The following is a 69,586-nucleotide window of genomic DNA, read 5'->3' as shown; positions in this document are numbered from 1 at the left end:
GTAATTGAAGATGTAATCTCATCTAAAAAGCCATCAAAACCTGTAGGAGTTGTCGTCTGAAACAGATCATCAAAATAATCCACTGCCACCTTTTCTATCCCATGTTCCTCAATTATCCAGTTTCCATCAGAATCATGTAGACCCACAATTCGATTACGGGCACGACGTTGTTTTGTTAGAGCATGATAAAATTTTGTATTTAGATCCCCTGAAGTGTGCCACATATTACGACTCTTCTGTTGCCAGAAATCTTCTTCATCCTTATAAGCTTCTTGTAACTTCCTTGAAACCTCCAGAATATCCTCCTGGGTTCTATTATTATCTGTTTGGACCTCCTCAAGTGCTTTCTGGAGTTCTCCGATCTTCTCTTTTCCATAAGGTGGATTATTCTTCCGCCATGTAGAGATCTCATGACGGCAGTTTGTGATTTTCGAAACAAAATCCCCCGGATTCGCCTCTGAAAATTCACCCCACCCTCTCTCAATTGAATCCAATAAACCTTCTTGTCCAATCCATCTCTTGTCAAAACGAAATTGTCCCCTCCGTCTTGTTACTTTATTATCAAGATAAGCTACCACTGGTCGATGATCGGACCCCACCATTCTCAAATATTCGGTGTAAGAGCAGGGAAAAAGCGTATGCCAATCTTCGTTTGCTAACGCTCGGTCCAACCGACACCTGACCATTACTTTTTTATTTTTTCCTTGTTTCCTTCTTCCTTGCCATGACATCTGATTTCCTCGGGCCGGAAACTCCAAAAGTCCAGTATCCCTAATCATGTTATTAAACGGTACAAAAGATCCTGCACTCCGTATGGCCCCCCATCTTTTTCATGATTCCCAGTTATCTCATTCAAATCTCCAATAATAAACCACGGCTCTGATCTTGCTAGACCAAATCTTGTTAAACGTTCCCAAACTTGATCCCTTAAACTCTGGACCGGCTCTCCATATACAAAGGTCATGTAAACTTTTTTCCCGAGGGCCAATGTTTCAACATCAATCATACGATTGCTAGTATATTGAATATTAACTTGGTATTCATTATTATAAAATAATGCCAATCCTCCACTCGCACCAACCGGGTCCACTGTAACTAAATTGTCATAACCAAAATGGGACTGCAACCCCTGAATAAACGTCAAATCCTGTTTTGTCTCTGAGAGAAACAAAAAATCCGGTTTATGTTTATGCCATATTTCCCGGAGATAACTAATTGTCCAATGACTTCCCGCACCTCTACAATTCCAGCTCAGCACTATCATAAATTTTTTTCAAAAAGCTCATTCGAGCTAGACAATCGGGTGTGAGGAAACCCTGAGTAACCAGAATGCACTCGGCATAATTTGTGTGAATCGTATTATCATAAACCTGATCTTTCACTGTACCAAAATATATAATTAGCAACATGGACCAAAACCGTACACCCCATTGAAGCCGTACTGCCTCAATTAGCATGTGTGTATTGAATATAACCTCCCATCTCCCATGTATCCAGATTCTCTCCAAACCACTCCAAATAAACTCTTGATCATCAACAAATTTTAAACCACGTGCCACTTTTAAAGTCCATCCCCGATGATTACTTATAATTGAAATCCTATTTTTATTAAACATTAGAAAGTACCAGACCTTATGTGTATCTTGTAAGACGTAGAAAACCTTCACAGGAATATAATATTGGACCACCAAAACTCTTCGAAAAAATAAAACCTCAGCCTTGCTTTTTCGTAACCCACCATTGATATCCCCCCTCCATAATTGTTGGACTTCTTGAGCCAAACTCCCTAACTCCCTTGTTTGAAAAAATACCACAGAGACACAAAACCACCATTTCATCCGAATAAGAAAACAAATAGAAGACCAACCCATACGCAAATATAAAACCATTCTACTATCCTTTTGACCGATCTCCACCAACTCAAACACCTCCGTACACACATGTGATATCTGTGGATGGTTTAATGAGACCAAACACAGTAGCACCTCTATAGTAAAACCATCTTGCAGACATGGCCTCTGGTGTTTTGAAACCGTAAGAGAAAGACCACGAAAACCACCGCCACATCCAAGCCAAAACCAAAAACCAAAGAGTCTCGTCTTGTTCCAATTCAAACCCACATAGGGCAAGACAATGAAACACAGGGAACAAGTAGAACCAACAAAATAACCAAAACAAATCTCAATAAGATGCTCATAGAGCTTATTAAACTGAAAAACAAAATTAAAATTAAAAATAGAACACGCCAACTGCTCGCATAAACCCTCCACTTCTTGTGTCGTCATGATACTTCTAAGATTTGGTGGCATAAGGTTTGGGGTTTGCGAGACCCTTCTCCTCCTGCTGTTTTGCTCCTTCTCCATGACGAGTTGCCGTTTTACTGACCGTACGCTTGCAGGTGGCGACGAGGGCCTAGTCCCCATCCAAACCTTCCAAACTCGGAGGAAAACAGATCCGTAAATCTTTTCCTTACACTCCAAAGCAGCTACTTCCCCTTTCTGGTTCAGAATCATACCTTGGAGATTCCGAGACCAAACTCCCAAGAAACACCAAAATCCCTCAATTCCCAATTCTCCTTTTTGTATGAGATCGCCGGTAATCTCAATAAGATCTGTACTTTCCAATCCTTTGAATCCTTTGTGTGTCGCCTCTAACTCCCCATATTGATGAACCGAGATTCCTGTAACCCCTCGAGTCCCCGGATCCCATTCGCGAAAATTCATCATTAATTTTAATTTTTAATTATTTAATTCTTTATTTATTAATTAAAAAAAACAACCGACAACTCATACCTTTTCATACACGTATGAATAGTACCGGTCACATTTTTGTTTGGTAAATAAGTAAGTTAGTTTCAAGGTTTAGTGTGTTAATATAATTGGTTTGAGGGTTTGAAGTGTGAGTTTTTGAATACCAAGGTTTAAAGTGCTACCTTTTTACACCTTCATGGTTTAAAATGTGATTGTCCTTTTATGTACATTCTATTTATTTGTCTATCCTTTCTTAAACATCTTGAAATAATTGATGTTAATTAATAATAAACTTTTGGCTGGCTAGAAAAAAACCAAATTTGTCTAATTATCGCTTAAATATTTTATTAATATTGTCTAAGAAGTTTTCAAGTGATATCATAGTTTAATTTTTATTATTATTTTTTGTTAATTTTTAGAGTTTTTTGTATTTAAGATTTTTTTCCATATTAAGCTTCTATTTCTTTCACAGAACTGATAAATATATATCATAAAAATTACCATCAAATCAGTTTACTTATTTATTATTTTGTTTTTAATAAAAATACACTTTTTAAATAATTTAATTTAAAATAAAATTATATATTAATTTGATGTATTCTAACAATTTGATTGATTTAATTAATTTGCTTTAGTGGATAACTTAAAAAAATTTCATATGAATCGGGGAAAGCAAGCTTATGTTGTTATATTATATTTATTTGTGTATATATAATTTATATATAATGCTAGTGTAATAAAGAAATAACATTATTTTTTTGTAACTTCAAAAAGATACATTATTACAATTTGAAATTAATCAAAATTGAATAAAAAGGTAATTAAATATTTGTAAATCTAATTGTTTTTTTATCTTGTTTAGTTGGATTCTTATGAAAAGAAATCGATAGGTTAAACACATGTTTCAAAATTTGTTGTGTTATTGTTTTGTCTATAAACTACAAAATTTATTGAATTGATATATTTAATTATTGCATCCTTAAATAATATTTTATTAAGATATTAGAGAACTATGTTTTGAGTTGTTTTGTCAAAATTGTACAAAAATCTATGCTTTTTCATATTTGTCACAAAAATTTATATGTTAAACTTACTTTTACAAAATTCTTAACTTTGTCACGAAAACAAAAATCTATGTTTTTTCATATTTGTCAATGTTCTCACACTTTCAAAGAATATATTAGCTTAGTCACTTACTTCTTTTTTTACAAAACAAAGTATCGGAGTATTGAAAGTTGAATTCATATTATTGTAACTGTACATAAGAGTTTGTCAAAGAAGTAGCTGAGGAGGTTGAGGCTGAGGAGGCAGAGGATACTTGTCAAAGAAGGATCGAGGAGAGTATAGAGGGAAAAACTAAAGAAGGTAGGCGAGGGAAAGCAAGACAAACTCTCCCTCGACAATCTAAGACAAACCATCGGGTGGTTCAGGGGAAGGGTACCAATAAAAAACTCTAATGGCGGGTTTTTTTTGGAACATGAGAGGGTTCAATAAAACAACTAAGCATGAAGTGGTTAGAAGCTGGGTGAGGAATCAAAATTTTTTATTTGGATGTCTGATTGAAACAAGAGTAAAGGAGACGAAGGCTAATGGAATTGTAACAAGTGTGTTTAAAGATTGGGACTTCATATCAAACTACGAGCATAATAGGCTGGGCAGATTATGGGTGGTTTGGCATTCTTCAGTAAGGATCACTCCGGTGTATAAAAGTAATCAGCTGATTACTTGTTCAATCCTACTACCGGGGGAGGATGAAGAATTTCTGTGTTCTTTTGTTTATGCATTAAACACGGTGGAGGAGAGGAGAAGTTTATGGGAAGATATTACGAGTCACTATAAGGCTCCCATGTTTACAAGGAGAAAGTGGATGATTATGGGGGATTTCAATGAGATTCTAGCGGGAAGAGAGCATTCGGAGTTTGAAAGTGCAGCGAGAGTTCCTGTGGGTATGAGAGAGTTTCAAGAAGTAACAAGTTTCTGTAGACTGACGGACATGGGATATCATGGACCTCTTTTTACATGGTGTAATAAAAGAGAGGAGGGTTTGATATGCAAGAAACTAGACAGAGTGTTAATCAACGAGGTATGGCTACACAACTTGAAGGCGTACTGTGTCTTTGAACCGGGGGGGGGGGGGGGTGTTCAGATCATTTACGCTGTAGAATACAATTTGGGAGGGAAGAAGAGAAGAAAAGGAAACCTTTCAAGTTCACTAATGCCATCGCTAAGATGCCGGAGTTCATGACTTTAATGGAAGATTACTGGGCAGAGCAGGAGGATTTGTTTCACTCAACGTCAGCAATGTTTCGGCTTACAAAGCGTCTTAAAGCTCTAAAGCAACCTTTGAGATCGCTAAGTAAGCTAAAACTTGGAGATCTACCGAGAAGAACGAGAGAAGCTTATCAGTTTCTATGTATGAAGCAGCAGGAGACGATGGAGAATCCGAATACTGACAAGATAAAGGAGGAAGTGAAGGCGTATGATCATTGGCAGAGATTGGCAGATCTAGAGGAGGAGTATTTGAAACAGAAGTCGAAGTTGCATTGGTTGGATGTAGGAGATGGAAATAATAAAGCTTTTCACAATGCAGCAAGAGTAAGAGAGATTCGTAATACAATCTATGAGATCCAGTGTGCTGATGGGAGTATAGTTAAAACGGAGGAAGAGATTAAAAAAGAAGCTGAGCGTTTCTTTGAGGACTTCATGACTGCTCAACCACAAGATTTTGAGGGAGTGACAGAGGAGAGGCTTCGAGAATTATTGGATTTTGAGTGTAATGATGCAGATAAGAATAACTTGGTGAAGGAAGTAACTCAGGAAGAGATCAAGAGGGTATTATTTAAAATGCCAGGGAGTAAGGCTCCGGGCCCTGATGGATTCACCACAGAATTCTTCAAAGAGTCTTGGGCAGTGATAGGCAAGGATATTACAGTGGCAGTTCAATCCTTTTTCATTATGGGATTCTTACCGAAAGGGCTCAACTCTACAATCTTAACACTGGTTCCAAAGAAGACAGAAGCAAAAGGGATGAAGGATTACAGGCCTATATCCTGTTGCAACGTCTTATACAAGCTGATTTCGAAGATTTTGGCAAATAGGTTAAAGAGTATACTACCCAAGTGTATCTCGTGGAACCAATCAGCTTTTATAAAGGAGAGGTTGTTAATGGAAAATGTGCTTCTCGCAACAGAAATAGTGAAGGATTATCACAAAGAAGAGATATCACCAAGATGCGCGATGATGATAGACATCTCCAAAGCTTTCGACTCGGTGCAGTGGCCCTTTCTCCTTACTACTCTGAGAGCTCTTGGTCTTCCTGATAGGTTTATTCACTGGATATCTCTATGCATAACTACGGCCTCATTTTCAGTTCAGATTAACGGGGAACTGGCTGGATATTTCCAAAGCAAAAGGGGACTAAGGCAGGGCTGTTCGCTATCGCCATATTTGTTTGTGGTCTGTATGAATGTTCTGTCTAAAATGTTGGATGAAGCAGTGAAGAAAGGGAGGATAGGATACCATCCAAAATGCAAAAACATAGACTTAACACATCTATGTTTTGCAGATGACTTGATGGTATTTACGGATGGAAGCAAAAGGTCAGTGGAAGAGATTTTAAAAGTCTTTGATACATTTGACAGGATGACTGGATTGAAAATTAGCTTGGAGAAATCTACACTGTTCCTAGCAGGAGTGTCAGCTCAGAAACAGGAGGAAATTCTCAGTCACTTCCCGTTTGCAACAGGAAAGCTCCCGGTTCGTTACCTCGGCCTTCCCCTGCTGACAAAAAATATGACAGTGCTGGATTATTTGCCACTGATAGAGAAGATAAGGAAAAGAATTGGCTCCTGGACAGGGAGGTTCTTGTCTTATGCTGGACGCCTACAACTGATACAGTCAGTCATCACAAGTTTGGCAAATTTCTGGATGGCTGCGTTCAAGCTTCCTAGCAGTTGTTTGAAGGAAATAGAAAGACTATGCTCTGCTTTTCTTTGGTCTGGTCCAGGCTTGCATAATAAAAAGGCGAAGGTCTCTTGGTCTGAGGTCAGTAGAACGAAACAAGAGGGAGGATTGGGGTTAAGGAAGCTGAAGGATGTCAACTTGGTAAGTTGTTTGAAGCTACTTTGGAGGATTCTGTCTGCAGAGTCGCTGTGGGTAAATTGGGTGAAAATATATCTCATCCGTAAAGGCTCGTTGTGGACGGTTAAAGAGAACACTCAATCTGGTTCATGGATGTGGAAAAAATTATTGAAGTATAGAGATGTGGCGAAAAGGATGTATAAAGTGGATGTGAAGAATGGGAAGAGGACGTCTTTCTGGTTTGAGAGCTGGTCATCGTTGGGATGTCTGAAGGATATACTAGGAGAAGGAAGTAATATTGATATGGGTATCTCAATAAACGCAACAGTAGAAGAAAGTTGGATGCATCGCCAAAGAGAACATAGAGTGGTGATTCTTAATAAAGTTGAGTTGGAAATTGAAGTGAGCAGAGCTGGCAGAGTGCATGAGGAAGACGTCTCGTTGTGGGTAAATGGAAAGGGGAGCTATAAGAGATCCTTTTCATCGAGGGAAACATGGGAGGTTATCAGGGAAAAACACAAACTGTGTCACTGGCATGAAGCAGTTTGGTTTAAATATGCAACTCCAAAATACTCTTTTATTTTGTGGACTGCATTAAAAGGAAGACTCCCAACTGGAGAAAGAATGAGGCAGTGGGGTGGAAACGTCAATATATCATGTGTGCTGTGTAACGAGCCTCTGGAAACCTTGGAGCATCTATTTTTTGAGTGTGCTTACTCTGCTCAAGTTTGGGGAATGTTGATGAAAGGTATTTTGCGAGGTGCATACACAGAGAGATGGGAAGGCTTATTGAGGATAACGAGAGATTTGACAAGGGGGAAGATGCAGTTGTTCCTGATAAAATATATGTTTCAAGCAGCAGTGTATATGATATGGAGAGAGAGGAATAGGAGACGTCATGGAGAGGCTGTAACTCCATCGATACTCTTAGCAAAGTTGCTGGATAAAAACATGAGGAACAAGCTTACCATTATACAAAGAAGAGGTGATATCAAGATGGGAGAAGGGATGCAGTATTGGTTTGCTACAAGATAGAAGTTTTATAATTTTTGAAAAATCTGTGAAGTTGATATAGGAAAGGGATAGAAGTTAACACAAAAGTTTAGGAAAGGTCACATGATGTAAAAAGGTCTTTTTCTTTTGAATTCAATTTAATATTCAATTCAAAAAAAAAAAAAGAGTTTGTGATTACATACTTAGTGATTCTTGTATATGTGTCCAAGAAAGTTTCAATGGCTTAATGGTAATTGTCATATATTTATGTCATACTAACCAATCATTTCCTTCGCATTGTTTTTTTACTTTTTACGAAAAAATAAATGAGACGACGTGACAATTTTAAACTTTTTGATTGGTTAATTTTCCTATCCTACGTAGACAGTCTATATGAGGTTTATATTCCCCTTTTACTCCGCGCTTGCTCGTGGACGGGTTTTTCTTATCTTTTCTCATTAGTTGTGCGTTCTATTTCTATATTATGGGCATATTGTTTTAGTTGTGCTATTTTCTATTTGTGTAGTTATTTTGATCTCCGGCCACAGTAGCGCATTTCCTTATATCTAGACCTTTGATCTTATTATTTTCACTCATGGACTTTGGTCTTTAATCTTCTAAGGGTTTTTTTTGTTTAGCATCGTGCATTGTCATATCTCCCAGTATTATTTTTTCGCAGTAGAGGCCACTCTCCCATAGAAACTACAGTCGATGTTAATTGTACGTTTGTGGTTCTTTACTCTGTGACATTGACCAAATCTCCTGACCACTTTTGTTATTTCTTCATTTTGTCTTCACAGCATATTCCATGTTTCGAACTCATGTTTCTGTTAAGTTTTGTTTTGACTGTACAGGTGGAGTAGTCATATCAAATGGTCTTATTGAATTTCTTCTCGTATATATCATTTCCGGGTATTTGATGTTTTGAAATGTTCGTCCGACGGTCGCCCAAGTCGTTTCTCTAAACTGGTTTGTGTTCATGCGTAGCTGTTTGTTTTTAAATATTTTTTTCCAGATTCCTATACGTTTGCAATGGTTTAATTGTTGTTACACTGCCTGCGTAATTAAATATTGTGAAAAAAACATCATTCTTTTAATTCTCTTCTTATGTGAACCTCCATTTTCCAATTCATTTCATCTTTTTTCTTCCTCAACCCATGCATTTAATATTTTATTTTCAATTAGAATATAAGCTGTTCAGTGTCCATTTTTCTTGGTTTCTCACATACAGACAGCAGTACCTATGTATTCTCACAAACATATAATTTGTGTGTGTGTTTCCAGTTTCTTATGTATTGTAATAGTAGTACTAATCACTTTTTGTGATGGCAGATCTTTGAAATATAAGTCTTGCATCCATTCTTTCTCTACCTGTCAATGATATCTAGACCACTTGGTGAAGTTGCACGTGACATATAGCATGGGGTTCTTGCATTTTTCTCTTATTTTGGAAGCGTAATCTTAAACTTAATACATGGATACTGAAACAACATGTTACGCCTGCAAATTCATAGCTATCATACTCTACGTCTGTGTTTATCTTTGCTGGGCCTGAGTTCTTGGGATCGTCCTTCTTCTCGGGGTTAAAGTTTCTCTTTCTCAACCTTTATAGCTATCAATGGTTTCATCCCAGCCTCTCGAACCACTATTGGCATCTGTTAGAAGAGGGACACAACATTGGTGGGTTCAAAGTCATGCGACCACTTCGTTAACATTGTCAGGTACCGTAAACAAAACCCAGAAACACCTTAACTTACTATCTGTAAGAATCACTCAAGACCACATATTACATGTACCTTGTGGAGCTAGCCTTCAATGATGATAGCGCTAATAAAACATTATGATAATCTATATTTAGCTACAGAATAGACTTAACCAAAATAATATGATACAAAATTAGACTTAACCAAAATAATAAGATACAAAATAGGTAAAACAAAAGTTAAAATTTGATGATGGCCTGAAGACACAATGGATAGGAAAAACAGAGCAAATGTATGGTGGCATCCTTACGACGTCGGAAACGTATCCGCCACCGGCTATTGGGGCCAATATTAGTGACAATCCATCAAGTTTGATAGAAGAGATAGCCATAAGATCTCGAGCTTGGAATGGCGACAAAATAAATAGTAGAATGACAGAAATAGGAAATTAATATTTGTATTGAGCATGTTGCTTTGACGATATGTTGCTTTGGCGTTTTGTGGTTAGGGCTGCAGATGAGATTTTCCATATCTTTATAATAGTTGGGAGATGAACCTTAAAACGTCCAAAGAGAGAATCTGAAGTGAATTAGTGAAATTGGAAGAGTCAAACTTAATAGCGAGCATTAATGGATTCGTATCGATCGAGAGGATGTAAGAGGGGAGATGGATGGTTGAACTTCCAAGGTTGAAGAAGATGACCGATGAAGTCTTCATTTATCACTCTCGGTGGGCCGTATGATTTTAGAACCTGCAGACGTGGACACTTTAAGAAGAAACTCTCCTATTATTAGATAGATAGATAGTCAAAACCGATGGTGATGTGGAGGAATGAAGCACTATCATTGGCTGGAATTAATAATCTTTGGTGGACACCTTAGATTTTGAGATTATTGTGCTTTTAGTATTGTTAGAAGTCCATATCAAAATATATTTTGAGATTTCCGATTTTATTTATACATGCCTAAACTTTTTTTATGACCAAGTTGGATCAATGGATTGGTTTTTCAACTATTAATTAATTTTAAAATTAATATGTGAGATTGAAGGTTGTAATTTTATTTTATTTTATTTTAATTTAGGAAAATCCTTTATATATTAAAAGAGAAGCATTGTAATAAATGCATTCACATTATAATATACACGTGTCAGCCTCACAATGATTTGATAATAAATATACTAACGCGTTCACACTATACTCATAAATATGTTCACACTATATATTTTTTATTTTTTATTAATATAAAACTCACATATATGATTCCAATAAAACTCTGGAGTTTTTGGTTCAAATAAAAAATAGATAATGAATCAAAAACCAAACTATATATATTATTTTTTATTGTTTACAGATAAAGTTGAGCAAAATATTCATAAATTTTAATTCGATTCGTTATCCTTTTTGATTTGAACAAAAAAATCTGGATATCTGTAACTCTACGAAACAATCAAATACTAAAATACAATATCCAAAAAAGAAGCAAATCACAAATACCAATATTTTTAGGAACAAATATCTAATTTGAACTATTATATGCATATATATATATACATATATGTAAATAATTATATATATATGTTATATATATATATTATACTTGATATCAGTTTTACAATATTTTTATGAATTAAATTTATTATATTAGGTACTAGAATTTAAAAAGTTAAATAATGTTTTATTTTTGTAATAAAATGTTATCGTTAAATGTTTCAACTATTTAATTTTTTTTATTTTATTTACGGATCAAATCGGATATTCTTCAAAATTCTAAAATATTTCGGATATCCGAGTCACCGAATATCTAGGTGGCTAAAGATCAAATCGATACAAATGCTTCTAAATACCCAGATATTCGATATGTGTCCACCCCTATTTACAAATACAATTTTATTTTCTTTATATGAAAAAATTACTAATGTCAAGGTCTTTTTATTTTAAATTAATTTTAATTTTTTTTTTCATGTATTATTTTGAAAAAAATGTCATTTAATATTAATTAACAATATCTTTATATATTTCTCAACTATTTTTATATATTTTTTACATACACATACATATGCACCTTGATGTGAACACTCTGTATCTAAGTATTTACCACAACTGAAGAATCTAATTTTTTGAAAGTTGAAATATTTTTCTTAATGCTTCTTTCACAACAGACCAAATTGTAGTGAAATGATTTGTCTTAATAATTTTCTTTTATTTTTCTTAAACTATTATCTGTTTTGAAACTATTGGTTCGATATGACGAATATTTAAAATTCATAACATGAAAATAAACAAATAATATTAATTTCTGGTTTTTTATCAATAGATTAAAAACCAAAAAAAAACTTAAAACCGAACTAATATCCAGATTAAACAGATTTAATGTATTTTTATTAAAAATAACGAAACTAATAATCACATTCCGCGCAAGGCGCGGATTATTACCTAGTTAGGGTGTATAACGCTAAAAAAATCACTAATTAGCTAGATGTCTAGTTTTCCTAATACATCTATACATACACAATGTGTCTTTTCTATTTTGCTCTTTCAGCAACCGGTGAAATTTACGGACAAAAAATAAAAGTTAATAACTATTACCTGTCAAAAGTAATTCATGGCAACTCGATATTCACATCTTCCTTTTTGTAATTTTTCTTGGAAACTTTTCATGATTGGCATGGTCTCACTCATGGAGTAGATCAATATTGTCACCACCGCCTGAATTCTGGAGTATTTTGTGATCGAGAAAACTTTTCTAAAAATCCTAACCTTCTCCGTTTCCGAAACCGCCAAAGCGACGCCGCAATTACAACCGAGGCAGCGAGGAGCTTCACCCGGGTTGATTCGCCTCCCCATCACCGATTCGACGAAGATCCTTCTCAAATTCTGTAAGTTCTGGTGCTCTGCTTGATTTGTAGTTTTGTGGTAATGATAAATACATTGGTATTAGAATACTATAATATGGAAATGATAATTAGTTGATAGACAAATAGTATAGAACATTAAATATTTGAAAACCGGGTTTAGAACTAATTCTCCCTAATAAAGTAGGTGATTCAGCTGATGGTGACAAATTAAAAATATGAATGACACGCGTGCACCAAATCTGATGCCTTGCAGATCCATGAAGAGGAAAAAACAAATCGCTGAATAAAATTATCAATTCTTAGTATGTTCGATATATAGTGTGCCATTTGTAACTAATTTAGATGAATCTCTATTTGATCTACCGATTTTATTTATCTATATGACAACTTTTTATACAAAATAAAATCATTTAATTAATCTTCGTATTTGATTTGATTAAATTGTTTTCTATTAAATGTTAAATGATGTCTATAATTTTGCCTCACGATAATTAAATTAAAAAATGGTAAACAACAGAGTAAATAAATCTTAGCATAATATAGATTGTATTCCATAGGAATGAAAACACTCGAGGCGACGAAACAATTCTCTAGTAATAAATTCCATAATGAATTAGTAGAAAGAAAGCTCAAACGCAAAATGCTCTTGTGAACAAGCGGAAGAACACTAAAAGGAAACTGCAGGATTGTGACCAAAGCAATTCATAGTTTCGCAATGTACTTCCGCTTCGTACAAAAGTGGGAGACTCGATCAGTTCGAAGTCTTAGGTTTCTTGGCCTTATTCCGTTTACGTCGTGGCTTTGCATTAGTCGCTGGGGGCGGCGACGTCGTACCATCTTGTGAGCTCACGCTACACGGAGAAATATTGTCCTTGGAGACCTCACCAGCATCGAGACCATCAGATATCTTGCAACCCTCAGGGTCCGTCACGTCTTTCTCAGTTAAATTTTCCTCCTCGGCTTCCTCCTTACGTTCCTACAAAAGAGAGAGAGAAACTAGGTTTAGATCTATCTCATGGTTAAAAGCCGATATTAGGTTAAGTAAAATAAGGGCATACCTTTTTCTTAGCAGGGAGGTTGATCTCTTCTGAACCGGCCGTGGAAGGAGGAGGAGAAGGGGGAAGACGGAGCTTCTCGAGCTCTTCAATAAGGGCGGTAACGATTGGCTTCGAGCGGATGGCTTCTTGTTGCTCCTTGTTTAGGGTTTTGCCCTGAGAGACCGCCTCTTCCATCTCAGTAATACGGTTGTACCTCTTGCGGTGAGCACGGAGACGCTTGCTGATGAGAGCCATGACTTGTTGTCCTTCTGTGACGGCCATCTTGTCAATAAGAGGAAGTTTACGGCGGCGGAGCAAGAGAAAGATATAGGGAGATTAGGGATATGAAATAAGATGTATTTTGATTGAAACTACGAATACATATATATAATAAAGACCTCAGGTCTCGATGCTATATTTCGGAACATTCTAGATCTTTGTATTGATAGATACAAATCTCCATATTTTTAATTGTTAACAAATATTTTGTATATTTTGGATTACTCTAGATCTTTTTTACGTATTTCCATATATCACAATTGCATCTTATTAGGATTAGGATAGCTTTGGGACCAAGCTTCTTGAACAGCTTTGGAACCAAGCTTCTTTCATTCACTCAAAGCAAATGTTGATATCAGCACATCTTCTTTTTGCATAATTATAGTCGGTTACCATGAAAATAGGAAAAAAAACAAACTAATTGAATGATTTCTTTTCGTTAAGTTCCGGGCACTAAATCTTTTATAAATGTTAATCCTATTATACCTTTCATTGTATAAAGTATTAAATAAAATAAATAAATAAACACGCGTGAATAATAAACATTTTTCCACTTTTTGGTTAAAATAGTACAGAATTATAAAGATCTTTTGTATATGTTTTTGTCCACCTGTGTTTGCTCAATGATTTATGGTTGAAAAATACAATGGAGGAAAATTGCGACTTCATTCCCTTTATCGGAAAAAAAACTAAGAAAAGTAGCTAGTTCTGATACTATATATGTGATTATTTATCGAATAGAGTTAATCAATAGAGAACAAATACAAACGTATCGGAGTGGTGACAAATATGAGCGCAAAAGTGAGAAGATAGATGATTCTTTTTTCTTTCTTTTTTTGTAGAAAGATAGATGATTCTTAAAATGGAAGATATAGTGTTGTGCCACATTCGTTGTGCTTTATTTGGACGGCTAAATCATGGACTGCAATATAATATAAAGTTTGTTTGAAAAGTTATAACGTCTTGAATTTTAATTAGATTGATGGGATTAGAATATAGCAATTTTGTGCTTTTGAGTTGATTTCGTCATGTTAAGTTGTTAACTCATAGTAATTGCTGTAGGTCTGGGCATTTTACCCGGACCCGAAGACCCGACCCGAAACCAACCCGAAAAAACCCAGTTCGGAACCGAACCGATCCGATCAAATTATCCTATCAGGTTTTGTTGCAGACGACCCGCGTGTCTTGGACCGATCCAACCCAAACCCGAAACCCGATGCGTATCCGAATTAATAATGTAAATTAAATAAAATGCATCAAGGGGAATCGAAGACGGGTTATTTATCTAGAGAACATGGGGGTGAACCACTAGGAAACAACAAATTGTTGTTGTATCTCGCATAGTTTAGTATATATACACATTTTAATATAATAAAAATACACATTTTGAATAAAATTTTAAATATTTTCGGATATATAAATTTTTTCAGATATTTTTTTGTATTTTTAGTTCTTTTTTAGATCGAACCCGAACCGAAACTGAGCCGAAACCAAACCGATTCTGAACCGATAAATTCTAATTACCCGAATGGGTATAACTATTTAAGACCCGACCCGATCCAGACCCAGCACGATCCGAACCGACCCGGAACCGAAAATTTAAAATTACCCTATCAGATCTTAAACTTTTAGACCCGGAAGATCCGGATCCGAAAATACCCGATCCGAACCCACCCGGCGACCCGAATGCCCAGGCCTAAATTGCTGGACTGAGAAACGTAAAACATGATTGGCATCAGGGTTTCACTAAAACGAATATCTTCCCAGTAGAGAAGACAAAAGTGTGCTTAAGGTCTAAAAGGACTTACCAAATTACACAACCATAGATAAATAAAAACCAAATATAGATTGCATTAATATATATATATATATATATATAAAATAAAAGAGGAGACCAAGTTATACAAAAATGCCAATCCAGAATAAGACTACATATAGAATCAAAATGACAAAAGCTAGTAGTAAAAGCTAAATTGAAGCAACGATAATGATCGTACAACATGCCAAAGAAGTAACTGATGGAGAAACAATATTGATCTTATTTAAAAAGTTGAGATAACAAGATCTACCTTCATCATATTCATATCCAAAAGAAAAAATACCAACAACTCCGAATAGATACCGTACTTATTTAATGATAGAGCTAATTAATATTATCCTAACGAGAAATGATTGCAACCAGCGCCATTACAGTAGTAACAATATTGGCAGCATGCCTGATGAAGTAAAGAACATTCATCCAAAACATTTTTCTCCTCTTGAAGCTACGTTATAGAAATTTTCAGAGATATATAAAAAAAAATGAAGTATCGATGCTTATTTATAGAAGGAATTCAAAATTAACATTTGATGGGCTGTTGAGATATCCAGTTTCCCGTGAATCTGAAAATTCATTTAACGCTCACATCGTAACTTGTAGAACAGTTAATTACTTATACTCTTATAGTATCGTATCTTGTTTAGTTTTGACTTTTGAATATGGAATGTTCCCAATGTAAAAGCAAAACGAATTGTTCATAGTGTTTTTTTAGTTTGGGCCTTTAATTCATAGAGCTTAAACTATTCTTCACTATATGTTAAGACTTAGACCAAGCTGATCCAATAGTTATAGAATGAGCTTTATTAGATTTATAAAAATTTGACAAAAGCGATGAACCAAACTTAATCAACAAAATCCACAACTATTTAGAAAGTGTGCCGGTTTTGTGTAATTTTGTATACAATTATTTTTGTTTCAGTTTGCCAAATTTGTATGAAATTTTTATCCGTGCATGCACGTGCACAGGTTATCACCTAATCAACTATTATAAGAACACAAGTACCTCATACACTTCAGTTTTTTCAAATGTTCAAAAACTTGTAAGTGCGGATGAATTAGAAATATAGAGAAGAAAGTAAACGACAGACTGAATTTGTTAACGAGGTTCGTTTCCTACATCTCCGGGACCTCGTCCAAATTTCATTGATCACTGGAACAAGAATGCAAATATATCATTATTTGCTAACGTATACATCAGACACAAACCTCCTGACACACTCTTTTCTAGATAGATATCTATGAAGATTAGGAATCAAGCACGCAAGTATAGATCCCATCCGGCCGTACCAGAGCTCATTGTCTTCACACATCAACAATATTTCCAGCCCTCTTCAATGAAACTATCTTTGCTAAACTCTCCCTGAGTCAAGGCTTCAACCTCCAAGTTTCTGAAGGTACATCACCATGTACTTCACCAAGTACGTCACCGAGCACGTCATCAAGTACGTCACCGAGTACTTCACCAAGTACGTCACCGAGTACTTCACCAAGTACATCACCGAGTATGTCAACACCATACGCACACCACATATACCAACGAGCACGTCACACCAACGCATGGTCACCACACCTCAACGGACACACCAAAACGCTTGATCACCCAAGCACACACAAAGCTCACAAGAGCTACACACGATGGCTAACTCCACCACACAGAGCGCCAACTCCAACGCCACCAAACTAAGTCCACATCAGACTCCATCGGACACTACGTCAGACCATAGGTCAACACTTAACACTTAATGAAACTCTCTCTCACTTTAATCTCTGGGTGCTCTTCTTCTGATAAGGGCACATCCCTCCTTATATATAAACCGTAGACTTGCTCACCAAGTTTATTAAATGCACCTTAATGAACTTTCATTCCCATATAAGAAAATTTCTTATTCCTCTCCAAGTAACACTTCTTCTCCAAGCAAAGCCTCTTTGCTTAATGGAAAATGTCATTTGTCTTCAACAAGATATTGGGGATGATTGGTTGGGCTGTAATTGTAAAAAAATTACTTTAGAATTTAGTCTGTAGAATTTTTTGATTTAGCTTTAAGGGATGTAGCTTTAATTTTCTACAACTAAAAAGATGGGGCTTTAGAAAATAATATTTTTACAACCATTTTTTGTATGTTTTTGCTGTAGTTTTAGTTTTTTGGTTGTAGCTTTAAAAACTAAGATAAAGCATGATTGGTAGTATTTAAGGTTGTAGATGAAAATTAAAGCTAAAGTCTCTTTCTACAGCCCAACCAATCACCTCCATTCTCTTTCCTTTTCCGATCTCCACTTACACACGCAATCACTTTAGACAATCTCCTTGTAAAATTTTTTTTCCACTCGATGTTCTGCCATACGTCTTGACACAGCTTAGCTTCTGATGTACATCACAAACTACATCAGAACCTCTCTGGAAATATCATTTATAAAACTGACACCTCATCAAACACTAATCTGAATCGTAATATTTGAACAGTAAACAACATTTTTATATAATTGTAGCGACGACATGTTAAACAAAATGTTTTCTTCATCTTCAATAACAATTCTTGTCATCTCTTTGTTTCTATCTCTGTACAAAAATATAGAAACAATAAAAGTAAATGATACGTGACGTTACTTGCTAAATTCATGAGACTTGTTAGTGTTTTACCTAGATGAATAATGACTGGGCTGAGAGAGTAAACTGTCCCTTTTTCTCTCTTTGTTCATCATTCAATTTTATGTTTGCTTGTTTTGCACTAACCTATTTATTTCAAATGGTTTCTCTGACCATTTGTATTGCATAATCTATATTATTAAAAGTAAAGTATATTTTAATATTATTTGGAAATATAAATAACAGTATAAGTGATAATTGTTTGAAAACATGGATATCAATAAAAAAAAAACATAGTGTCATTTTAGTAATTTCACTTATAGAAAACCTTATTTTCAACATATATATTACATCATTTATTTCCTTATTTTCATTCATCTTAATGATTTAATTAATTATTTTATTTTAACAATATATCACATTATTAATTATATTACCATAATAATATTATGAATACAATTAAATATACGAAAACACATCTAAAATATAACACTAATCATGAAAAATAAATACTAGTTATAATTTATAACGCATTAACTAATGCGTTAGAGGGTTTAAAAAGAAAACTCATTTTGTAATTTCAGATGGCATCCTGACCATTTCAAATGGACAACATTTTCCCCTCGTGCTAATTTAAAAAATCTGTCAAAGAGTTTCAGAAATATTGAAACAATAAAAAAGATTTCACCGATTGTTAGATAACATCAGAGGAAACAACGTTAGGTCCTTCTTTCCATCCGTTTTGCCGAGCTCGAAGCTCCCACATGTAAGACAGTCTCCTCTGCTCGTCTAGTGTCGCCTCTGATTTCTCTCTTGCTTGCTCACAAGTCTCCATCCCCATGCTGCACTTATCAGCCTCTTTCTGATACTGAGACGCCGCTTTCTTAGCATCTAGCAGCAACCTGTCCGCGCGCCACTCGTCTTCTTGAGCTTGCGCTTCTCTCAGCTTCAGCTCTTCAGCCACCATTTCTGTGAAACTACTCTCGTTCTCTTCACTCCCTTCCTCCCGTCTCATACAATCTTAACAATGAAATAAGAAACCAACATTAGTTTCTGGCCCTCTTACTAGCTCTATATGAAAAGGCATTGCCAGAAAACACTCACCCAAGAAGCTATGATTGCTCAATCCTGTAGAAGAAACAATGAATCAAACACATTAATAATCGATTTTCGCAAAAAGAAAAAAAAGAGAAGGATAATGATGATTACCATCTGGGATGTAGAGGAGAGGCTGAGAAGAACAGTCACAGACACAAGGAGGACAAGAGGAGTGGAGAGACTCTGAAATGGTCTCGTTAAGATGCCAATACAGAGACGGTCCTGCGATGTACGCAACCATGCACAGTGCCATCACCCCTGTAACCACCTTAGCCGTCTTCTTCTGCCTTCTGGGCATCTCTCTGTTTCTATCTCTATGCAAACCTTAACTTTGGTTTGAATCTGAGAAAGAGTCTCCAGTAACAGATCTTCAAATCTCCCCCAAGTATTGGATCCTTCCTAACTTACTTGATCCTATTTTTAGCAACTATAAAGGATATGTACGTAATTACAGTTGCATTATTTGATTTGTTTCATTTCCTTGCTAAGAAGCTTCAACACAGACGCAGTCTCATCTGAATGCGAACTATGACTCATGAAGAACGTTGTGGTTCTCCCATTCATCTCGATTTTGCTCCATCCGGGGAGCTTTTTCAAGCCGAGAGACTTCATCTGCTTCCACGACTCACTCACATCCTCCCATCTCCTCATCGCGGCAAAAGAATGTGCAAGCCTGACGTAATGCCCAGCGTCTACCGGCTTCAAATCAATCATATCCCGACAAACTACATCTTCCACCTCTGTTTCTCCATTTGCACGACAAGCATCAAGTATTATACCCAAGACATCGATCGATGGCTTTGTAAAATTCTCTTTGTAGAACTTGAAAGCCTCTTCTACCCTTTTGGCTCGGCATAGCAGATCAACCACGCAAGCGAGGTGTTCGTGACTCGGTTCAACACCAAAGTCTCTAACCATTGAATAGAATGTCTCCAAGCCATGCTGAACCATTCCGTTATGGCTGCAAGATGAGAGAACCGCTAGAAATATCAAATGGTTAGGCTCCATTCCAGATCGGAGAAACTCTGAGTAGACTTCCATAGCAGTCTCCCCTTTGCCATGAAAACCATAGCCTGCAATGAGTGTGCCCCAAGCAACACAATCTTTCCGCGAGATCAAATAAAAACACCTCCTCGCAGCTTCTAAGTAGCCACATTTCAAATACATATCAACTAGAGCGGTATCAACCAAGGTACAGGTCCTGATAAAGCTTCGGATTACAACACAATGGATCAGTCTCCCTACCCGGAGAGCACCAGAGGCTGAACAAGCTTGTAAAAGGGAAACAGCCGTCAATGAATCAACTCCATGCGCGGTTTTGAACTTCATTTCTTTAAACAAAAATAAGGCATTGCCCAAATCTCCGTTCTGGGCATGTCCAGAGATGATTGCATTCCAAGAAACTAAGTCTCTTTCATTCATCTGTTCAAAAAGAGCTAAGCTTTTGTCCAAACGGCCGCACTTCGCGTACATTGTGATAAGCGAGTTTAACGCAAGAGTGTCTAGTTTATATCCTTGCCTCAATGCATAACCATGGACTGAAGCGCCGAGATCAAGATAACCTAACTGAGCACAAGCTGCTACAGCACTAGCTATTGCTTCACTCGATAGCTCTGTTCCTGAATGTAACATTTCACCAAAAACATTCATAGCCTTTTCAGCGTTACCCAACCGCACAAGCCCTGATATCATAACCGTCCAGCAAACAACATCCTTTTCAGGAATCGTTTCGAGAACTCCAAACGAAGCTTCCTCCTCTCCGCATTTTAGGTACATTGTCATCAACGCCGTCCTGAGATGCGTGTCTACATCGAAACCAGTTTTCACAACTTGGCAGTGTAACGTTCTCCCCAAGTCAATATCACTCATTGCTCCACTCACGGAAAGTGAGGCTCCAAACGTCTGGTGATCAGGTCTTAAACCAACATCCCTCATTCTACACAGAAGCTTCAAGATTTCAGACATATCACCAACAGAAGCAAATCCTGAGACCATTGTGTTCCATGAAACCATGTCTCGCTTCTCCATCTGGTCAAACAAAACCTTAGCATCTACGACACAATCGCACTTACAGTACAGATTCAACACAGAGTTCGTCACAGTTACATCACAACCAAACCCATGAACCAAAGCAAACGCGTGTAAACACTTTAACTCCGTAATCTCCTTTACACCACTCAGCATCTCCAGCAACGTAACCGGACCCGGTTTAATCCCTTCAAATCTCATCTCGTTAACCAAAGAGAAGGCTTCTCCAACGAACCCGGCGCGTGAGTAACACCCGATAATCGCAGTCCAGTGCACCACATCTCTCTCGCGCATTTCGTCGAACACTTTCCGAGCATGATCCAAAGCTCCAAACTTTGCGTAGAGATTGACGAGTGAAGACGATGTGTAGGAATCTGAAGAGAACCCATTGACGAGAACCTGCTGGTGAAGCGAGAGACCGAAGGAGAGGAGGCGAAGGGAAGCGCAGGCTCTGAGGAGACTAGGGAAAGTGAAAGCGTCGGGGAGGAAGCGGTTGGCGAGCATGGAGGAGAATGTGGAGAGGACTTGGTGGTGGGCTCCATGAGATGAGAGATGGTTGATGAGAGAGTTGAAGCTCTTGGTGGAGTTGAGCAAAGAAGATGGTTTGATCATGGCTTCAATCTTACCGTTGCAAAATGGTGTTTTATTATTGGGTTTCTGGTGATCGTTAGTATTTTAATGGGCTTTTTCTTAGAAGTGGGCCTTCTTGCTACCTTTAATATTTTTATATCACCTTTTAATTTTATATAATAAAATTGCAAAACTTTAGAGATTTTTTCTTTGAATGAAATCATTTTTGCAATCATTCGAATTATTATGCTATTAGTGAGAAAAAAATATAAAATACGTAAATAGTTTTACAACAAACAAGTATGTGTATATCTGTTCTTTTTGTTTATTGTGTACATTGGAAACATTGACAAACAGTCTTTTTGTGGTATACTTTTTTATAAACTTTTTTTTGTCAACTCACTTTTGTATAAACTTATTTATAAAAATTAAAAGATTATTTTAATCAACACTAAACCAAAAAAAAAAAATTCACTTGAAAAAATTGTTTTCTTTTGTTTTCTTTTTGGAATTTTTTGTCAACACTCAAAGTTAAAGTTTGAATTTAGGAGTTTCGAGTTTTCATATTCAATGACGAGAATAATTAATATAAAACTAACGAGAATTGTTTATAACTAGAGATTTTTTCCGCGCTTCGCGCGGATTTTGTCTTATAAATTTATTTTATTTATAATATTATTTATCAGTTTTTTTCTTTTACATTAACTTCTTGTTTTTCCAATGTTAGTTTTTCTTAATTTAAATTTATATGTTTATAATTTATAATTTTTCTTGTTGTAGATGGAGAATTATCTTTTTTATTGATGGTTTTTTGTATATGATAAACTTTTTGAAATTTTAAAATAATGTTATATATAGTACGATTAACACATTAAAGAAGAAAAACATATTCAGGCACATTTTACACAGGTTTATATGCATAATTTTAAACATTATATATGTATATATTATAAGTTTGAAACATGTAAATGCTTTCTAAAGCTAAATACTTGTTCTGAGTTTACATAACTTATCGAAAGTTTTATCTCTTTTTAAATTCAAATCACAGAAAAAATATCAAAAAGTCAGTATAGATAGGTTTTTTAGGCTTTTAAATCAACACTGAAAAATTACATGAATCATATAACAACAGTTTTATACACAACTGGATAAAATTTGACCGAGCCAAAGATTTTCGCATAATATGTTCTTTCTTCTTCAAATTGCAAAGAGCCTATTGGCACAAGAAAAAAAAATCATAATTTTTGTTTTCACTTATATAACATTTTTTCTCCTTTACACACGGAGTTTATTACACTTCTATAAGCAATGGAGAACTCTATTCATATAAGATTCACATCTATGCATTTTGACAAAGAAGAATTTTAGCCATCTTTATTTCGGAATGGCCCAACTTCAGTCATATACACTATATTTTCTCTATGATTCAAATCTTACAATTTTAATATATGTGCAGATTTCTATGTGAAAAAGCACTCACACCATCTATCATTCAACCTATTACTTTTTCCAAAGTAAACACTATAATCCTCGTTTGGTTAGCTCCACAAACTAATCTCTTTGGATCAGTTTACTAAAAATATGGATACTAATGTTAGAAAAGAATATAAACACTATCAACAACAAATATTGGCACAAGACTATTTGGTTCAAGGAACATATTCCACGTAATGCGTTTATATCATGGCTGGCTTTGCGGAGAAGACTGCCAACCAAGGATCGCTTGAGGCATTGGGGGTTAAATGTCTCAGGAACGTGCGTCCTTTGTAATCTGGAAATAGAGATTCACCATCATCTCTTCTTTGAATGCTCTTTCTCTCGCTTGATATGAGAGCCTTTTGCTGCTGAAGTTTGGATTTCTCCTCCGGCTGATCTACACTCTGTTGTAGTATGGATCAATCAACCTCGCGTCAACGCAGATGCGCATGCTACTCCAGTCATCAAGCTCTACTTTCAGTCAGCCATCCACCTGCTTTGGAAAGAGCGTAATGCTCGTGTGTTCACAGCTGTCTCCTCACTTTCATCAGTCATCCTTGCCTCTCTCGACCGTATGATGCGTGACCGTCCTCTCTCTTACCCGGCAAGTTCTTATTTCTCCTCTTCTCTACTTCTTTTTATCTTTCTTGTATAAGACTTCCTTAAGGCTTTTTTTACCATGAGTTGTTGTTGGTTGTTTTTGTTTCCTTGCTGTAATAAGTTGTTTAAAAGCAACAGTGTAACCTTTCAGAAAATGATAATCTTAACATCTTACCAAAAAAAAAAAAATATTGACTTATTTATGTAAATATATATTTTATTTTAAATTATTATAGTGGACGAAGAAAGCACCATAATTTGTACAACAAATTTTCTTAGATTCACCTCATCATACTCACCATTTTACCATTTTAATTACATAATTTTACATGAGCTTCTTCACCCTTTCCGGTTATTTTCTTTTTATTTATAACTACAATATAAAGTTATAAACTATATATATTATAAATTAATAATTTATTTACCCTTGAAGTCTAACGATTAAAAATAGAACATAATTCAATATAGATATATGATTCTATTAATAAATTAGCAGTTACAAATTTAAAATTTTTAGAAATATCAAAAGTTGTATGTTAGTTAATTATCTTCTAAATGACATCTATTTATAATTCTTTTTGGATGAGAATATTTTGGCTGAGGTGGATAGTTCCAAAAGCCTTGAATTTAGTCCTTTTTATATAGTAGGATTTAACAGCTGATTTTTTAAGTCACTAATTTGCTAAGTAAAAACTATTAGTTGGAAAATAAAATCGTGAAAGTAATACGTTGGTATTAAACTTGCTGATTTCAAATAGTCAGTGTCTATTTTTTCCTATGGGACAGAGGTGATTCCGGTTCATCTTGGAGTGAAATGATACGATTTGTTATCTTTTTGTTAATCATACGAGCTAGGTAAGCTGTAGAATGAATATGTCCTTGGTGATGTCGTATGTTCCTTGATCTTATCGCCTTATCTTAAAAATTTAACTGCTACAAAATAAATGTTCGAACTTCTCAACCATCCACATACACTAAGTTGGTCACTAGTGAACGCAGGTAGAGTCTGTCTTTCGTTTGCTTAGGTTTGTATTTCTTACTTTTCATTAACTTTTTTTTTAAACACTGCTTTGATATTCAATAACTTGCTGTTGAAGGTACAAACATGAAGAGGCAAAAACACGGCCTCGGAAATGAGAAATAAAACTATTCTGAAAACCAGAAGGCATCAGAGATAAAGAAAGACAAGGATAAAAAAAACCCCAACGAAAGGAGAGAGCAAGGCGCAAGGGCTTTCTAAAGAGTACCCATCGCATCAGCTTGAAGGATCGTGGTGAGCCACAGTGGGCCGTTTTGCGCCACGTACGATTGAGAGCGATTGTCCCTAGTTACTGATCGAGCAATGCCTTCAGATTGTCATTAACTTTGATCATTTGTTTTATAATTTTTTATTATCGGTTTGAAGAATAAGTTCATACTTTAATGCCAAATCATTTTTCTGAGTCATTTAGTCATGAATCATGATGATCGTTGACATACTTCCTTCGGCGTTCAGTTTAATATTTTTAAGTCCAAAATTCTTTTCTCTTAGGAATCGTTAATTAGGTCTAGAGTCAATGTTCAACTAGTGCAAATAACTTTTCGAATAATCAGTCTTTTGAATTCCATGATAACAGACAGAATTTGTCGAGAAAAAGATAAACTGATTTTGCTAATGTATTCATACATTATAGCATAATACAATATCAAAAATCACTGTATAAATTGAGCGGACAGATAATCTGAATTTTACTATTTTAGTTTTCTATCAAGAGGTCGGAATCTTATAACATCAATAATGCATCAGGTTGGTGTCAATCATGATATTTTTTAAACCAAAACATTGTAATTTTCAATAACAGTGAGATGGGCTTTAAGGAATTGATATATATATATATACTTAGTAAGATATGGTAGTTCTGAACTTAATTTTGGTTATGGTTACGTCGCTACTAGAAGTGATTAATATTTCTGCTTTTTTTACGGAAAATCCTATTAATATTTGAGGTTTATAATTTACTGAGTCGTATGGTGATAGTAGTATTGGATTCAATTTTGGCAGAGTTATATATAGACTGAAGGGAACTATATAGCAATGTTTTTACTAAATTGTAAATATCATTTCAAAAAATGAACGGTTGAGACTTACAATATTTGCTGAACAAAATGTAAGACTTCTAAACTTGATTTCATGGCAATAAGGTAAAATACATGGAGACAAAAACAATTAAATTTGAAACTGTTCTGCTTTGGAACGAATGACAACAAATAACGATAAAATCTTGAATACAAGCAAAAACGCAGAGACCTGACAAACCAGACCATAAGGAACACAACGCTAGCAAGAATCTGATCAAACGGTTGCCTAAACAAATTGCTTTTCTTCGGAGCATAATTAAACATGCTCAAGGATTATCCTTGCCCTCAAGGTCCGAGCTAGGATAATGAACTGAACTCAAGTTCCAACAAAAGACGGGACAACACACAACATGTGTTTAATAGCGCTCAACTAACTCAACCACACTCATCCTCTAAGTCGGTAAAGAGAAAGGGGCAGCATCACCATCTCTCGAGTCTTACTACCTCCTCCAACCGCCACTACAAGAAAAAATTGTTTTCATAGCACTAGAGTATAGCGTTTTTTGTCTTTCTGCTATGGTTGATATACCCCTTAATTTTAGATAGCGTTTGTATATTTGAAAACGCTATGATAGAATGGTATATTCGGAAACGCTATGATAGCCTATTTTTAATAGCAGAATATAATGAAATGCTATATTTAGCTTTTTGAATCCCCAAACCCTAAACAAGTTTTTAATCCCTAAACTATAAAACACAACTTAAAACTCTAATATTCTCATACTATAACTTTAGATCTTAAACATAAACTCGAAATTTTCTCTTTTTAATATCAATATATAACTTTCAAAACACAAGCCTTAAATCTCCAATCAAACTCTAACAATATAATCCCTAAACCACATACTTTAACATATATCATAAGAACATTAAACCTCAAACTTTAAATAAAATATAATTTTTATAATATATATCTCAGACTATGTATAATATTTCAAATTACATTATACAATTCAAAAATAAAAATAAAACCATTAAATAAAAAGCAACACAAAAAGATGATTATAGATAAATGAACAGATAATTCTTATTAGTTTTATTTTGGGCCTTTGATTAGTTTTGATCCAAAGACTAAAAATCACTCTTTTGTGATCTTCTTCCTTCGTTCTTATTGGTCCATTCTTCAAAATTTGGATTAATATTTCTGACCATTGATTATTTGTAATCCAATGGCCAAGAATTCATCTTTTCATTTTCCTTCTTCTAGACTCTATCGATATCTTCCTCTCTGTATCATTCCCTTCATCTCCCTCACTGTCTCAAACACACACACACACACACACACACGATTCTGAAGGTGGAGTCGAACCCAGCGACCGTGGATCTGAAGATGCTTGACCACCGCCATCTCCCCCTTTCGCCACTGTCTCTCTCACCACCACTGGTCACCTCTCTCTCTCTCTATTTTCTTTTAAATCTGGTTTTCTGTTCTCGTTAAAAGTGAGGAAGAAATGGTGATTGTTAGCAGATGTGGTAGTCATTGGGTTTGCGTCTAGGAGGCGATGGAGACGCTGGTGGTCGTGAGGAGAGGTGGTGGTCATGGGGCTTGCGGCGAGGAGGCGACGGAGAAGCGGGTGGTCGGAGCAGAGTGGTGGTCATGGGGTTTGCAGCGAGGAGGCGACGGAGAAGCTGGTGGCCGTGAGAAGAGGTTGTGGTCATGGGGCTTGCGGTGAGGAACGGAGAAGTTCGTGAGGAGGCTGGCTCAAGAAGATTAGGTTTAATTAAAATTAGGTTAGATTAGATTTAATTTTTAAAACATTTGGTTTAGTGTTAAGTGTAAACCGATTCTTTTTTTTTTAACAAAGTGTAAACCGATTCTTATCTTCTATCAAATGTAATTTATAATGTTTAATAAAAAATAATTTATTATGTTTTTAATTATTAAACCTACAAATAAATAAATTTTAAATAAATAAATTTTAAATAATTAATTCTAAAATAAATAATTTAATGTAAATAATAACGATAAAGATATGCTATTAAAAAATATTTAATTGCATACAAAAAAAACGCTATAATATATAACAATAAGATAGCAATGCAAAAAATCGCTATCTAATGTGTTTGACCTACTATGACGGGCGATGATACAGCGTTTTATAAACCGCTATCGTATCGTTAGATAGCGTTTTTCGTCCGCTAAGAAAAACCTTTTTTCTTGTAGTGCGCAAAGTGTGACTCGAAGATCCAAAAATACAAAAAAATTTCTATTCACCGACCAAATGCAACCTGCAAGCCAAAATCCATACTAACAAGCGACACCATATCAACAACAAAAAAAGGGACAAGGAGCTAAATTAATGCATCACTCAATAGCAAGACCACCTAATCTTGATCCAATGGAAAGACAATGAAGTCATCATCATATCCAGGTCTGAGTTCCTGAAAACTCAAGCTCAGGCGTCGCATACCCAGAAGTCTTTGAAGGAGATGGCCAAAAACTTCGGAGTCAGGAGAGACGACTTCCATAGCGGTGATGAGGAGCTACAAGTGATGGTTCAGTCGCTAAAAGAACGCAAAATCTTCTCAACTCGCAAAGGAAAATCGTTGTTTGCCCAAACGACGGCCAGAACGGAAACACTTCACCACATGCACTCACAGCGGTGAAAAGATTGGATGTGATGGGGTCGGGACAAGCCCTCTCACAGCACCAAACGGCACTGGAGAGGCAAGCACAACATGGAAATCAGATTGCGAAGAAGGTAGGGCTAGGAGAGAAAAATTGGGGGTGCATTGTTGGTCCCAGTAAAAGCAATAAACGAAAACTTAAGAACACTTTGTTTTGGGTAGAAAAGACTACCTCTTTTTGGTTTTTCCATTAGCTTAAATAAAGACAGAAACAACTAACGTGGAGTTCAACTCCTACAAACTTGGAAATGGGAAATATGGAAGAGGTGGTTCCTAAACATAAGGATGACCAATTCTCTTCTTATTGTGCTTAAGATAATTAGACAAAATACTGAAATAAAATGTTGGAGTGGTTTACTCCAAATACTTTCGATTGGGAATCTTGGTACGTGACGAGATCCTCCGGTTTGGTTCTGGTTCATGATCAGCTTCACTTATAGCTGCATCATTACTCCCCTCCCCAAGAATAATCTTGTCCTCAAGATTGAAATCTGGGTAGCTCTGCTTCAGTTGATTGAAATCTTCCCATGTTGCATCCTCAATTGGTAACTCTTTCCATTGTACCAGTATCTCCTTGAAACGTGTGCCTGCGTGATGTGTGTGTCGCACCTGCAATGTTTTCTCCGGTATGAGACGCAAAAGCCCATTCGCACGTATTGGTGGCAATGTTCCTGACGTAGGTGTAGTCTCCCCCACTCGTTTTTTGAGCAAAGAGACATGAAAGACTGAGTGAACTCGAGTACCTTCCGGAAGCTTCAGACGGTATGCAACAGGTCCCACGCGAGCCTCTACCTGGAAGGGTCCAAAGTACCTTGTAGACAGTTTTTGGCAAGTACGCTTGAAGATGGTGTGTTGCCTATAAGGTTGTAGACGCAAATAGACCCAGTCGCCTACTTCGTAAGAGACGTCCCTGCGCTTCTTATCTGCTGCTTGCTTCATTCTGTTGTTGGCGCGCTCAAGGTTCAGCTTCAAGTCAGAGAGGACCTCATCTCGTGCTGCTAATTTCTCATCCAATTCCAAGACTGGCGTAGTACCAATCTCGTAACGTAAGAGTGGTGGTGGATCGCGGCCATAAGTTGCTTTGAACGGAGACATTCCTGTTGAGGCATGATAGGTGGTGTTATACCAATATTCGGCCCAAGGAATGAATGTGCTCCACTGCTTTGGCCGGTGATGTATGAAGCAGCGAAGGTATTGCTCGATGATTCTGTTGACAACTTCGGTTTGGCCGTCGGTTTGGGGGTGGTACGCCGATGACAAACGCAGTTGTGTACCTGATAATCGCCACAGCTCACGCCAAAAAGTGCTGACAAAGATAGGATCACGGTCACTTACGATAGATTTCGGCAGTCCATGTAGCTTGACGACGAACTCCAAGAACTTAGCAGCCACTGATTTTGCTGTATACGGATGAGCAAGAGGAATGAGATGGGCGGCCTTGGTGAGGCGATCGACAACGACCATTATAGACGTGTGATTGTCGGATCGTGGAAGGCCGTCAATGAAGTCCATAGATAAATCCTCCCATATCTGGTTTGGGATAGACAAAGGCTGGAGCAATCCAGCTGGTGACAAGCTCTCGTACTTCGCGCGCTGACAAGTATCACAGGCAGCGACATACTCCCGCACCGTCTTGTGCATTGATGGCCAGAAAAACTGCTGAGAGAGCCGTTTGAATGTTCGCAAAGCACCGGAGTGACCGCCGATAAAAGAGTCGTGGTGCTCCTTCAGTAATGCCGTGATGAGAGGTGAACCTGGTGGGATAACAATTCGATTGTTATAGCATAACAAGCCATTGCAACGCATGTATGGTTGTCCTGGAGAAGTATCAGCAAGGTCGCCAATGCGCCTGAGATAAGGATCCGTTGTGGTTGCGAGACGTAGTGTTTCCCAGAATTCCGTGTTCTGACCGGTAATGGTGTTGAGGGTGGGACTGTCTCGCCGTCGTGAAAGTGCATCTGCAGCAGCATTAGCACTTCCCGGTTTGTAAACGATTTCGTAATCATACCCCAAGAGCTTTCCCATCCACTTTTGTTGCTCCGGTGTCAGAATCCTTTGCTCAAGAAGGAAGCGTAGGCTCTTTTGATCGGTCTGTATGGTGAACCGGCGACCCTTAATGTAAGGTCTCCAAGTACGGATGGCAATGACAATGGCTAGCATCTCCCTGGCGTAGGTGGACCAGGTCTGTTTTGCCACGCCCAATGCTCTGCTCATGAATGCGATCGGTTGCCCATGTTGGGATAAGATAGCCCCAATACCATCTCCTGAAGCATCCGTTTGAATAATGAATGGAATGGAGAAGTCCGGTAAGGCCAACGTCGGTGTGGTAGTCATAGCGGTCTTGAGGGCTGAGAAGGCTGAATCTGCCAGTGACGTCCATTCGAATTTCCCTTTTTTCAGTAAATTAGTCAGCGGCCGAGCGATGATACCATAGTCCTTTACGAACTTCCTATAGTACCCAGTGAGGCCGAGGAAGCCACGTAGCTCGGTGATAGTCGTAGGTGGAGGCCAATCAACCATAGCTTGTATCTTGGATTGATCAACTTTCACTCCTGCTGCCGAGATGATGTGCCCCAGATACTCCAGTTCCTCACGACCAAACTCGCATTTCTTTTGCTTAACAAATAGCCGGTGTTGTTGCAGGAGAGCAAAGACGATTCGAACATGCTCAAGATGCTCCTTCCATGTACGACTATATACCAAGATATCATCGAAGAAAACAAGGACGAACTTACGGAGATGTTCACGGAAGACTGAGTTCATGAGTGCTTGGAACGTCGACGGCGCGTTACACAGGCCGAAGGGCATGACTTAGTATTCGTAGTGTCCACTGTGGGTACGAAAGGCTGTCTTCGGAACGTCAGAAGGATGGACTCGCACCTGATGATACCCAGCGGTGAGATCCAGTTTGGTGAAGATAGTGGCGCCATGGAGTTCGTCTAGCATGTCTTCCACCGTCGGAATTGGAAATCGATCCTTAATAGTTGCCGCGTTGAGAGCTCGATAGTCTGTGCAAAATCGCCAAGATCCGTCTTTCTTCTTCACCAACAGCACCGGTGATGAGAATGGACTCGAACTGTTGCGGATGAGTCCAGTTTTCAGCATCTCGTTGACTTGTTTTTCGATTTCCTCCTTCTGAAAGTAGGCATATCTGTAGGGTCGCACGTTTACCGGATCAGAGCCCTCCTTTAGAGTAATATGATGCTCGATATCTCTTTCTGGTGGTAGTGTGGTGGGTGTATTGAAGATTCCGGCGTACTGTTGCAAGAGCGTAGACATTGATTCCGGGATCGGGATGTTGTTTGTCGGCGTCTGTTGAATACTCAGCGCGAAACAGGCCTGCCCTTTTCGGGCTTCACGGGCCACCTCTTTGGATTGGGCCTGTGTAATCTTTCTATTTGCGAGGCCTTGTATCCTGACCGCTTTATTGGCCCACATGAACTCCATAGTCTGTTCCTTCCAATTACATAAGGTCGGGCCCAATTGCGATAACCATTGAATTCCCAAAACGACATCGAGACCTGTTAGGGGAAGAACATAGAGATCGACGGCGAAGGTCAGGTTATCGATCACCGTGGTTACTGCTCGATAGACGCCGTCACACCGGAGCGGGTGGCCATCAGCGACTTGTACCTTGAACTCCTTTGTCGGTGATATCTGTAGATTCAATCGATTAGCCACCTTCTCACTGATAAAATTGTGGGTTGATCCACTATCTATCAGTGCAACGAGATTCTGGCCACTGATCTTCACTGGTGTGCGTAGTGTTTGTGGTGTATCCCAGCCAGTGAGAGCTTGTAGCGTTATTTCCGCTTCGTCGGTTTCATAGGTTTCCTCGTCCTCGTCGGTTTCATCTTCCGCCCCCACCATGAGAAGTAGTTGAGATTTTTGACATTTATGTCCCGGGGTATACCTCTCATCGCAGCTAAAGCAGATTCCGAGACTTCGTTTCCGCTTGAGTTCCTCCCAACTCAACCGCTTGGGTTTTGATGTCTGGTCCTGGTTGGCTGTTGAGTTGTTGTTGTTCGCATTGGGTGGTGGTGGTGGTGATGCCTGAGAACTGCGCGAGTTCCTGTTGTTGGTTGGAGTAAAGCGTCGGTTGCGCTGGAGCTGTTCATCACGCATCCGTGCTAGTTCCACCGTGGCTTTCAACGTTTTCGGTTGGAACATCCTGATGCTGTCGGATATGGAATCTCTAAGTCCACCGATGTATGTACCAATGAGCGCCTTCTGTGTCCAGCCTAACACCTTGTTCTGGAGCTTTTCGAACTCTCGGTGATATTCCCTCAAAGTACCGGTTTGTTGAATCTTGGAGAGAGCCTCATCAAAGTCTTCAGCAGCAGTTGGTCCAAATCGGGCCCAAAGTTCTTCCTCAAATATGTCCCACGTCACCGAGACTCCATCTTCATCGAGAGCTTTTGAAATAGCCTGCCACCATTCATTTGCTTCCTCCTCGAAATGATACGAAGCAAAGCTGACTCTCTGCTCCAGTGGCATTTCTTGGTAGGCGAAGTATTGTTTCGCCTTGCTCACCCATGATGTTGGATCTCCTTCTCGAAACTTGGGAAATTCCATTTTTACATGCCGGCGGTTAGGTCTGTTGTGAAAAAAATTAGGAGTTTCTCCTCTGTGAACGGGGACGGAGGGTGATGGTATCCCCGATCTTCTGGCCCCTCCAGCCGCGCTCGTCTCCACTTCGTGATGACCCGCCATCGTCCCTATTGGAATTCCTCCCTTTGGTGCAATGGACCCTTCCTCACGCAGACTTGACATCGCATCAGTCAGCATCCTCTGGAAGGAGTCTTCCATGCCACGAAACTTTGCAGCCATCTCTTCATCGAGTTTCACATTGATCTTGGCAACCTCATCTTGTACCATCCCGATACTTGCTTCCAGGTCTGCCAATCTCTCTTTGTTGCTTGCCATAACCCTAATATAGCTTCAGGTTACAGCAACAAGGTTGCTCTGATACCAAATGTTGGTCCCAGTAAAAGCAATAAACGAAAACTTAAGAACACTTTGTTTTGGGTAGAAAAGACTACCTCTTTTTAGTTTTTCCATTAGCTTAAATAAAGACAGAAACAACTAACGTGGAGTTCAACTCCTACAAACTTGGAAATGGGAAATATGGAAGAGGTGGTTCCTAAACATAAGGATGACCAATTCTCTTCTTATTGTGCTTAAGATAATTAGACAAAATACTGAAATAAAATGTTGGAGTGGTTTACTCCAAATACTTTCGATTGGGAATTTTGGTACGTGACGAGATCCTCGGGTTTGGTTCTGGTTCATGATCAGCTTCACTTATAGCTGCATCATGCATGTGTTACGGCCTCTGTGTTCTTAGCAAATTATTAATACAATAAAGGGATACATGATAAGTTGATAACAAGAGGACATGATTAAACCTTTTTATCGGTTAAATGATATCATGTTTTGCACTAACTTCTCATTTTCTAACAAACGATGGTGTTTTAGTAGTGTATTAACTATTTTAGTAGTTTTATTCACATATATCCACGTACACATACAAACTACGATGACTAAATAAATGTCTTCTCACTTTGACAAGCTCGAACGTCGGTAGACACGCATGACTTTTTTTTGGCCGGCACGCACATAATTGTTAAGAAGCCTCCTATCATATGACTCTTGCGATTTTATATAATCTGCCAGAAAACAGGTTTATATAAGCATCAGCGTTTAAACACCCAGCTAATGAGAGTTAGACATCTGATGATTAATATATATGCTCTTAAAATATAGTGCATATACGTAAATTTAAATTTTGAAATGAACAAAGAATATAGGCTGAATGTGTCTAAGGTTCAGACGCTCCTATATTCATTTAACCAGATATAATGATAAAAATTTATATTTGAACTCAAGGGAATTTTTAATGATATACTATAAAATTTTCTCAACAATAAAAAGAAAAAAAAGTTTCTCAAGAATCATATTTTTAATTTGTTGTAATTTTCTGTTTAACATAAAGTTATTTGGACCGAAACTCAACTAATCCCCCAGTGGAATGGGGATAATACTGATGACTAGTTCGATCCCAAGTTTTTAATAAGGGCCTAAAGTATGACTCCATCTTCGTATAGACAAGCAAACGAAAATTTAGTTTCTGGCTGAACTCAAATCCAAAATCGATGAGTTTACGTCTTTTGCCAAATTTTCTTTCTAAAAAAACTTGTTGTAATTTTGCTAATAAATTTAACTATTATAACTATCTGAAAGACATGTGTCACTTGAATTAAAACTCTAACATAGTTTTTTGGAGAAAGAAAGCTAATAGAATTTTCCATTAAAAACATCTCTTCTATCTCTCTTATTTTTACTCGCTCTGTTTTTAAAAAATGCATATTTTAGACTTTTCACATATATTAAGAAAATTTATTAAATATGTATTATTTTTTGTGAATAACAATTTTTCATAACTTTTGGTCAATAAAAATTCAATAAACACCATTAATTTTTTTGAAACTTGCAATTTTTCATAAAATCATACATTGAAAAGGTAAAAAATGTATCTTTTTGAAACAATTTTTTTTCCAGAACATACATCTTTTAAGAACGGAGAGAGTAATATTTTTGCCAACTAAAGGTGACCTAGAGAACAAACTAGGGTTCCGTTAGTATTACTATTTGCAAATCCATAAACCATGAAAACTGCTTAAATAAATAGCTAAGAGCCACTTGGGTAATTTATTAATGATTTTCCTACGTTCTACCCTTTATTTGATTTGTGATTAGGGATTCGTCCACGATTCCCACCTAAAATTTATTAGTTTTGTTTAATATTAGTTTTTTATGTGAATGAATTAGTTATATTTTTTTTTTTTTTGGTAAAAATGAATTAGTTATATATTATGTATGAATCATTATTTTCTTGATTGTTTGTTTTTTATTATTAGTTTTGGTTAAAAAAATTTAATGTTGAAATATTCAACGTCAATCTATTACGATTACCTAAATTTCATAATTTGATTATTGAGATGATTTTAGTGGACTATGTTCTACTTTATTTTGGTAAAATGATCTTTTAATATGTTAATTTTTTTTAGTTCATGTGCTTTTATTTATGCTATTTCTTTTGTTACGTTTTTTTGTATTGTATCTGTATTTCGGATTTTATAAATATATATTTATTTTCATACCAATATTGACTTTATGCTTGAAATGTTTTTAAGATGTAAGTTTAAAAAAATGAAATTTATTTGGATACTTTATTTGTTATACCTTGTTATATTATGTTTTTAATATTAAATTTTCGTTTTGATTATGTGTAATGTTTTGTCATAGTTTGTCTCAATTTCTTGTTAGTGTTCCGCACCCTGAGTTTAATGGTAAAAATAGGAAAACAAACTGTCATATTTTTGTTCTTGAAAACTATTTTTGTGAAAAAAACTATCCTAAAAAATTTCTCTAAAATTTACTGTGAAAATAGGCAATTTGGTATAGAAGATTATAATACACTCCCTCCCTCCCCAAACTTTTATGCCCCGCCCCCTCTTATTTATGTTTAAATAGCTAATTGTATGTGTTTTCTATATTTATTTCTACAAAAATATTTTGACCCCGGTAACATGATATACTTACATGATTGCCAAAAGAATAATTAGATAAGTATTGGTTGATTGATGAAGTGTTAAACTGTATTCTGTTTTTCCATATGACTCGAGAACTAGTTCGGAATTCAATCTGACAATTCACTGTTATAGAAAAACAAAAACGAGTCAGAGAGTGAAAAAAAAAACACTTTTTGGCGAAAAGTACATATCATGCTTTTACAAGAATTATATAAGAAGTCAAAGAATGACCGGGTCCCATGGTGAGACAGTCAAGAGGATCTACCGGTAACACAAGTTTATTTATAGTAACCCCTTGTGAGACCCCAGCCGGTCACCGGTCAGAACTACATGCAGCTGTGAGTTATCTCATTCCCATCTCATTTATCTCGTTGACTTTTTTGATAAGTTTTATCTCGTTGACTTAGCTCGACCATTGTCTATTTTTGGTTTACATGATATTAACTCGTTTGAAACAGATATAAATTATGCGTGGAGGAACAAATAAACTACATACTATACGCAAACCTAATACTATACATGAAAGTCGTGACATATTAAATGCACATAAATGAAATCTGTAATGTAATGATTGTACACGTAGAAGTATTTTTGTTAACATATATTTTCATTTCCAAATTTGTAGCAGCAATTTTAGAATTATTTTTTACAATACTTTAGTCAAAGTTCAGTTTCTACATTAACAATCTGTTAAAATCTAAACCTCTGCCAGTTTCATATCTAAATTTCACTCACCTAGCGATTTTTTTTTCCAATCACCAAAACCTAGCGATTTTTAAGTGTTGGTGTTCATGTTACTTTCGATTCAGAAATTGTTAGTAAAAATACTAATAAGGTTTTACTCTTTCATGCACACATACGTATGTATGTAGGCAGGCTTGTATAGTATACTAGCATTTTTAATAAGATTAAGAGAACTTAAAACCTTTTTCAGTCCACATGATACTTTTTTCAACTATTGTTCGTTTTCTTTTTGGAAACTGTCGTAATATTTAATATATTTTTTATGTTAAAAAAAATATTTAAATCAGAGATGTTAAATTTACTTTGTTTTATTACAGTTAAACTATTATTAGCTATGTAAGATTGTAGAGATATGATATACACATTTTTAGGTAATACAGTGTACCGAGTCTTTTTAGTTTAAACAAAAGAAATTCAACATTTTCGTCCATGTGTTGAGTTTATGTGATTTATTTAACAGGCTTTAATTGGAAATAAAGCTTTTAATATTTTCAATCACGTGGAAACCGCCGATTGAATTGCTATCGGTGAGATTCAATTCTATTTTCTGACTTATTAAATCCATGAACAAGTCAAAAGTCTTTCTTATAAAAAAAGAGAGAGAAGGAAAATCATTTTAAAGAAAATTTACCAATTTAGTCAAAAAATAGCAAAATCTACATTTCACCTATGATAAGAATTCCTTGAAAAAACTTCTTCCCTAAAAATAGATTTCTTCTCTGAAGCTCACACATTGACTTGATCAACCAATGATTCAGAGTTTTAGTTATTAGGAAAAAGTCTTTGAACAAAATTAATATAGGTGATATTAATTATTCGGTAGAGCAGATTAATCTATATATAATATATATACTAATGTAATCCAAATATAACTAACCGTTATTTAAAAAATTAATAAAATAATAGGATGATTTATTAGTTAAAATACATATAAGATGATATAAAATAATATATATAACACTGAGTTTTCTAATAAATATAAAATCCAATATGAATTTTTGACATGTTTTATCGAGAATGATTTTTCAGTTCACTTATTATAACAAAATTCATGGATTAATAATATATTATTTGTGTTATTCTACTTATGATAAGCTGCTACATTAAGTCTTGCGATATTTTAAATTAAAAGTAATTGATAGTATATGTATATAAAATATTACTTTATGATCCATCTCATTTTAGATGTAGAACACGCAACACTCGTCAATCCTAACTTAAGATAGTGCATCAAAGAACTGGGGCAAATTCTTTCGCAGAAAGGAGCTTCCGTACTAGAAGAAATAACACATTTTTGGGTAAAATGCTAAGATTAAAGAACGCAATTTTTATATAAGAAGAGCATAAAACAGCAACAAGTGACAATATATATATAAACAAAACTAATAAAACGTCCTTCATAAACCATAGCTCATCTGGTAAGCAACATTAAGGTTTTTCTCATTTTGAATTGTTTGACCCAAAAAAGCAGCAATAACACGTCTCTATTATAAAACTCAATGGTTGGATGGGATGATGTGTTATTGATATAAGTCAATGCTAGATGGTAGACAAATGACGTCGATACTGACGAAAATGAACGAAAACAAGTCTCCACAAATATATTTCCACGAGAATCCAAATTAAAATCTAATATTACTAATTAATAATATATAAATACGTAAAACAAATATAGACACAACAATACTTAAATAATAATTTATGCCTTTTCTCAAAAAATACTTAAATAATAATATTCTGAAAGAAAGATTAAAATGTAATATATCTGAGTCGACCGTGAATACCGTATTTGTAGCCGAAGCATTTGGTCTCATATCCTCGTCTCTAACCACATACTCGACAAAGTATCTCTTTTTCTCTTTCTTCTACGATATCTTCTTCGTCACCTCTCTATATATGGAGGATTGGATATGGTGCGGAACAATCACACACACGCACACACTAAGATAAATACGTACCTTTTCTTATCCGGCAGCTTACACATCCTCTTTACTTACTAGGGTTTCAGATAACATATCAAGCAAGATCATCGTCCGTACTTACTGATCATATACAAAAAAATCAAAGTTGTCTATCAAGAACTTAGAATTATCTATATATATATATAGAGAGATGTTTCGTTTTCCAGTGAGTCTTGGAGGTCAAGGTGACAATTTGAAGCAGACACAACCATCGGATGAGCAGCATCATCGGCCAATAATGGATGAGGTTGACTTTTTCAGGTCGGAGAAGAGAGATGATCAGAATGTCATCACCGAGGAAACTCATAGGCTTCATGTCAAAAGGGAAAATTCACGTGTTGACGATGATAATGATCGTTCCATGGGTATCAATGTAAGTATTTTTCTTACCATCCTATAAGTTTTTTTTCCAGTGTTTAGCAATTATATTATAAAGTACTTTAAACATTAAATTCGTTATAGATGGAGAGTTTGTGCGTTAATCTTACTATATTTATTGTAAATAGACTGGACTTAATCTTCTCACTGCGAATACGGGAAGCGACGAGTCATTGGTGGATGATGGATTGTCTGTTGATATGGAGGAGAAACGTACAAAGATTGAGGTACACTTATCAAACTAGTAGGCTCACTTTCTTTCCCAAAAAAAGATAACTGATTTTAGTTTTTTTTTTCATTAATTACTACGAAACCAAAATTCAAGATAAGTAATCAATTTTAGTTACGGGGACCTAATTTTGAGCACTAGAATTTATACCTTCCGAGCCAATATGAACAGAAACGAAAATAGATTGTCAAAATCAATGAAAACGATATATCAATATATATATTAAAGATTTTAAAATTTTAATTATATTTGTATTTTTAACTGGCATCTATTTTCATATATAATTTGTATAGTAGACATTGTTGTATATTAGTTCAATGTATTTCAAGAAAGATTTACCCTTTTCAATATATTTTTCGGGTATAAATCAATAGAAAATATTTAATTAGTCTAAACTATTATTATGGCGGTGTTCAACAAATGAAGAATACACAACTTCGAGAAGAGCTAAAGAAGTCGAATGAAGAGAATCAAAGACTAAAGGAAATGCTAAGTCAAACAACCAACAACTTCAACTCCTTGCAGATGCAACTTGTTGCTGTCATGAGGCAAGAAGAAGATCATCATCACCTGGTAACTAATACTATTGTTAATATCCATCATAATATTTAATTTAATCATCATTTCAAACAATTGTCAAGCTCCTCCCAACTTTAGTTAAGGTTTTGAACTCTTGTTTTCATCAGGCTACGATCGAGAGCAAAGACAAGGACACTAACCGACATGAAGCTTCTGAGATGGTTCCAAGACAGTTCATTGATTTGGGACTACCATCTGCTGAAGTATCATCCGATGAGAGGATAACGGTTCGGTCAAGATCTCCCCCATCCCTTCTAGAAGACTCTAGCTCACGTCAGCGCGCAAAAAGAGTACTTGAGATAGAAGAAAGCCCAGAGAACGAATCGAACGGCTGGGGAAACCCTAGCAAAGTTTCGAAACACAATGCCTCTTCCAGCAATGGCAATGGAAATGCTATCGATCAATCGGCCGCTGACGCCACCATGCGTAAAGCCCGTGTTTCGGTCCGTGCAAGGTCCGAAGCTCCCATGGTAACAAAAGGCTTTAGTCTCTCTAGCTTTTAAAGACTGACCTATCAAATGTATTTAAGGTCTAACATGCTAACCTCGGTGATAATGATTTACAGTTAAGCGATGGATGTCAATGGAGAAAATACGGACAGAAAATGGCAAAAGGGAACCCGTGCCCTCGAGCTTATTACCGCTGCACGATGGCCGTTGGATGTCCCGTTCGTAAGCAAGTACGTTATTTAACATTTGCTTTCTACATTAATGTAAACCATTAGACTAAAATTTTTGAATCCATGATTTTAACCAGTATAGATGTCTTAAATGAATAATATTACATGTTGCTCCTATTATGGTGATTAGTCAATTTTTGGCTCAAGATCTCAAGGGTACACTTTTAGAAATCTCGGATGAAACTGGATTATCAATTTATTGAATAAAAAGCTTATTTTATTAATTCTACACCCAAATAAACAAAATATTCTTAAAATACTAATATTTATCTCAAACTTTGATGAAAATGAATGAAATAAATTTATTTCATTTTTTATATCTTATTATATTTTTTTGTTTATTCTATCCATTCATTTCCCATCTTTTCATTTTAATGCTTACCACAAGTATGAGAGGGCCAATTTTGATGATCTCATACCCCCTCATGGCAGCATACATCCCTACTGGATCATATTTATACATTTCAAACATATGTTTTCGGGTTCAGTCAAATGCACAAGTACAAATTGACGTATTTTTTAACTGATTAATGATCCATCAGGTGCAACGTTGCGCAGAAGATAGATCCATTCTCATAACAACCTACGAAGGAAACCATAACCATCCATTACCTCCGGCAGCTATGTACATGGCTTCAACCACAACCGCAGCCGCAAGCATGCTCCTCTCAGGCTCCACAATGTCGAACCAAGACGGTTTAATGAACCCAACAAACCTCTTCGCTCGAACCATGTTGCCTTGTTCCTCAAGCATGGCCACGATCTCAGCCTCGGCCCCATTCCCAACCATTACACTAGACCTCACAGAATCAGCATCCAACGTTAACGGTCCGACGAATAACAACCCACTGATGCAATTCTCTCAACGGTCTGGTTTCGCGGAGTTGAACCAATCGGGTTTGCCTCAGATGATGGGCCAGGCTTTGTATTATAACCAACAACAGTCCAAGTTCTCCGGTTTGCATATACCATCTCAGTCGCTGAACGCTGGCGAGAGCGTCAATGCTGCTATGGCCGCCAATCCGAACTTTGCAGCGGCTCTGGCCGCAGCCATCACGTCTATTATCAACGGTTCGAGTAATCACCAGAATGGGAGCAGTAACAGTAGTAATAATAATGTTACGACGAGCAGCGGGGACAGGCAATAGCATTTTTTTAAAAAAAATTGTTTTAGGTTTGTTTATCGGCCGATTTTGAATGGTTTAGTCTTTATTTTGGATTCTAGTTATGGCTTTTTAGCTTCTTCATTTTTTCCTATCAATAAGAGTCTTGATAGCAAAATTTTCTCGTTGCTTGGTAGACAATTTTGTTCTGGAATATTAACTGCCTTTAGAAAAACAATCTCTTAAAAAGTTATGTGGGCTAACAAAGTGCTAGGATTGAGGCTTGTAGCTTGAGGCGTAACGCAAGCTTTCAGTACATTAAACTATTGAAGTAACTAAGGAGTGAGCAAAGGCCCAAACAGAATCGGACCCAATGACATGATAGTTGGTAGTTTACCAGCTCAAGTTATTAAGCTAATGCGGAGATGAACTTCTTAAGTTGGTTCCAAGATTTGGCAGTAAATTGTTCAGGGTCTGAATGAAACTAATGAAACCTAAAGGGGTTAAATGGATAAATATGAAAATGGAAGCTTTAGCGAAACGTTATTTGCGTTTATAGGGTCCCACGCAGTGTCAACAACGTGAAGGCGGTTTTGCTTGTGCCACAAATCAAAGCAACCTTATATTTTCTATTTGCAGCAAACACCAATCAAACAACCCATCTATTTATTTTCACTTTTTTTTAAAACAAAATATGTCTAACCTTTCAGTATTTATATTTTTTTTAATCATTTTCATTCTATGATGTATGGAGTAACTATAAATATGGTGTATAATATAATTAGAGTGAAGAAACTGATTTGTAGACGTGACTGTAACAGAGTGATATGCCTAGCTGTAGACACTCATGGTTTCATCAGCGTGAAGCGTACCTAATGCTAGGCAAACTTAAAACAGCTAATATTAACAGCATTTATAAAAAAAAGTCACCCAGACAAAATTCCAAGTAGTAAATTAACAACTTATTAACAGCAGCATTACCATCGATATTTATTTTTTGATAAAAAAAATAGTTAACAACAATAATAATTTTCTTAAAGTAATTTCATTCTAGTTTTTAGTTTCTTAAGTATTTTAAAGTACTTTAAATGAAAAATATCAGGAAATTTGTTTCTAATTAATAATAGTATATTTACTTGTTGAATATATCTTACTCTTTTTATGTTGAGAAATAAAAGAGTTTCCAAATGATGATTTGTACTATTTTATATTATTTGTTCAGTTTTAATCTCTTATTTTGAAATTACTTAGATTTATTACTAAATACTAAATACTAAGATTTTCAGTCTTCTCTAAAATTTCTTCCAAATTAAATTATCACTCGCTAGATATTCTGAAAAAAGTTTGAAATCAAAAGTGTACTTGAGTAAAAGATAGATTAATGCACACTATAAAGTTCTTCCTTGCACACTTAAAACACAATGACATTGGAAAATAGACGTAACTAACATATAAAACCCTAGAACATGACAAACGTTACTTGAAGCATCCCATATATTGTGCAAAAATTGCTCTACAAAAGTTTATGCAAAATGTTATAAGCTTTTACTTTACATAATTTATGACAATATTTGGGATCAAAATGAAAATAAGATAGTACAACGGTGGTCATACTAAAGTGAAAATGCTCTTTGTTGTTTAAAAGAAGCAAATTTTGCTGATCTGTCTATAGGCCCACGCAACCCAAACATGGTTTGATTAACGTGACGCTTGCTTATAAATGTAATACACAATTAATTTTACTTTTAATTAATTCCTTCATATCGTTACATTTGGAAGCAACAAGTATCCATTAATTGATACCGAATGGATTGATACTAGTAAATATTGCATTCTTGTTTCTCTAGTTTCTCTTTCAAGTCAATTACGTTATAAATATAAAGAGTCTCTCCACCAGTCTTCTTGCACTCGAGTTTTCTTCTTCATCCTCTTAAGGTTTCAGAATCGGTACTATCGTTCTCGGTGAGTGTTGTTTCACTTCTTCTCTGTTTTCCAGATTTCTTACTTTTGTCCAAAAATTTCAGGGACTATCAGATTATTCATCAATTTCTTTCTGTTTTTGAAAACTGAAATGTAAAAAAGCTTAAAATTAATTTACATTTTTATTGGCTTGAAACTTGAGAGATACCTTAATCAACAATATTAAAGTTGGTAAATCAGAAACTTAGTGAAAATCTGCTTGATTCTTGGTATGTAGTAACAACAATTTTTTACATCTGTGATTGGTAACAAATTATGCTGCAGTGATGAACAAAACAGTTTCAGTTTATTAACTCCTTTAACATCTTTAAGATCTTCTGTTTCTACCTTAATTTGTAAATATGTTAGAAGTCCAAGGGCCTGTGTTCTGGTCCTGTAATTAACCAGTCTTGAATCTTTGATCTTTTGTTGAGAAACTCGGATTAGTATATCGTTTCTAAGGTGTACAAGATCGTCTGAGTAAGACCCATAATGGTCTGATTTAGAAGAACTAGACTTTTATTGTTGCACATGTGTTTCTTTCATTATTAAAACAGTAACAACTAAAGTTGTATGTGATATTGTTATATGATGACAGGTTAAAATGGGAACTCGGTTCCAGTCCTTGCTAGCGTTCTTGCTTTCATGTTTAATCTTTATATCCGCGGCTTCATCATCTGAGCAAAAAGGCGATGGAACGCTTAGAATTGGATTGAAAAAGAGGAAACTAGACAGGGCCAACAGGCTAGCTTCTCAGCTATTCTTGAAAAACCGAGGATCTTGGTCTCCCAAAGATTATTTTCGCCTGAACGATGCGAATTCAGACATTGTTCCACTGAAAAACTATTTGGATGCTCAATATTATGGTGAGATTACCATTGGTACTCCACCTCAAAAGTTTACAGCAATCTTTGATACTGGAAGCTCCAATCTCTGGGTACCATCGAGTAATTGCTACTTCTCGGTACGCTAATTACTTGTTCTTAGGAATCCATACTAAAATGTTTTATATCCTATTGTCTTCTTTATCTCAATGTATGAAAACATAACACTTTTATTTAGATTGCTTGTTATTTTCATTCAAAGTACAAGGCTAGGGACTCATCCACGTACAAAAGGAACGGTTGGTTACTTGATCCTTGAGCTTTTTAACAATAATATTCATTTGACAACATATAGTTTTTGGCACTAAAATTATTTTACATTTACAGGAAAGCCTGCGTCAATCCGCTATGGGACAGGTGCTATTTCTGGTTACTTTAGCAATGATGATGTTAAAGTTGGTGGTCTTGTTATCAAGGATCAGGTAAAAACCCTACTCAACAGCTTTCATATCTCAGAATAATCTTGTTTTGTTTTTGTTTACATATCTTATTGCTATTTCTATATTACCACAGGAGTTCATAGAGGCTACTAGTGAGCCTGGTATTACATTCTTGCTAGCCAAGTTTGATGGTATCCTAGGGTTGGGTTTCAAAGAGATCGCTGTAGGAAACTCAACTCCAGTTTGGTATGAAAAACACTTTCTTTTCTTTATTCATTTGATTATGAATGATTATATGATGTGAATATGTTATATATCATAAATAGGTATAACATGGTAGAGAAAGGTCTGGTTAAGGAACCTATTTTTTCCTTTTGGCTTAACCGTAACCCGGAAGATCCAGAAGGTGGTCAGATTGTTTTCGGTGGAGTTGACCCTAAGCACTTCAAAGGAGAGCACACTTATGTTCCAGTGACACGTAAAGGTTACTGGCAATTCGACATGGGTGATCTCAACATTGCTGGCAAACCAACCGGTAAGTTAAAGCTTCTTGAAATGTTTCAATAACACCCCGTGGCTAATGAACCTCCCATGCTTATATACCACAAACCGGGATATTACAGTTTCAGTCTCACAAATGGATTGAGTCTTTAAGTTGACGCAATCTGTGCATCTATGTCATTCAGGATATTGTGCTAACGGTTGTTCTGCCATTGCTGATTCCGGAACTTCTCTTCTCACTGGTCCATCGGTAAGAGGAGCTGAGAGGGTTTTGTAGTTTATTCACTATAAAAAACATGCTGAATAGTTTTTTGTTATTTTTTCTGTGACGAATAGACTGTCATCACAATGATCAATCATGCCATTGGAGCAGTAGGAATCGCAAGCCAAGAGTGCAAAACTGTAATAGGTCAATATGGACAAACCATGTTGGACTCCCTTGTCTCTCAGGTGGATCCGAGGAAGGTATGCTCTCAGATAGGACTTTGCGGTTTTGATGGTACACACAGTGTGAGGTCAGTACTTACATAGTCCATGAGAAAAAAGAGATGTCTCTAGAACATTAGTTAGCAAACTCAAACTGATTCATGTTCTGTATGCAGTATGGGGATTAAGTCAGTTGTAGAAGATGGAGTATCGAGTCTTCTAAACGAAGCCATGTGCAGCGCTTGTGAAATGGCATCTGTGTGGATGCAGAGTGAATTGTCTCAGAATCAAACACAAGAACGCATACTCGCTTATGCTGCCGAGGTGAGTCTTGAAGACTTGTTTTGGACGGACAAACATTTGAAAAAAAAAAACTCAAAACTCTGTGAATTTTTTTGTAGCTTTGTGACCATATACCAAATCCAAACCAACAATCAGCAGTAGACTGTGAGAGGGTTTCTTCAATGCCAATAGTCACATTCACAATTGGTGGGAAACCCTTTGATCTCTCACCCCAAGATGTAAGACTTCTCATTCTGAAGATGTTTGTTCGAGTCGGTTTATAAATGGATCCTAATTCCCGGTTTTCGGATTGATTTATAAAATTTCTATTAATTAAAAAAAAAAGGCACTTCTCATCACTTTCAATCTTTTCTTGGGTCAGTACATATTCAAGATTGGGGATGGAGTTCAGGCTCAGTGCACCAGTGGTTTCACCGCCATGGATATACCTCCACCTCGTGGACCCCTCTGGTAATTCTCATTTCCAAAAACTAATCTACTATGACCAAACAACTCTAATCTGTTAACATTAATTTGTTTTCTTTGTAATTTTGCAAAAATGCAGGATCTTGGGTGACATCTTCATGGGACCATACCATACTGTGTTTGATTATGGGAAAACAAGAGTTGGATTCGCCAAAGCTACTTAAAACAAGGATCTCTTCTTTTATTACCATTTATTTATATGTTTCTGAATGTGTGTTTGAACAATCCGAAATGTTTGTAATAATTTAAAAAACCATTGTTATCATCTTAATACAGATTCTTATTCGTTTTCACCCTTTTTAATTTACTTTTTAGACATGCTTTAACTTACAGAAAAAACAAAGATCATAGCTAGTTCTTGCTTGATGTGTTTCCCTGATCACTTAGCCTTTGCCAAAGCTAGTGTCATTGACCTTGCTCGCAGGGTCAGGAAGATTCCCCTGAAAAAAAAAACAAAACAAGAAGAATGTTGAGCTTTAAGTTTTGGTTTGTGGAGGCTGCAGCAAATATGAGTCATTGTCTTACCAGAAGAATGCGACGAGGCTGTGCAATATGACCCGGAAGTGCAGTGGCACATACTTGTAGTTTACCCATCCCACAATGGGGAAAAACTGTGATTAAATCAAATCAGTAGACATTAAATATGTAACACTTCCAACACATTGAGATAATAGACACAACACTTTCTATCACTTACTGTCCATGCTGTAAGCTGGACTGTTGGGTAAGTCTTCTTGATCCTGTCTCTAACAAGATTCCAAGGAGTTCCTGTTTCATTCAACAGAACCGTATATCACAACTCTTGACACCATCCACAAGATGGTTTTACAAATGGAGTGATAGAAAAGGAACTTACTTTCAATGACTACTCCATAATAGATCATGAAAAGCAAATGGTTCAATGGTGATAATGTCAGTTGTTCCACGATTACCTACCAAAACCAAACGTTTTACATTTAGCATAAACGAAATCATTGAAACATTATTGGACATTAACCTTCTTTGCGACCGTCTTTGTGTCCTTCTTCCCTTGAAAAATCTTATCTAGAGTTGTATGAAAGAAATGCCCTACTGGTCCGAGAAACCCCCCTGCAAATATCTATTGGAGAAGACGACAGAACTCAAACGAAGCTAGGTTTGGTTTGAAAATAGGGTTATTGATGAGAGAAAGATTCAAGCTTTTTACCATTTTGAGAAGAACCCTTCTCAGCTGAATCTTCTGTATCCCAGAGAGTTTTTGTGAAACAACATCACTCACACCGGACAAAACTCCAGCAGTAATCGCCTGCAAAGTACAGACACATTGGCACCAACCTCATAACACATACTTATATTACTACATAACTCACTTCAAGACAAAACCTAAATTCATTAGAGAAAAAAAGTTAACGAGCTATTGAATTCACTCAGATAACCGGATTTTGAAACTGGGTCTGGTTCAAAGACACAAACTTTCAATCGAAAACAACATAACCAACTCTCAATCGATCAGACTAAACCCTAATTTCAAAGAAATAAAACTACATCTCAACGGCTCAACCATATCATTCACAAAGAAGAAGAAGTATAAGAGGAAACCAAAGATCGAACCTTTGTCCTAAGAGGATGTTGCTGAAGTTGTGACAAGTATCGTTGCAGAGTCGTCTTCTTCGCTGGAGATCCCATTTCTTGGATTCTTCCTCTTCTGATTCTCTCTATAGAGTGTACAGTGCCTGGTTAAAATATCTACAACACTTCAATAACACAAAACCGAACCGGTTCAATCCTCACAAACTGATACAATCAAGCAACCCGATCCGGTTGATCTCGGTTTAATAGTATTAAAGACTCGTTCTACCAAGATGTCGGTTAAAATTGGGAGGCATCCGGTTTAGATCAAAACCGCCACAAGAGAATCTATTGATCTCGGTTTAATAGTAGTTTTAAAGACTCGTTCTACGAAGATGACGGGTAAAATTAGGAGGCATCCGGTTTAGATCTAAACCGCCACACGAGAATCTATTGATCTCGGTTTAATAGTAGTATTAAAGACTCGTTCTACGAGGATGATGGCGGGTAAAATTGGGAGGCTTCCGGTTTAGACCAAAACCGCCACAGGAGAATCTATCAACGCCTGAGAATAATTGGTCTTTGGTCAAAATTCAATTTTAATTCTCTATTTGGTCAATTCAATTCATTTAATTTTCTATTCTTATTGTATGCTCTGCCTATCAGCAAACAACTATATATATTTACAGCTACCATCATCATCTCCTTCATCAAACATAATTACAAAACTTCAGAAAAAGTCAAGAAACCAACGTAACAAAACGAATCAAGAACCGGTTTAGTTCTTGTATACACACACCAATGGCTTCATTGCAGGTTTCAAGATTAGTTCTTTCGTCTTCCTCTTCCTGCATGAGACCTAAAGCTGCCGTCTCCATCCCGAAACTGCCGAAATTTAACGTCTCTGTTCCGAAGATACCGACTTTGTCGGTTAAAGAACCGAGCTTTGAGGTGGATGGGTTCATGGAAACCCTTCCTCTTCCGTTGAAACAGAGGAGAGACTCTGATTCTATCCAAAGGGCACGCCTCAATGCGGTTCTTGAAGCAGTTATGGATAGGATCGAGATGCACAAGAACATCGGAGATCAGCGGAACAATTGGAACTCTTTGTTGCTCAATTCCGTCAACATGATCACCCTCACCGCCGCTTTGATGGCTGGAATAGCCTCTGTTAATGTTCACGGAGGAGACTCTGTAACGGCCGTGAAGATAGCTTCGACGGTTTTGTTAGCTTCTGCCACAAGTATCAGTGCCTTGATGAGCAAGATTCAACCGTCGCAGCTCGCTGAAGAACAGAGGAACGCCACGAGGCTGTTCAAGAAGCTCAGAACAGAGCTCGAAATGATTCTTAGAGAAAACGAGGCAATCTACGATGAAGATGTGAAGGAAGCGATACAGAGAGTGTTGGCACTAGACAAAGCTTACCCTCTTCCTCTAATCGGAAAAATGCTCGAGAAGTTTCCCGAAGAGTTTAAACCGGCGACTTGGTGGCCTGAAAAGAAACAGAGAAACCCTAAGACCGGTCTTGCGAACGGGTGGAGTCAAGAACTGGAGATGGAAATGAGAGAAGTGGCTCATGTGGTTAAGACCAGAGACGCAGAGGAGTATGAGAAATTAGGTAACGTGGCGTTGAAGCTAAACCGGTTCTTGGCTATCTCTGGACCGGTTTTAACCGGAGTTTCTGCAGTGAGCTCTGTTTTTATCGGTCAAGATTCCGGTTTAGCTGGAGTTGTGGCGATGACTTGTGCTTCTTTGGCTGCTATTGTCAACACTTTGGAGCATGGTGGTCAAGTGGGAATGGTGTTTGAGATGTATAGAAACTCTGCGGGATTCTTCTCTCTGTTAGAAGAAACGATGAACTCGACAGAGAAGAGAGAGCATGGACAGGTGTTTGAGACAAAAGTTGCGTTGAAGTTAGGGAGAAGCTTGTCTGAACTGAGAGATCTCGCAAAGAAATCTAAAATCTCTCAGGTCAAGGCTAATGAATTTGCAAGCAAGCTTTTCTAGGTTTTAGTAGAGATAACTTCCATTGATTTGTATAGATGAATTCATTCATTCTTTGATTTATTTGAATCGACAAATTTATTTTACTTTTACAAAAGACAATATAAACCGATTGGTATGAAAATTTCACACCAAAAAAAAATGACCAGAACATTTAGAACTTGTTTCAAAAAAAAATTAACATTTAGAACCAATACTAGATTTAGATCCGTGTAGACCCCGGTCGGGTTGGAAAGCCAAAGTAACAAACAACATGTACAATACCACTAGGCTGCTTCAATATTGTAACTACCTGCATATTATTAATATATATATATGATTTTAATTTATTTTTCTTTTTACAAAATAAAATAAAAAATAGATAAAACATAATATTTTCGGGTTTGAAATTATATACCCGAACCGATCTGGAATTGGATGGAACCGACCCGAATCCAAACCGAAATTCTACCAAGTACTATTTGGATATAATTTCTCTATAACCAATATCCCAAAACTGAACAAGTCTTACCCAAAACCAACCAGAATACCTGAAGTCGCAGCCCTACATCATATCATTAAATATTAATAGTAGTTAACTATTAATATTTATTTTATCATATATATATGTACGTATATCTATTTTTACGTTTTCTATAAAAACTATATTATTATATATTTGGTGAAGGTTTTGAAGAATTTGTTTCTTGCACTTGGATTAGTTTTTTTATCCATTAAAGATACTCATGTTATTGACTTTGTGAGAATTAAAGTGAGCGCGATACGTAAGAAACTGATTTATATATCAAATATTATTATAGAGATAGGAAATGCAATTTCTTATAAAATAATAAGAATATTTTTCTTTTTCTAAAGTTTTCCCTAGTTTTAATAGCAACATTTTCCCATTATAAGGTGTTATTGATTTATATATTTTGATTGATTTAGAAATATGCAAATCCGGAGGTTTTTCCTCGGATTTGAGTCTTTGTATTTTTAACTGAAAAATCCAAACAAATCCATTCAAATCTATTATAAAATCAAATATATTAGTAAATCCGTACGATTGAATAACACTTGATTTGATACAAAATTTATGAATCATTAAACCAATAACACATGATTTTAATACAGATTTGAAAATCACTGAACCAATAACACTAGATTTAGTTCAGATTTTCAAATCCATTAAAATACAACAACCATTAAGTATATCTACAGTTTAACTTAAAATGGAATTATTAAAGAGATAATAACTAGAGAAATTCCATAAGATAGCAATTTTTAAGTTTTTGTCACATGAATAGCATTCAATGAGAAAAATGACCAAAATAAATTTTATTAAAAAGATAAAAGTATATTTTTACCTAGGGTTAACTAATCTAGACTTAGCATTCAATGAGAAAACTGCGATGTACTTAGGGCTGGGCAAAAAATCTGGATCCGAAGAACCGAACCGAACCCGATCCGAAAAAGTAGTACCAAACCCGAACCGCAATTGATTAAATATCCGAACGGATTCAAAATTTTGGTATCTAAAGAACCAAAACCGAACCCGACCCGAACCGAAGTATCTCGGGTACCCGAATGTAACCGAAATAGATTTATATACCTAAATATATTACTTATTTTTTAGATTTAATATATATTACAAACATCCAAAATATATAAGATATTTTTAAGTTGTCTAAAATACTTGAAAATATACATAAATAGTCAAAAGTAAATGTTTAAAATAACTAAAATATATTCAAAACACCAAAATGCTTGAAATATGTATTGATTTTCTATCCAAATATTCAAATCAAACCAATTTATATATTATTTTTAGGTATTTTGACATATATTATACAAATTTATATGTAATATATTATTTTGTTTTTTAGATTTTGACAAATTTTAAGCATATAATGAATATTAAAATTTTTAAAATAATTTAAATGGGTTATCCAGACCCGAACCGAACCCACAAAGATCCGAACCGAACCCGAACCGAAATTTAGAAATACCCGAATGGAGCTGAAATCTTTAAACCCGAAAACTCGAAACCCGATTAGATCCGAACCGAACCCGAATGGGTTTCCGAACGCCCACCCTTAGATGTACTTGTAGAATATGGAATGCCTTATCCAAAACTCAGGTTTTTGGTAAATTAAGATGCAGCAAGGAATCAGTTTCTAGGGTTCACAGTGATTAATGGTAGGGTTTGTTCCTTGAAACTTGAACTGCAAGGAATCCATAACGAAGGAGACTTTGTTCATCAATCTACAAAGAAAATGAGTAAACTTGATCAAACCATTATTGATCAAGTTTTCCACAGTGGTGGCTTATTGTTATGCGTCGATGGAAACAGTAACCTCGTGGTGTGGAACCCGTATCTGGGAAAAACCAGATGTATTCCACCTGCGAGGCTGCGAGAAGTGATATCGGATTACATGACATGTTTGGTTTCGGATACGACAAAGAACAATCGTAACCACAAAATCTTAAGGTTTTTCTATGACAAAGACCACCCCATTTTCTATTTCGAATTGTTCGATTTTAAGACTAGTTCTTTGAGGTTTCTTGACATCGAACCAAACTTTGATCTAGATTTTTGTTAAAGTGGTGTGTGGAAACACTTACTTTGTAAACGTTTTACTCTGTTTTGATTTCACTACAGAGAGATTTTGTCATCCTCTGCCGTTTCACTACACAGCTGAGTTTGAAAACGTGGCTCTATCTTGTGTTGGAGAGGAGAAGCTGGCTGTGTTGTATAAACATGAAGGCACAATTGAGATTTGGATTACGACTAACATTGAGCACGATGCCGTATCCTGGAGCAACTTTTTGAAAGTGGAGATGATACCCCTCAACGGTTTTCCGGATGACTTTAGTTATGACACTGAAACTCTAACTGAGAGCTCTTTCATTGACGAGGAGAAGAAAATTGCTGTAGTATGCAATGTATTCGATCATAAACCAACCAAGAGCCACCAGAAATGTTACTCTCAAACCGCTCACATCATTGGACAAGATGGATACCTGAAATCTGTGCCTATAGGAGAATCAAGAAACCATGTACTTGATGAACCACTTGTGTTCTCTTCCTATGTTCCAAGTTTAGTGCAATTAGGAATCAACCAAGAGGAAACACAAAGATCGCTTTTATCAAAGGAAAAGAAAGAAAACATAAGGGGGCAAGTTTAGTTGTATTATTTTAGTTCCTTACGTATAGTTTCTATTGATTTTCATGTCGTTTTATGCAGAACTACTGATGGTCTTGCGTTTTGCTATTTATCATCTAATACAAATCCTTTATAGCTTCCAAATAATTTTCTTTTTTGATTAACAACCAAATCGAACCCAGCTGAAACTAATCGGTCACAGATATTAAGTGAACCGAATTCTCTGAATAACCATCTCAAACAATAATACATTATTAGGCTATCCAACACCGTAGTTCTGTCTTGAATCCGGATGAGGTTAACTTGTATCCCAAGAAACTTGTACAACAAAAAACTCTCAACAGATCGATAACGTGGACGATTTACCGAGGATGCAACACAGTAATCGACACCTCGTCCACCGAAAACTTAGAATCTTTAGACTTATTCATATATCTTTCTGCAGGTTTCACCAAGAGAGGGAGAGTCACGAAAGCAGCTTCTGTAGGGTTAGGAATCGCACAAGTACCGTCTCTTGCAAGCCAAACTATTACAGAGTTCATGGTTGGTCTCTTTGCTGCATTCTCTTGGACACACAACAAACCAATCTGAATCAACTTTACGATCTCGTTTATGGGATGCTCGCTTAAGTAAGGGTCGATTATACTCTGAGGCTCTCCTTCGACCCATCTCTTCCATGCCTGAATCAAAAGAAAATATCCTTCAAGATTTCTTGGCAGAAGTTTAGAAGATAAACAAGAACGAAAATGTGATTCTTACAAAAGCTGGAAGTCCTTCAGCTTCGAAGTTCTTGTTTCTTTCACCACATATCATCTCCAAAAGCATAACACCGAAGCTGTAAACATCAGATTTTGCTGAGAATTGTCCGTGTCTCACGTACTCTGGAGCCATATATCCACTGCAAGAACCAAAATCACGTTCATGGTGATACTAACTTCATCAATTTGTAAGCTTTTATGTAAAACAAAAACAGAGGATCTATGTTTTGTTTAAGAGATTCTGTTAGAAAACAGAGCATACTTACTAGGTTCCAACTACTCTGCTGGTCTCTCCTCGAGTTTCGTCCATGTTAAACAACCTGGCCATCCCAAAATCTGCAACTTTGGGGTTCATCTCAGCGTCTAAGAGAATGTTACTCGCCTTCAAATCTCTATGAATAATCCTCAGCTGAGAATCCTCATGGAGATAAAGAAGCCCTCTTGCAACGCCTTCTATGATTCTACACCTCACATCCCATGTAAGTAGCCAACGTTTGTCTTCATCTAGAGATGCACAAAGAAAAAAAAAATATTTATTTTCAACTAATCTGGTAAGAAAATGGTAATAAAAAATACATTAGAATCGGTCTTGGGAGCGCTTACCGAAGATAAAGTGATCAAGACTTGAATTAGGGACATGCTCGTAAACAAGAATCTCTTCATCTCCTTCATTACAGAAGCCAAGAAGCTTAACAAGATTCCTATGTTGGAGTCTTGTTAAGAGTAAAACCTCATTCTTAAACTCTAAGTCTCCTTGTCCTGACCCTCCAGCTAATCTCTTTACCGCTATCTCTTGTCCGCTCGGTAAAATCCCCTGAAAACCGGTATGACATTATGGACACATATAAATGTTTTGAATATTATCAGTGACAAAAAAAAAAAAAAAAACATATATTACAAGTTTTTATGGAAGTTCTTACCTTGTAGACAGATCCAAATCCACCTTGTCCAAGTTTATTTTCCGCTGAGAACTCATCGGTTGCGATTAAGATCATGCCGAGATCAAATCTTAACATAGATTGACCATCCGAGTCAGAGTTTTCTGCACATACATAAAAACATCTTTCCTTCAAAACAAAACTCCAAAACATCTACTCAAAAGCCACGAAAGTAAACTCACTGTTGATACCAGCATAAATCCTCCTCCGCATCTGGCGATAAGCAATCACGAAAGCAACAAACACGAAGATGTTAATGACTGTTGGAACGACAGCGACCACAATGCTCCACGGTTGAAAAGTTCCTTCTGAAGAAGTGAAGAGTCCCCAAGCAGTTAAGTTTCATGCAAGTCAGTCAACTCAGGGTAAAAATATTTATTTTAGTACCTCCTCCATTTTCAAATACTGTAACATTTTAGAGGAAAACTTTTGTTTCAAACTAGACTAAAAATTTTAATGTAAAATTTATTATTTTTTGTATTATGCTATTTGTTTATCATTGATGGAATTGTGGTCAGAGATTGTATTAACTTGGCTTCGATTCCCCCAGGATACAGTCCGTTTGTTTCACTTACTTGTTTTTGGATATATCAAATTATAATATATTCGTCTAAAATGAATTTTGTCTATTTTTTTCAATTATGTTAACAATTTATTAATTTTGTTGCGTTGATTTTAGTTTTAAGTTTTAGATTTGAAAAAAAAATTATTTTTGGTGAACCTACTTTTATGTATAAAAATCCATTTTAAACTTATAGCTATTTCCTTTTTCTTTATACTGTTTTATAAAAATATGAACATAAATAAAATTAAAAAATCAAAAAAATAATTAATAATATTTATCATTGATGGAATCGTGGATTGATGTTATATAAATAATTAAGATAATTAATGATATTTTGTTTAGAAAACGAAAATGTTTTAAAAAGTTCTTATTGTGGGAATACCTTTCTTGGTCTGAGCATCTTCTTGAAAAGCTCGAGGAGGCGCGGAAACTCTTTCTAGGTTATCAAATGCTCCTACGAAAGGGTATAAGTCCCACCTGAAATAGCAACTAGGAACTGCAATCGTGCTCCCGATTCTTCCCCAGTACTCTTCTAGATTATACCTAACAATCTCTCCCAAACAATACTTACAGTCACCTGAAGATAAATCAGGTGTGCATTGCATCAACATATAAACCTCAGGAGAGTCCGTAAACTCTGCACTTGAGACTCCATAGTACTTCAATGCTGAAGACTCATCAGCCTTGGATGCATCCTCGATTGTTCGATTCGCCGTCGCCCTAAACTCTTCGGTGAAACGGGTCAGATTTGTAGAGGGAAGACTCGAGTGAGGAATGTTTTCGAGTGGCTCAAGCTTTAGTTTTCCATACGTGGGGAGATTTGAGTAACGTACTAGACAAGAAACGTTTGCATCGTTTTCAGCTTCCCAGTGATACGCTTCAGCTTTGCCTTGGCACTGTGTCAACAGGTTCCTACTTACTCTATCGACGCAGCGACGACAATCCTGATCCTCGTAGTGTTTTCGGCAGAGAGCGAGAGCGTAAACTCCGCCTAGCGAAGCGTTGTAGAAACCGCGTTGTGCGATAACGTTTGAGGCAAGAGAAGGCAAGAGAGTCTTGAGGTCGTCGCCAAAGGTTGTGTTTGGAGAGAAGGTTTCGTCGCCGCAGAGGAAGTTAGTGTGAACGCCATTGATGGTCAAGAGAAAGATGAGGAGCTGAATGAGAACTGACTTTTCCATCTATGTAAACAATTCACGTACGATTATTAAAACATTTAGTTTGGCTTTAAATAAAGAGATGTTGATTTGTAAATTAAACAAAGAGTAGATGAAGGAATAGACGTTTCTACTGTCATATCGTTTTCATCAGTGGAAAAAAAAACTTTTTAGAAATACTGACTTTTTTGTGTAGATACGTAAAGAGCAAGGAAGAGACTTTTCTCTACTGCGACGTAAGGGACACGTCGAAACACCTCAGGGAGATGAAGTGTATGAACAGAGATAGAGTCAAGGGCCTACGTGATTCAGTGATTCTTTCTTTCTTTCTTTTTTGTGATTCAGTGATTCATATATGGTCAAATGATGAGAAGGCAATGGAAGTCAAATCAAAAGACTGATTTATTTAGTTTCAAAAAAAAAAAAAAAAAAAAAAAAAAAGACTGATTTATTAGAAATCTTCATATTGCAATTGCTTGTAAGATTGGAACAATTCGAATCATCATACAATGAAACTGAAAATAAATGGTAAGAAAGGAATATAATATTTTGAACTAGATTTTGACCCGCGCTTGGAAAGCGCGGGGTTGTTGGATTTTATTATAATACAAAGTTTTATTATATCGAAAAACATAATTTTTAACAGCTATATAATCTACAAATTAGTTTATTTGATATTTTATATGTACACTTTTACGTAAGTTTCTTTTCGACATGAGAATTATATCCGGATCAAAAAACAAACCGAACAGACCCAAAATTATAGGTTTAGTTCAGGTCCAGAGAAGATAACCTATTGGTTTTTTTTTTGACCCGCAGGTCTTTGTTTGAGTCCGGGTCCTACCCTAGACCCGATCATAAATATGTATTTATTAGGTATATTTGAATATTCCGAATATGTTTCCGATATTATGGATATTGTTTTTAAGTTTTTGGTTTACGATTAGAGTTTTGATTTCAGGTAAATTTTTCAAATTAAAAAAAAATTTGGGTATTTGGATAAAATTTTGGGTATTTTTCAGTTCATCGTATCAGATTTTGAATAAGATTTTAAATTTTTAGGTATTTGAATTTTTTTGGTATTTGTTTGGAGTTTCAAATACTTTTCGTGTTTTGGCTATTTTTCAGATTTTTCATATATTTCAAATTCTTTTAGGATCTTAAATACCCGAACAGATGTGGACCCATTACGTCCATATCAGGTCCAACAACATTTTGATATAGATTTTTAACGTTATTGTACAAAAACATGGTTAATGAAATATTTTTCTGTGTAAAGGTATCATAAGAAATAATATTAAGATCTGTTAAAAATATTTAAAATATTTTATGTTTAGAATGATTAATGTATTATAAGAAAAATAATAAATAGCTATACATAACTCCAACAACTTTTTTATATTAGATTTTTTAAAACTCTTTCTTTTTTAATAGTATTGATTCGTTTTAAGTGAAAAGTATATAAAAGTATAATATCTAAATAAATAATTTTCAAAATCTTGAATAATCAATACTGATATCGTGAAGTCAGGTTAGCTTTACTAGAACCAATGAATTTCTTCATTTTTGTGAAGGTAACATGAATATTCAGAAAAATTATTTTTAAATATGAAAATATTATCAAACTATAGACGGTTGAAAGTTTAGTATATGATATGAGATTTTAGTGGGAAAGTTTATATATGATATGATTACTTTATTATAAATGAAAGAGGAAGTTAGAATGTACACATATATGTCTTGTAATTTATCTTGCTTTAAATCATATATTATATGATAAAAGTGATAATATAAAACATTAGTTTCAATGCTTTTACGATTAAAAATCAAAATGATAAATATAGTAATAGTAATGATTAGGATTTAGGAGTGAGATTTAAATAAATAAAAGAATTGACTAAATTATTGTTAGAGAAATATATGGTAACATATTGTTAGTATAAATTTAAGGTAAGACAAAAAAATAATAAGTTAAATGAAAGGGTCCAAACAACTTTTATAGGTAGATTTTTTTAGACTCCTTTCCTTTTAATAGTATTGATATATTTCACAAGAAAACTAATGAATAGATTGTGAGGTCAAAATGTATGGTATTGTTATTATCATTAACTGTATTCATGATGAAAACTTTCAAATTAATAATATGACTATTTTTTCCCATATTTATTGGGTTTGACTGGTTGTTATCACATAAATAGCAAAATAAGAATATAACAAAATAATTAATAATAAAACTAACTGAATACATTCTCTACTGAAAATGAGTTTTCGAAAACTATTAGTCGTGTTTTTTTTACGATGTATAAAGTGAAAATGAGATGAATATCATTTATATTTTCTACTTGTGTTACCCTTTTGTTATTTGAAATATCTATAATCGGATGTCGTCAATTCAATATCTAAGGTGATACATATATAATTTTTTGATGAAATGTTAAATTTATTAAGCATCAGCAAAAAAAAAAGTTATGTACAAAGGGAATAAATTTTTTTCTAAGGCCTAAGTATGTGTTCAAACCGGTATTGCATCATTCCTCGAAGACGAAGTTTAGCTGAGTAGTTTACTGACGAAACACGATTTCTCATTGTCTTTCCAATAACTTTGGCCAACTGACCGACTTGACGAGACTTTTTAAGATGCCTTCTAGTGTTTCTCTCGAATTATGTATACTGTAGTCTGTATAAAGTAAAAATGAGATGAATATTATTTTTTGTCCTCGTGTAACCTTTTTGTAATTTGAAATATCTATAATCGGATGTAGTCAGTTCAATATCTATGTCGATTTTTGTGTTTGAGTTTGTTATCTGTTTTCACATTATTTAAATATTTTTATAACAACTAAGTTAAATGAAGTATTGAAGTTTCAAAAAAAAAAGTTTCAGCATTTATAACTATCTTAAATCATAGGAGTCTAATATAAACCGATTGGTATTAAAAATTTCACATAAAGGAACTGAACTAAGTAACCAAAAATCCAAATTAGAACACATTATTTTGATTAAAATATAGACAAGATAAATTTAATTTGATATAATTTGAAGGGAAGATAATTGTTGACATTAAAGATAAGAAGATTGAGACTTTGGAGAATCAAAGAGAAGAAAGGATGAGAAACATGTTCTGTTTCTGAGACAGAGGAACAAAGAGATGTAGACATGAAGACAGTGGGTCTAGAGCTAGAAAAGATGCCAAAGGCTGAGACAAGCTTTACTAAGAATGAGTTAGGGCCACAAGACACAAACGTAAAGCCCACACAGAAGAATAAGGAAGCAACGGTCACATTGTGTAATGAAACCAAAAGAGAAGTAAAAGACAAAGGAAGTGGTCGCTTTGGTCATAATGCTCTTAAGTGCTATAGACGCTTTGACATATCTTACCAGAGTGAAGAACTACCCTCAGCCATGGCTGCAATGCAAGTTACAAATGGTCCTTCTTCTGGTCAACAATCTTATCATGGCACTGAGTGGTACCCTGACACTGCTGCAACGGCTCATATCACCAACTCTCAACAGAACCTCCAGACTGCTCAATCTTATCATGGCCATGATTCTGTAATGGTGGCTGATGGCAACTTCCTACCAATAACTCACATTGGATCAGTGCCTCTGCAAACCAATTCCGGTTTCTCAGGTATTATCTCTCTGAAAGATGTATTAGTTTGTCCGAATATAGACAAATATCTACTGTCTGTTTCAAAGCTCACTGATGATTATCCTTGTGAGTTTACTTTTGACTGTGATGGTGTATATGTTAAGGACAAGCTAACCAAGCAAATCCTGACTCAAGGAACCAGACTTAAGGATCTTTATGTTCTGGATAACTCGATGTTCTCTGCCTTCTATACAGCAAGACAAACAGCTGCAAGCGCAGATGTCTGGCATAGAAGATTGGGTCATCCGAGCTCAGAGATTCTTCAAAAACTGTCTTCAAGTCTATCTATTAGAATCAATAAAAGCTTTACCAAGATCTGTGACTCATGTCAACTTGGCAAAAGTGCTAGATTACCTTTTCCTAGTTCTGTTTCTGTATCTAGTAAACCTCTTGAAAGGATAAGCTGTGATCTATGGGGTCCATCTCCTGTAGTCTCTGTTCAAGGTTTCAAATATTATGTTCTTCATTGATCATTTCTCAAGATATTGTTGGTTTTATCCTCTGAGACAGAAGTCTGATTTTCCACATATATTTAACATGTGGCAAGCTCTGGTGGAAAAACAACTTGATCAGAAGATACTGATGTTTCAATGTGATGGAGGAGGTGAATTCACAAGCCACAGATTCGTCACTCACCTAGCCAATCAAGGAATCAAACAGCTGATTTCTTTCCCTCATACCCTTCAACAAAACGGTATGGCAGAGAGAAAACATAGACATATCACTGAGCTTGGACTCTCTATGCTCTTTGATGGAAAGGTTCCTCAACAATACTGGGTGGAAGCCTTCTTTACCTCTTCTTTTCTTGGAAATCTTCTCCCTTCTTCATTCCTAACCGAAAACAAAAGCCCCTATGAAGTTCTTTACAAAAGAAAACCAGAGTATTCTGCTCTAAGATCCTTTGGAAGTGCTTGTTATCCTTCTCTCAGACCTTAATCCTCAAACAAACTAGATCCAAAATCATTGCAGTGTGTATTTGTTGGATACAATGAGAAGTATAAAGGGTACAAATGCCTTTATCCCCCTACAGGAAGAGTCTACATCAATCGTTATGTCTTGTTTGATGAACACAAGTTCCCTTTTACCACTACCTATGCTCATCTTCATCAGCAAGCAACTCCTCTTCTCTCTGCTTGGCACCAAAGCTTTCTTCATAAGCCACCACTCTCTGAAAACCAACCTTCCTCACCAAATAGCTCTGCATCAGTTCCTGCTACGGTTTCAGAACCCATAAGAGTTGTCTCCACTAGCAATATTAACTCTGCTACTGAAAATCCCATAGCAACATTTCATTTTGGTACTCTCCCTTCTGCGAACCTATCTAATCCCTTACCAGTTTTATTACCTTCTCCTGAATCCTCAAGCCCCTCAGTTTCTGAATCGATAAAACCATCATCGCCTCTGGTGACTTCAAGCTCTCCAACTACGGTGCAGTTTGGTACGCTAACACCTGTGACTTTGCAAGGATCAGCGACATCAAATGAAGCTTCAAGTACTTCACCAACTTCAGTTCAAGGTCACAGTCATAATCTCACTACAAGGTTACCTGAAAATGCGGCCTCAACACCTATATCTACACAGCCACATCATCCAATGATCACAAGATCTAAGGCTGGTATAACAAAACCAAACCCTCGATATTTTCTCTTCCATGTGACCTCAACACTTACTGAACCAAAGACAGTAGCAGCTGCTCTAAAATACCCTTGTTGGACTGGAGCAATGACTGAGGAAATGGTCTCCTTCGATGAAACAGATACGTTTACTCTGGTTCCATATCAACCTGATATGCATATACTTGGATGCAGATGGATTTTCAGGATCAAATTAAACGCTGATGGTACAGTGAAGTGTCTCAGATCACGGCTGGTAGTCATAGGCTACGATCAAGAGGAAGGAATTGATTATTTGGATACGTACAGCCCAGTGGTTAAGTCTCCCACAATCCGAGCTATTCTTCACCTTGCAACAGTCAACAACTGGGACAACAGACAACTAGACGTCAAACATGCCTTTCTCTATGGTGATCTGACAGAGACTGTGTACATGCATCAACCTCCAGGCTTCATCAACAAAGAGAAACCGGGTTATGTCTGCAAGCTAAATAAGGCCTATGGGATTAAACAAGCTCTACGAGCCTGGTTCAACAGATTCAGTGATTTTCTCCTTAACTTTGCCTTCAAATGTAGTATCAGAGATCCTTCTTTATTCATCTATAGACGGAATGGAGACATTATCCTCTTACTTCTATACGTCGATGATATAGCTTTAACGGGAAGCAACAAGAATGTCATCAGCCATCTCCTTGAAGCTCTGAACAAGGAATTCAAAATGAAGGATCTGGGGCAGTTTCACTACTTTCTTGGACTACAAGCTCACTTTCATTCGGAAGGTTTGTTTCTCAACCAAGAGAAATATGCTGAAGATCTTCTTCAAATATCAGGAATGTCACAATGCACTCCGGTAGCAGCTCCTTTACCTCTTCAGCTCAACAGAGTACCAGATGAATCAGCGATGTTCCCTCAGCCAACTTACTTCAGAAGTCTAGCAGGCAAGCTACAATACTTGACTCTGACAAGACCAGACCTTCAATTTGCAGTTAACTACGTATGCCAGAAGATGCATGCTCCTACTGAAACAGATTTTCTCCTCCTAAAGAGAGTACTGAGATATCTCCGAGGAACAACAAAGTTTGGAATCTCATTCAACTCCAACACTGATTCAGTTATAAGGGCATATAGTGACAGTGATTGGGGTGGTTGTCCTGATACAAGAAGATCTACTGGTGGCTTCTGTACTTTCTTGGGTTCAAACATTATTTCATGGCCAGCTCAGAAGCAACAGTCTGTGTCTAGAAGTTCTACTGAAGCTGAATACAAAACACTTTCAGACACGGCTGCAGAGATAGTATGGTTGATTAATCTCATGGAGGAGATTGAAATTCCTCAAGCTATACCTCCAGAACTCATCTGTGACAATCTGTCCGCAGTTTACTTATCAGCTACTCCGGCAATGCATAAAAGATCAAAACACTTTGAAGTTGATTTTCACTTTGTGCGAGAAAAGGTGGCTCTAGGCAAACTGATTGTGCATCATATTCCTTCGGTTCAAATGCTAGCGGATATATTTACAAAGTCTTTAGCCACAAGAAGCTTCCAAGAACTACGTTTCAAACTTTTTTTTTTTTTTTCACACAAAGTTTGCGGGGGGATGTTGACATTAAAGATAAGAAGACTGAGACTTGGAGAATCAAAGAGAAGAAAGGATCAGAAACATGTTCTGTTTCTGAGACAGAGGAACAAAGAGATGTAGACATGAAGACAGTGGGCCTAGAGCTAGAGAAGATGCCAAAGGCTGAGACAAGCTTTACTAAGAATGAGTTAGGGCCACAAGACACAAACGTAAAGCCCACACAGAAGAATATGGAAGCAACGGTCACATTGTGTACTGAAACCAAAAGAGAAGTAAAAGACAAAGGAAGTGGTCCTGGATCGTACAGACAACGAGAGCCAATTACATTGAAGAACAAGTTCCAGCTGTTGGAATCCAAAGCTGACAAAGACCTAAGAGACAGCAAGGCATTCTACTAGGATTTTAACATTTGAGTATAAATATCTCTATTACATTGTAATGAACCTTTAAGCAAGAAATAAAATGAAAAGCTTCAGTTTACTCTTGTTCTCTCTTAAGATCTAGAATCTGTCTTTGCTTTTAATAATAACTACTTTTTTGGGACAAAGGGAAGATAATAGCTATTTACACTAATAACCGAATTACACCGAACGGAAAGAACTTTTAAATTTTTTTTTTTTGTAACTGACCAAACGTAAATAAATTGGTGACAAAATATTACCAAACTGAACCGAACTCTCATCTAAACTATTAAAACAGAAGTACAAATAAGAATTGACTCTAACTTTTCCTTAAAAATTACAATAGAATGCCACTGAACTTATACACTGTCGTTTAGCATAATAATAAAATCACTGAACTTAAATTGAAACCGGCGAACGTAATCTGATAGACATAACCAACTTCCTGCAAAACCGACAAAACATAATCGTATTTATAGATATTATAGTTAGTATCTTTAGAATATCTTGATGCACTAAATCAGAAAGGGAATTTACCTATTTCTACGCTTAACTAATACATTATCACTCGGCTAACATAATCTTATTATTCTGTTTCAAGAACTTGCATATCACGTGTGGCTAATCTTTAAAAGTGAATATTCTATTAATCATGATGATTAAATATTAAAGGAAAGAAAATTAATTAATTCAAAAACGTATATTCACTTTTATATTCTTTCTAATCACAACTACAAAATATTTTGTTAGAATCCTATTTAACCACCCATTCCAAACCAAACTATATATACATCATCCCTACTGCGTGAAAACCATATCATTTTTACCCTTAAAAAATTTCGATGATTACTACTTTTACTCCTCTCAACTAACTCAGACCTTTCAAAAACTCATGGCCAGTTCAAATTAAATGCTTGCATTCATGAAAGCAAAACACATCTTAGAAGTCACATGCACCAAGTTCAACGAGGCCTACCTATAGGAGAATGGGCAGTCGTTGAAAACGTTTCCATTTCTGCAGCTGGTGGACAATATCAAACAACCAACCGTCAATACAAGATGACAATCCCATAAACTGTTATGACAGGTTCAGACTTAACTGATGGTAACATTTTCCGCACAGTTATTTCTCTCAAACTCTGTTTTATACATTACATCCTAAAATACTGATCTACTATATTTATTATTGATGCTAACTTGTATATATCTTTTCAGTGGAAATGATAATTATTATTTTGGTTCAAAATGTTTATGCTTGCCGTAGAAAGACAAAAAAAATTAAACTGTGCTCTTTGCAAGTTTGGAACAAACAAAAAAGCGTTGGTGGAAGAATGCTGACCGGTTCGTGTGCTTTAAGAAGATTTGTTTAATTTGGAGGAACCAAAATTGTTTTTTTTTTATCAAAATTCATTTAAATAATGTTCTTTGTCTTTTATTTTTGACAAATATATTCAATTATCTTTGGTCACTTGAAGCTATTTTTTATAATTTTAACTTTATATAAAACTATCATTAACATTAACAGAAATGCATCACTCTGACAAGCTAAAACCAAACTTATATAATTAAGGCAGGGTTCTTTCTATCTTATAACTAATTATAGATGATCCTACATTGTTTCATCTTATGATTTAGTAAGTAGATAAGTAATTACTAACCGTGTTCTGATGATGTATTTTGGCAAGGTTGCTGTCCTCATTTGCAGCTGGATTCCTGGAACGTGGTTCTCACAACGTCTAATAGCATGTCAAACATTCAAAAAGTCTAATATCAGTTTATGAGGTATAAAAGATGAACAAAAATATTGATTCCAACTAATTGTTTCTATAAAATATTATGACCATCTATTTTAACCACATAAGATGCCAAACTACACAAACCAGAGGACGGAAAAAAGGATCTCAATTTAACATGATTTATAAACAGTGGCTATCAATATCATCACACAAGTTATCAACAGTATTTTATGTATCTACTCTTCGGTTTCTTCTTACATTCTTTTTTGTGTAAGAAGAATATATATCTATCTAAAATTCAGACCCTGTCCTGGAAACAGTTACGGGTAAACTAAAGGGATTCAAAAACAGTCAGCATAAGAAAACCAAAAACCGAAGAGTTTTAACGGATTCGTTACCGATGTCAGACATGCATGATGTTTCTTTCTGTGATAGTATCTAGATCGGACTTGCTCAGCTGATCTCATGTCATTGTATTCGAAATTTAGACAATCTACAAGAAAAAAAGGCAAAAAAAACAATATATTCAGAAGAAACTAAACGAAGAAACTCAAGTTAAACTCAATAAAAAAAATCAAACCTTGATTCAAAACTGATTGTAGGATGCAATAGTCATCTGATTAATTATAGTGTAAACATAGCAAAACACTTAGATATCATGACATAAATCAGATCCCTGAGCACAGTATCCCCGTGAAGACAAAGAAATAAGACAACGAAAAGTCTCTAGAACGAGAAAAGTGGATGAGCTTCTTCTGTTTTTTTTTCCGGAAAAATTAGGCTTGGGCCTTTAAATTATATGAGGTCCGATATGCTTGACAATTTCTATTTTCTTGGGCAGACTAATTATCAAAAAAATTCCTAATTTTATTTATGTATTATTATATCTAATCACATTTAAACATATCCAAACTACCTTTTTTTTGGTGCAACAAACTACCTAATTTTGCAACAAATTTATACATAAATCTAATCTATCAAAACATATACCAATAAATAATATTGTTTTAAATCATATATAAATAGTTTTAAACACACACAGTTGTAGAAAAAAAAACAATCTCATTAAGAAAAAAATTCAGTAGCTAAACATTAACAAACAAGTTGAGGTTGTTTTAAAATGTAAAAAACATAAAAATAGGGACATTATAAAACATATATGTAATATATAGTAAATGTTATTTATCTAAAGTATTAAAAAATATTAATTAATCATTTTTATAAAAAAATGAAATCCGCGCGGACGCGCGGGTCAAAGGCTAGTATATCTTAAGCTATCCAACACCGTTATTACGTCTTCGAATGCTGATGAGGTTAACTTGTCTCGAAGAACTATATAACCTCGCAAGGGATAGTTAAAGTTGAAGATTCACCGAGGATACAACACACTAATTGAAACCTCGTCCACTGAAAACTTAGAATCTTTGTCTTTAGACTTATTCATGGATCTTCTCACCGAGAGAGGGAGAGTGACAAAAGCAGCTTCTGTAGGTTTAGGAATGGTAAAAGTACCGTCTCTTGCAAGCCAAATTATTACAGAATTCATGGTTGGTCTATTTGCTGCATTCTCTTGAACACACAACAAACCAATCTGAATCAACTTTATGATCTCGTTTATCGGATGTTCTCTTAAGTGAGTATCGATTATACTCTCAGGCTCTCCTTCGACCCATCTCTTCCATGCCTGAACCAAATAAAATGTTGTTATACGTTTCGTTACATAAACTGAGAAGTTAAATAAACAATGCAATCAATGAGCTTACGAAAGCAGGAAGTCCTTCTACTTCAAAGTTCTTGTTTCTTTCACCACATATCATCTCTAAAAGCATAACACCGAAGCTGTAAACATCAGATTTTGCTGAGAATTGCCCGTGTCTCACGTACTCTGGAGCCATATATCCGCTGCAAGAACCAAAATTACATCAATTGTGATGATTATTACAATAATCTATTTCTACTCACAAAGATTCTGATTAAAAAGACAGCGTCACTGCCTAAAACAAAACATACTTACTAGGTTCCAACTACTCTGCTTGTCTCTCCTCGAGTCTCATCCATGTTAAACAACCTGGCCATCCCAAAGTCTGCGACTTTAGGGTTCATATCCGCGTCTAAAAGGATATTGCTAGCCTTTAAATCTCTATGAATAATCCTCAGCTGAGAATCCTCGTGGAGATAAAGAAGCCCTCTTGCAACTCCTTCTATGATTCTACACCTCACATCCCAAGTAAGTAGTCGACGATTGTCTTCATCTACATATTTTCTCAAGAGAAAACGTTTTTTAAGTTACTTGATAAAAGTATATTGAGACGAAAAATGTATCGGTCTTTGGAAGGCTTACCAAATATAAAGTGATCAAGACTTGAATTAGGGACAAGCTCGTAGACAAGAATCTCTTCACCTCCTTCATTACAGTATCCAAGGAGCTTAACTAGATTCCTATGTTGGAGTCTTGTCAAAAGTAAAACTTCATTCCTAAACTCTAAATCTCCTTGTCCTGAACCTCTAGCTAACCTTTTTACAGCTATCTCTTTCCCGCACGGTAAAATACCCTGAAAACGATTCACACTCAGTAAGATCATCACTGACCCATCTAAATATACTGATAAGACTTTTTTCAAGTGGTCTTACCTTGTAGACCGATCCAAATCCACCTTGACCAAGCTTATTTTCTAGCGAGAACTCATTGGTTGCGATCAAGATCATGTCAAGATTAAATCTTATCATAGATTGACCATCAAAACCAGAACTATCTGCACATATATATAGAAACTTTTTTCCTTCAAGAAAAAGCTTCAAACATTTACTAAAAACAACTGAGAACTACACTTTTAAAAAAATATATATATTTAGAGGTTATGAGCCACATGGAACTACACTCACCGTTGATTTGTGCACGAAACCTCCTCTGCATCCGGCGATAAGCAAGAAAAAAAGCAACAAACACGACAAGATATATGACCAGGGGAATAACAATAACCACAACACTCCACGGTTGAAAAATTCTTCCTAATTAAAGACCCCCAAAACAGTCATGTCAGTTCAAGATTTTAGCAAAAAGATAATGAAATATATTTGTAGTACCTCTCTTGACCGGAGAATCTTCTAGATGTTGATGATGTCCAGGAGGCGCTGCAACTCTCTCTAGTTCATCGAAAGCCCCTGCAAAAGAGTAATCATCCCATCTAAAATAACAACTAGGACGTGCAACCGTTCCCCCTTTTCTTTTCTGGTTCTCTTCTTGATTATAGGCAACACTCTCTTTTAGACAATGGTAACAGTCGGCGGAAGATAGATCAGGTGTGCACTGCATCAACATATAGACCTCAGGAATATCTGTGAACTCCGCACTTGAGACTCCATAGTACTTCAACACCGAAGATTCATCAGCCTTGGATGCAACCTCGAGTGTTTGGTTAGCCCTGGCGCTGAACTCTTGGCTGATTCGAGTCACGTTCAAAGAGGGGAGAACATTTGAGTGAGGAATATTCAACAAGGGCTCAAGCTTTAGCTTTCCAAATGTAGGGATATTTGAGTAACGTACTAGACAAGAAACGTTTTCAAAGGTTTCGGAATCCCAGTGATACGCTTCTGTTTTGCCTTGGCACTGTGTTAAGAGATTCCTACCTGCTCTATCGACGCAGCGCCTACAGTCTTGAGCTCCATAGTGTTTTCGACAAAGGGAAA

General features: G+C 35.9%; 10 protein-coding genes across 11 annotated transcripts in view; 4 read left to right on the top strand and 6 right to left on the bottom strand.

Annotated features, from left to right (window-relative positions):
* Positions 1-12,901: 12,901 nt before the first annotated feature.
* On the bottom strand, positions 12,902-14,037 carry LOC111200554. Its single transcript, XM_022691779.2, has 2 exons — positions 13,441-14,037; positions 12,902-13,358 (listed from the first exon to the last, which is right to left on the bottom strand). The coding sequence occupies exons 1-2, from the start codon at positions 13,699-13,701 to the stop codon at positions 13,134-13,136; spliced, it is 486 nt and encodes a 161-aa protein (XP_022547500.1). The 5' UTR covers positions 13,702-14,037; the 3' UTR covers positions 12,902-13,133.
* A 4,563-nt stretch (positions 14,038-18,600) lies between these two features.
* LOC106377000 lies at positions 18,601-19,567 on the bottom strand. Its single transcript, XM_013817145.3, has 3 exons — positions 19,311-19,567; positions 19,206-19,229; positions 18,601-19,121 (listed from the first exon to the last, which is right to left on the bottom strand). The coding sequence occupies exons 1-3, from the start codon at positions 19,495-19,497 to the stop codon at positions 18,796-18,798; spliced, it is 537 nt and encodes a 178-aa protein (XP_013672599.1). The 5' UTR covers positions 19,498-19,567; the 3' UTR covers positions 18,601-18,795.
* A 91-nt stretch (positions 19,568-19,658) lies between these two features.
* LOC106376999 (pentatricopeptide repeat-containing protein At4g04370-like) lies at positions 19,659-22,130 on the bottom strand. Its single transcript, XM_013817144.3, has one exon. The coding sequence runs from the start codon at positions 21,837-21,839 to the stop codon at positions 19,659-19,661; it is 2,181 nt and encodes a 726-aa protein (XP_013672598.2). The 5' UTR covers positions 21,840-22,130.
* A 15,209-nt stretch (positions 22,131-37,339) lies between these two features.
* On the top strand, positions 37,340-43,411 carry LOC106374910 (WRKY transcription factor 42-like). Its single transcript, XM_013814831.3, has 6 exons — positions 37,340-39,292; positions 39,426-39,524; positions 39,953-40,099; positions 40,213-40,575; positions 40,671-40,784; positions 41,327-43,411. The coding sequence occupies exons 1-6, from the start codon at positions 39,071-39,073 to the stop codon at positions 41,930-41,932; spliced, it is 1,551 nt and encodes a 516-aa protein (XP_013670285.1). The 5' UTR covers positions 37,340-39,070; the 3' UTR covers positions 41,933-43,411.
* A 230-nt stretch (positions 43,412-43,641) lies between these two features.
* On the top strand, positions 43,642-47,098 carry LOC106376996 (aspartic proteinase A3). The gene is made up of 12 exons (XM_013817139.3): positions 43,642-43,849; positions 44,445-44,810; positions 44,909-44,969; positions 45,058-45,152; positions 45,244-45,356; positions 45,437-45,645; positions 45,797-45,861; positions 45,948-46,126; positions 46,214-46,361; positions 46,439-46,558; positions 46,702-46,790; positions 46,885-47,098. Exons 2-12 carry the CDS (start codon positions 44,451-44,453, stop codon positions 46,967-46,969), a joined length of 1,524 nt encoding a protein of 507 aa, XP_013672593.2. The 5' UTR covers positions 43,642-43,849; positions 44,445-44,450; the 3' UTR covers positions 46,970-47,098.
* LOC106376997 (peroxisomal membrane protein PMP22) lies at positions 47,022-48,554 on the bottom strand. The gene is made up of 7 exons (XM_048740786.1): positions 48,396-48,554; positions 47,992-48,090; positions 47,803-47,904; positions 47,662-47,737; positions 47,503-47,573; positions 47,331-47,416; positions 47,022-47,245 (listed from the first exon to the last, which is right to left on the bottom strand). The coding sequence occupies exons 1-7, from the start codon at positions 48,468-48,470 to the stop codon at positions 47,185-47,187; spliced, it is 570 nt and encodes a 189-aa protein (XP_048596743.1). The 5' UTR covers positions 48,471-48,554; the 3' UTR covers positions 47,022-47,184.
* A 538-nt stretch (positions 48,555-49,092) lies between these two features.
* Positions 49,093-50,782, top strand: LOC106374909 (probable F-box protein At4g22030). Its single transcript, XM_013814830.3, has one exon. The coding sequence runs from the start codon at positions 49,155-49,157 to the stop codon at positions 50,358-50,360; it is 1,206 nt and encodes a 401-aa protein (XP_013670284.2). The 5' UTR covers positions 49,093-49,154; the 3' UTR covers positions 50,361-50,782.
* A 1,830-nt stretch (positions 50,783-52,612) lies between these two features.
* LOC125578096 (putative F-box protein At3g49520) lies at positions 52,613-53,525 on the top strand. Its single transcript, XM_048740381.1, has 2 exons — positions 52,613-52,808; positions 52,999-53,525. Exons 1-2 carry the CDS (start codon positions 52,613-52,615, stop codon positions 53,523-53,525), a joined length of 723 nt encoding a protein of 240 aa, XP_048596338.1.
* A 161-nt stretch (positions 53,526-53,686) lies between these two features.
* On the bottom strand, positions 53,687-57,018 carry LOC106376995 (cysteine-rich receptor-like protein kinase 36). 2 transcript variants are annotated; one of them, XM_022692794.2, is made up of 7 exons: positions 56,147-57,018; positions 55,391-55,507; positions 55,182-55,303; positions 54,865-55,075; positions 54,528-54,765; positions 54,263-54,401; positions 53,687-54,183 (listed from the first exon to the last, which is right to left on the bottom strand). In XM_022692794.2, the coding sequence occupies exons 1-7, from the start codon at positions 56,940-56,942 to the stop codon at positions 53,866-53,868; spliced, it is 1,941 nt and encodes a 646-aa protein (XP_022548515.2). In that variant the 5' UTR covers positions 56,943-57,018; the 3' UTR covers positions 53,687-53,865. The 2 variants fall into 2 exon arrangements, with proteins under 2 accessions (XP_022548515.2, XP_013672592.2); XM_013817138.3 differs by having other exon boundaries at positions 55,382-55,507; positions 56,147-57,015.
* A 10,027-nt stretch (positions 57,019-67,045) lies between these two features.
* The window catches only part of LOC106376994 (cysteine-rich receptor-like protein kinase 36), a 3,612-nt gene continuing 1,071 nt past the window's right edge, over positions 67,046-69,586 (bottom strand). The window contains exons 1-7 of the mRNA XM_013817137.3: positions 68,984-69,586; positions 68,783-68,908; positions 68,531-68,652; positions 68,241-68,451; positions 67,914-68,151; positions 67,663-67,801; positions 67,046-67,583 (exon numbers count right to left, since the gene is read on the bottom strand). The exon at positions 68,984-69,586 is cut by the window's right edge and continues 1,071 nt beyond it. Of these exons, the coding sequence (XP_013672591.2) occupies positions 67,269-67,583; positions 67,663-67,801; positions 67,914-68,151; positions 68,241-68,451; positions 68,531-68,652; positions 68,783-68,908; positions 68,984-69,586 (1,754 nt within the window). The 3' untranslated portion in view covers positions 67,046-67,268. The remainder of the gene's footprint in view (positions 67,584-67,662; positions 67,802-67,913; positions 68,152-68,240; positions 68,452-68,530; positions 68,653-68,782; positions 68,909-68,983) is intronic.

The sequence above is a fragment of the Brassica napus genome, chromosome A9, assembly GCF_020379485.1.
Source record: "Brassica napus cultivar Da-Ae chromosome A9, Da-Ae, whole genome shotgun sequence".
NCBI classification, from domain to species: Eukaryota; Viridiplantae; Streptophyta; class Magnoliopsida; order Brassicales; family Brassicaceae; genus Brassica; species Brassica napus.
The sequence above is the reverse complement of the archived record's forward strand: the minus strand, read 5'-3'. Positions and strand labels throughout refer to the sequence as shown.

What these genes read in the sequence shown, in the direction of transcription:
- LOC106376996 (XM_013817139.3), top strand. Translation starts at nt 44,451, where the DNA reads ATGGGAACTCGGTTCCAGTCCTTGCTAGCGTTCTTGCTTTCATGTTTA. An exon ending in CATTGCTGGCAAACCAACCG is followed by an intron (nt 45,646 to 45,796) that starts GTAAGTTAAAGC and finishes TATGTCATTCAG; the next exon opens with GATATTGTGCTAACGGTTGT. An exon ending in TACTCGCTTATGCTGCCGAG is followed by an intron (nt 46,362 to 46,438) that starts GTGAGTCTTGAA and finishes ATTTTTTTGTAG; the next exon opens with CTTTGTGACCATATACCAAA.
- LOC125578096 (XM_048740381.1), top strand. Translation starts at nt 52,613, where the DNA reads ATGAGTAAACTTGATCAAACCATTATTGATCAAGTTTTCCACAGTGGT. An exon ending in GGATACGACAAAGAACAATC is followed by an intron (nt 52,809 to 52,998) that starts GTAACCACAAAA and finishes ATTTCACTACAG; the next exon opens with AGAGATTTTGTCATCCTCTG.
- LOC106376999 (XM_013817144.3), bottom strand. Translation starts at nt 21,839, where the DNA reads ATGATCAAACCATCTTCTTTGCTCAACTCCACCAAGAGCTTCAACTCT.
- LOC106374910 (XM_013814831.3), top strand. Translation starts at nt 39,071, where the DNA reads ATGTTTCGTTTTCCAGTGAGTCTTGGAGGTCAAGGTGACAATTTGAAG. An exon ending in ATCGTTCCATGGGTATCAAT is followed by an intron (nt 39,293 to 39,425) that starts GTAAGTATTTTT and finishes TATTGTAAATAG; the next exon opens with ACTGGACTTAATCTTCTCAC. An exon ending in AGAAACGTACAAAGATTGAG is followed by an intron (nt 39,525 to 39,952) that starts GTACACTTATCA and finishes CAACAAATGAAG; the next exon opens with AATACACAACTTCGAGAAGA.
- LOC106374909 (XM_013814830.3), top strand. Translation starts at nt 49,155, where the DNA reads ATGGCTTCATTGCAGGTTTCAAGATTAGTTCTTTCGTCTTCCTCTTCC.
- LOC106377000 (XM_013817145.3), bottom strand. Translation starts at nt 19,497, where the DNA reads ATGCCCAGAAGGCAGAAGAAGACGGCTAAGGTGGTTACAGGGGTGATG. An exon ending in TCTCCTCTACATCCCAGATG is followed by an intron (nt 19,230 to 19,310) that starts GTAATCATCATT and finishes TTTCTTCTACAG; the next exon opens with GATTGAGCAATCATAGCTTC. An exon ending in GAGCAATCATAGCTTCTTGG is followed by an intron (nt 19,122 to 19,205) that starts GTGAGTGTTTTC and finishes TTCATTGTTAAG; the next exon opens with ATTGTATGAGACGGGAGGAA.
- LOC111200554 (XM_022691779.2), bottom strand. Translation starts at nt 13,701, where the DNA reads ATGGCCGTCACAGAAGGACAACAAGTCATGGCTCTCATCAGCAAGCGT. An exon ending in ACCTCCCTGCTAAGAAAAAG is followed by an intron (nt 13,359 to 13,440) that starts GTATGCCCTTAT and finishes TCTCTTTTGTAG; the next exon opens with GAACGTAAGGAGGAAGCCGA.
- LOC106376995 (XM_013817138.3), bottom strand. Translation starts at nt 56,942, where the DNA reads ATGGAAAAGTCAGTTCTCATTCAGCTCCTCATCTTTCTCTTGACCATC. An exon ending in AGATGCTCAGACCAAGAAAG is followed by an intron (nt 55,508 to 56,146) that starts GTATTCCCACAA and finishes TCACTTCTTCAG; the next exon opens with AAGGAACTTTTCAACCGTGG. An exon ending in GATTTATGCTGGTATCAACA is followed by an intron (nt 55,304 to 55,381) that starts GTGAGTTTACTT and finishes ATGTATGTGCAG; the next exon opens with AAAACTCTGACTCGGATGGT.
- LOC106376997 (XM_048740786.1), bottom strand. Translation starts at nt 48,470, where the DNA reads ATGGGATCTCCAGCGAAGAAGACGACTCTGCAACGATACTTGTCACAA. An exon ending in TTATGGAGTAGTCATTGAAA is followed by an intron (nt 47,574 to 47,661) that starts GTAAGTTCCTTT and finishes TGAATGAAACAG; the next exon opens with GAACTCCTTGGAATCTTGTT. An exon ending in AGCCTCGTCGCATTCTTCTG is followed by an intron (nt 47,246 to 47,330) that starts GTAAGACAATGA and finishes TTTTTTTTTCAG; the next exon opens with GGGAATCTTCCTGACCCTGC.